The sequence below is a fragment of the Pecten maximus genome, chromosome 3 (assembly GCF_902652985.1).
Source record: "Pecten maximus chromosome 3, xPecMax1.1, whole genome shotgun sequence".
NCBI classification, from domain to species: Eukaryota; Metazoa; Mollusca; class Bivalvia; order Pectinida; family Pectinidae; genus Pecten; species Pecten maximus.
This window is the reverse complement of record NC_047017.1, coordinates 33,464,153-33,536,241: the sequence shown is the minus strand read 5'-3', so window position 1 is coordinate 33,536,241 and position 72,089 is coordinate 33,464,153. Positions and strand designations below refer to the sequence as shown.

At 39.3% G+C, this 72,089-nt stretch overlaps 2 protein-coding genes across 4 annotated transcripts; both read right to left on the bottom strand.

Annotated features, from left to right (window-relative positions):
- Positions 1-2,355: 2,355 nt before the first annotated feature.
- LOC117323958 lies at positions 2,356-25,651 on the bottom strand. Of its 2 annotated transcripts, none has more exons than XM_033879519.1 (14): positions 25,307-25,651; positions 23,778-23,843; positions 22,574-22,604; positions 20,628-20,834; positions 18,588-18,697; positions 18,305-18,456; positions 16,776-16,888; positions 15,914-16,042; positions 15,348-15,467; positions 14,195-14,268; positions 13,659-13,788; positions 12,791-12,856; positions 6,075-6,158; positions 2,356-5,203 (listed from the first exon to the last, which is right to left on the bottom strand). In XM_033879519.1, the coding sequence occupies exons 2-14, from the start codon at positions 23,802-23,804 to the stop codon at positions 3,825-3,827; spliced, it is 2,622 nt and encodes an 873-aa protein (XP_033735410.1). In that variant the 5' UTR covers positions 23,805-23,843; positions 25,307-25,651; the 3' UTR covers positions 2,356-3,824. The 2 variants fall into 2 exon arrangements, with proteins under 2 accessions (XP_033735410.1, XP_033735409.1); XM_033879518.1 differs by lacking the exon at positions 25,307-25,651 and adding an exon at positions 25,215-25,299.
- Positions 25,652-46,855: 21,204 nt separating this feature from the next.
- Positions 46,856-71,710, bottom strand: LOC117323957 (elongation of very long chain fatty acids protein 7-like). 2 transcript variants are annotated; one of them, XR_004531871.1, is made up of 8 exons: positions 71,585-71,710; positions 62,342-62,529; positions 60,407-60,481; positions 55,221-55,277; positions 54,356-54,461; positions 49,655-49,791; positions 47,800-48,738; positions 46,856-47,765 (listed from the first exon to the last, which is right to left on the bottom strand). XR_004531871.1 is itself a non-coding variant. In XM_033879517.1 (7 exons), the coding sequence occupies exons 1-7, from the start codon at positions 71,637-71,639 to the stop codon at positions 48,484-48,486; spliced, it is 873 nt and encodes a 290-aa protein (XP_033735408.1). In that variant the 5' UTR covers positions 71,640-71,710; the 3' UTR covers positions 46,856-48,483. The 2 variants fall into 2 exon arrangements, 1 of the variants encoding a protein (XP_033735408.1); XM_033879517.1 differs by having other exon boundaries at positions 46,856-48,738.
- Between the last annotated feature and the right edge of the window lie 379 nt (positions 71,711-72,089).

The following is a 72,089-nucleotide window of genomic DNA, read 5'->3' as shown; positions in this document are numbered from 1 at the left end:
TTACAGTCACTCCACTGTCACAGATATACAGTAGGTCAGTTACAGTCACCCCACTGTCACAGATATACAGTAGGTCAGTTACAGTCACCCCACTGTCACAGATATACTGTAGGCCAGTTACAGTCACCCCACTGTCACAGATATACAGTAGGTCAGTTACAGTCACCCCACTGTCACAGATATACAGCAGACCAGTTAGTCACCCCACTGTCACAGATATACAGTAGGTCAGTTACAGTCACTCCACTGTCACAGATATACAGTAGGTCAGTTACAGTCACCCCACTGTCACAGATATACTGTAGGTCAGTTACAGTCACCCCACTGTCACAGATATACTGTAGGTCAGTTACAGTCACCCCACTGTCACAGATATACAGTAGACCAGTTACAGTCACCCCACTGTCACAGATATACAGTAGGTCAGTTACAGTCAGCCCACTGTCACAGATATACAGTAGACCAGTTACAGTCACCCCACTGTCACAGATATACTGTAGGCCAGTTACAGTCAGCCCACTGTCACAGATATACAGTAGACCAGTTACAGTCACCCCACTGTCACAGATATACAGTAGGCCAGTTACAGTCATCCCACTGTCACAGATATACAGTAGGCCAGTTACAGTCACCCCACTGTCACAGATATACAGTAGACCAGTTACAGTCACTCCACTGTCACAGATATACTGTAGGCCAGTTACAGTCACCCCACTGTCACAGATATACTGTAGACCAGTTACAGTCACCCCACTGTCACAGATATACAGTAGACCAGTTACAGTCACCCCACTGTCACAGATATACTGTAGGCCAGTTACAGTCACCCCACTGTCACAGATATACTGTAGGCCAGTTAGTCACCCCACTGTCACAGATATACCGTAGGTCAGTTACAGTCACCCCACTGTCACAGATATACAGTAGACCAGTTACAGTCACTCCACTGTCACAGATATACAGTAGGCCAGTTACAGTCACCCCACTGTCACAGATATACAGTAGGCCAGTTACAGTCACCCCACTGTCACAGATATACAGTAGGTCAGTTACAGTCACCCCACTGTCACAGATATACTGTAGGTCAGTTACAGTCACTCCACTGTCACAGATATACTGTAGGTCAGTTACAGTCACCCCACTGTCACAGATATACTGTAGGTCAGTTACAGTCACCCCACTGTCACAGATATACAGTAGACCAGTTACAGTCACCCCACTGTCACAGATATACAGTAGGTCAGTTACAGTCACCCCACTGTCACAGATATACAGTAGGCCAGTTACAGTCACCCCACTGTCACAGATATACTGTAGGTCAGTTACAGTCACTCCACTGTCACAGATATACAGTAGACCAGTTACAGTCACCCCACTGTCACAGGTATACAGTAGACCAGTTACAGTCACCCCACTGTAACATATATACAGTAGGTCAGTTACAGTCACCCCACTGTCACAGATATACAGTAGGTCAGTTACAGTCACCCCACTGTCACAGATATACAGTAGACCAGTTACAGTCACCCCACTGTCACAGATATACAGTAGACCAGTTACAGTCACCCCACTGTCACAGATATACAGTAAGTCAGTAACAGTCACCCCACTGTCACAGATATACAGTAGGTCAGTTACAGTCACCCCACTGTCACAGATATACTGTAGGTCAGTTACAGTCACCCCACTGTCACAGATATACTGTAGACCAGTTACAGTCACCCCACTGTCAGAGATATACAGTAGACCAGTTACAGTCACCCCACTGTCACAGATATACAGTAGGTCAGTTACAGTCACCCCACTGTCACAGATATACAGTAGGTCAGTTACAGTCACCCCACTGTCACAGATATACTGTAGGCCAGTTACAGTCACCCCACTGTCACAGATATACAGTAGACCAGTTACAGTCACCCCACTGTCACAGATATACTGTAGGCCAGTTACAGTCACCCCACTGTCACAGATATACTGTAGGCCAGTTACAGTCACCCCACGGTCACAGATATACAGTAGACCAGTTACAGTCACCCCACTGTCACAGATATACTGTAGGCCAGTTACAGTCACCCCACTGTCACAGATATACTGTAGGTCAGTTACAGTCACCCCACTGTCACAGATATACAGTAGACCAGTTACAGTCACCCAACTGTCACAGATATACAGTAGACCAGTTACAGTCACCCCACTGTCACAGATATACTGTAGGCTGGCTGATAAGTTGCCTTAAGATAAACAAATTCCGACATAAAACTGATAGTGATCTTAACATCTGAAGTTTGACTCTCTGTTTCTGCCTGTCTACTAATGTTATGGAGTATCCCATTACATAAGCAATATTTAAAGAAATACTTTCCTACAATTTATTCAGCCAATCAGAATCAAGAAATGCCAATTACCTAAATTGTATATAATATGTACAGACTGCTGACCTGGGCCTAAGCAATGCCACACACATCAAATTCAACTGATATACATACATCAATACATTATTCAGATTTCATTAGCCATTGGATATGGGGGTTTGGTTTGTTTGTTTTTGTTAAACGTCCTACTAACAGCCAGGGTCATTTAAGGACGTGCCAGGTTCTGGAGGTGGAGGAAAGCCGGAGTACCCCGGAGAAAAACCACCGGTCTACGGTCAGTACCTGGCAACTGGAAATGGGGGATATATGTACAATCAAGTACATGTACTCGTAAATATAAATAATTTTCATAATCATTGTAATGAGTTTTACATCATACAAATTTGGATGGAGAGGCTTATAAATGTTAACAATGCCTCCAGTTTGTCTGAAGAAACTAGACAAATCATATTTACCCTCAGAACCAGCTGTTACAGAATAAACCATAGCTACTAGTCATCAAAAATAGGAGTTGGTGGCCCCGAGTTATACCACCCATCGGGATATAACTCTGTTTTAACACAAGTTTGAAGTTTTTACAGATTTTGATAAAAAAAGATTTCGTTGTGACAAGTCTACAGAATAAGACCATAGAAATTACACTGACCAGTTGTGGATCTGTCACATTTTAATCATATTTGAACAAAGATCGATAGGAAGTGACATGATGTTACAACCCATTAGTGTGAGTCACAAGTAAATCAATCCGATACACACCTTGACACACAACTTTTCCTTCAAACAAAAACTGTTGGGCATTAATAGGTGGTGGATCTGTGACATCATCACACTGACCAGTGGTGGATCTGTGACATCATCACACTGACCGATGGTGGATCTGTCACATCATCACACTGACCGGTGGTGGATCTGTCACATCATCACACTGACCGGTGGTGGATCTGTCACATCATCACACTGACCGATGGTGGATCTGTCACATCATCACACTGACCGGTGGTGGATCTGTCACATCATCACACTGACCGGTGGTGGATCTGTGACATCATCACACTGACCGATGGTGGATCTATCACATCATCACACTGACCAGTGGTGGATCTGTCACATCATCACACTGACCGGTGGTGGATCTGTCACATCATCACACTGACCAGTGGTGGATCTGTCACATCATCACACTGACCGGTGGTGGATCTGTCACATCATCACGCTGACCAATGATAACCCTGTCACTGAACATAATAATAAAGGGTTGAAGGCACATTATCAACCTTACTTTGAATGTAAAACATTAAGAAATTGTAATAGCTCATGAGGAAACGTCTGCCACAATTGTATGGGATATAAATGTTTATGATATGTCCATCAATATCCTGCCAGTAAGTTGGCCTTGGATTCTGATTGACAAAATGACTGGAATGAGCACAGCTTCCACACCTTTAGTTAATATCATAAGGTCAATTTCTTCAGACTTTCGCTGACGTCCTCCTGAACCTTAGGCTTGTCAGTTTTGTTGGTATCAGGTATGGTTGACTTTCCTTCTTCCACAGCATCAGACAGCCTCTGTGACTCTGGGTGAAGACTATCCTCTGACTCTACCTCTCCTACTCGAGTACAGACACCACGATCTGTCTGGTCGGTACATTTACCTACCATGTTTCTGTCGTTGGAACAGGTGTTTGTCTCCAGATCACTTGTTTCATTCTGCAATGATTGTGTCTTCCCTTTAATTTCCTTTTCATTTTCTGAGGATTTGTTTTTGCTACAAGTGTCACAGCTATCCTTTATTTTAGATTCTTTGCCTGACACCTGAGCAGATGGTGATGGATGTGTTCTCTTCACTAGTACTGCCTCAGCCCTTACAACCTTTGGTTCTTCACTATCCTCAGTGTGTGAGCTGAACTTGTTGTGGAATTGATTGTCTCCATCAGATTCGGTATCGGAAAGTTCCTCTGGTTCTTCATGAGAATCTTTATTGGGCTCCCACACAAGTCTTATAGTGTTTGGTGCCTGTGAGTCCCCATCTGTCTCCAGGTCGCCAGCCTCTGTAGCCCCTATTCCCTCGTAATCAGGATACTGGTACTGGGCTGACAGCATATTCTGGATGTCCTGTGCGTTTCGTTGAAGACTAGGGTTGAAGGTTTGACGTGCTGGGAATCCTGTGAGGGATTGGGTGGGTGTGCTGTCTCTACCTCCAAGGTTAGAAGGGATAGAATACATCGGCTGGTTCAGCATCTGAGATACATCCTCTGGTATTGTTAGTTGCAAGTTTTCCTGTCCCCCAGCATTTTGCATAGCACTTTGGAGTAATGCAGTAACGTCATCCACACTCTGAGGCTCGCTGACCTCGTTTTGACCTGTAGGTTGTCCTGGTGATCCAGCCACCAGTTCCTGCATGATTCTCTGAATCTTCATTTGATCTGATTGAGAATAGTTGCTGTTTCCTCCCACATTAGTAATAGTTGCAGTGGCAGCAGTGGATGCTGGCCTGCTTGTCTCCATGGAAATCTCCCTGTCTGATCCGTCAGATCCACTAGGAAGAAGAAGGGATACTTGATTAAAGATGGCAGGCTCAGTCCTGTTATCAGACATGGACTGCAGATTGGGGTCCTGACCTCTGGTCAGGAGATTGGTCACCGCCATTCCAGCTGACAACATAGCACTGTTGTTGCCTTGGTACCCACAGGCTCCTTCGTATGTGTCAGTTGGCTCCTTCTTCACAATCAGTTGGGGCAGTTGATCTAAGGCATTGATTCCAAAGTGACTGATGGTTTGTTCTGTTGTAGTAGTAGTGCTACTCTGGGAAGTCCTGGGCACCACAATGAAACCTAAACATCAAATTAAAACTCATTAAATATATATCTATATAGAATCTACAAGACTGTAATACCGCTCTATTTATATCAATAATATTATTATCTGATATTTCTATAATCTGCAAGACAGTAATATTCCTCTCTTTGTATCAATATTATACGATATCTATAGAATCTGCAGGATTGTTATAACTCTTGTTTTATATCAATATCATAAGATGTTTACATAATCTACATGACAGTAATATCCTTCTCTTTATATCAACATTATAAGATGTTTATATGATCTACATGACAGTAATATCCTTCTCTTTATATTAACATTATAAGATGTTTATATGATCTACATGACAGTAATATCCTTCTCTTTATATCAACATTATAAGATGTTTATATAATCTACATGACAGTAATATCCCTCTTTTTACATTAATATTATTAGACATATATCCTATCTACAACACTAATTTCTCTCTCTCTCTTTATATTTATTATTATAAGATGTTTATAGAATCTAAGACTAATAAATCTCTCTTTGAATTAATATTTTAAGATATTTATAGAATCTACAGGATTATATTAACCCTCTCTTTATATTAATATAAGATTTATAATCTGCATGACAGTAATAACCCTCTCTTTATATTATATCAATATTATAAGATATCAATAGAATCAACAGAATTTTAATAAATCTCTCTTTATATCAACATTATAAGATTTTTATAGAATCTTCCAGACTAATATCTCTCTTTAAGATATTTATAGAATCTACAAAACCGTAATATTCATCTACATGTATTTATATAAATATCGAGTTCTACAGGCCAATAAGAAGATGAACATACTAACTAGAACATGCTGGTTTAAGTTATCAACTAACCCCCACTGCCTTGTTTCCTTATCCTTGACGCTTTAATCACAGGTCGTCTTTGGTCAGGACAGCTACTTGGCTTGATCCCCGATTCTAGAAAAAAAAAGTTCTGTGATCATGTCACTGTACTTACACAATATGTAAGTACTGCCATGGCTACCAGTAAGTATTAACTCTCCTATAGGAATTATTAATCATCTATATCCAAACAATATATTACCAGGTGTTTTTTAATATTTTGAATGAACAGTGTCATGTTTAACTGCAATAATGGGTCGAAAAACATTTTTTAAATTTTCTTATGAAATGATATATTTCAAGGACATTCAACCCTATACAAACAGTGATATAAAAAGTACATTGTAAAGTTTAACTGTAACAGATACCCTACACAAACCATGATATACAGTACATTGTAAAGTCTAACTGTAACAGATACACTACACAAACCATGATATACAGTACATTGTAAAGTCTAACTGTAACAGATACACTACACAAACCATGATATACAGTACATTGTAAAGTCTAACTGTAACAGATACCCTACACAAACCACGATATACAGTACATTGTAAAGTCTAACTGTAACAGATACCCTACACAAACCACGATATACAGTACATTGTAAAGTCTAACTGTAACAGATACCCTACACAAACCACGATATGCAGTACATTGTAAAGTCTAACTAACAGATACCCTACACAAACCACGATATACAGTACATTGTAAAGTCTAACTGTAACAGATACCCTACACAAACCACGATATACAGTACATTGTAAAGTCTAACTAACAGATACCCTACACAAACCACGATATACAGTACATTGTAAAGTCTAACTGTAACAGATACCCTACACAAACCACGATATACAGTACATTGTAAAGTCTAACTGTAACAGATACCCTACACAAACCACGATATACAGTACATTGTAAAGTCTAACTGTAACAGATACCTACACAAACCACGATATACAGTACATTGTAAAGTCTAACTGTAACAGATACCTACACAAACCACGATATACAGTACATTGTAAAGTCTAACTGTAACAGATACCCTACACAAACCATGATATACAGTACATTGTAAAGTCTAACTGTAACAGATACCTACACAAACCACGATATACAGTACATTGTAAAGTTTAACTGTAACAGATACACTACACAAACCACGATATACAGTACATTGTAAAGTCTAACTGTAACAGATACACTACACAAACCACGATATACAGTACATTGTAAAGTCTAACTGTAACAGATACCCTACACAAACCACGATAAACAGTACATTGTAAAGTCTAACTGTAACAGATACCTACACAAACCACGATATACAGTACATTGTAAAGTCTAACTAACAGATACCCTACACAAACCATGATATACAGTACATTGTAAAGTCTAACAAACAGATACCCTACACAAACCACGATATACAGTACATTGTAAAGTCTAACTGTAACAGATACCTACACAAACCACGATATACAGTACATTGTAAAGTCTAACTGTAACAGATACCCTACACAAACCACGATATACAGTACATTGTAAAGTCTAACTGTAACAGATACCCTACACAAACCATGATATACAGTACATTGTAAAGTCTAACTGTAACAGATACACTACACAAACCACGATATACAGTACATTGTAAAGTCTAACTGTAACAGATACCTACACAAACCACGATATACAGTACATTGTAAAGTCTAACTGTAACAGATACCCTACACAAACCACGATATACAGTACATTGTAAAGTCTAACTGTAACAGATACCTACACAAACCACGATATACAGTACATTGTAAAGTCTAACTGTAACAGATACACTACACAAACCATGATATACAGTACATTGTAAAGTCTAACAAACAGATACCCTACACAAACCACGATATACAGTACATTGTAAAGTCTAACTAACAGATACCCTACACAAACCACGATATACAGTACATTGTAAAGTCTAACTAACAGATACCCTACACAAACCACGATAAACAGTACATTGTAAAGTCTAACTGTAACAGATACACTACACAAACCACGATATACAGTACATTGTAAAGTCTAACAAACAGATACCCTACACAAACCACGATATACAGTACATTGTAAAGTCTAACTGTAACAGATACCCTACACAAACCACGATAAACAGTACATTGTAAAGTCTAACTGTAACAGATACCCTACACAAACCACGATATACAGTACATTGTAAAGTCTAACTGTAACAGATACCCTACACAAACCACGATATACAGTACATTGTAAAGTCTAACTAACAGATACCCTACACAAACCACGATATACAGTACATTGTAAAGTCTAACTGTAACAGATACCCTACACAAACCACGATATACAGTACATTGTAAAGTCTAACTGTAACAGATACCCTACACAAACCACGATATACAGTACATTGTAAAGTCTAACTGTAACAGATACACTACACAAACCACGATATACAGTACATTGTAAAAGTCTAACTGTAACAGATACACTACACAAACCACGATATACAGTACATTGTAAAGTCTAACTGTAACAGATACCCTACACAAACCACGATATACAGTACATTGAAAAGTCTAACTGTAACAGATACCCTACACAAACCACGATATACAGTACATTGTAAAGTCTAACTGTAACAGATACCCTACACAAACCACGATATACAGTACATTGTAAAGTCTAACTGTAACAGATACCCTACACAAACCACGATATACAGTACATTGTAAAGTCTAACAAACAGATACCCTACACAAACCACGATATACAGTACATTGTAAAGTCTAACTGTAACAGATACCTACACAAACCACGATATACAGTACATTGTAAAGTCTAACTGTAACAGATACCCTACACAAACCACGATATACAGTACATTGTAAAGTCTAACTGTAACAGATACCCTACACAAACCACGATATACAGTACATTGTAAAGTCTAACAAACAGATACCCTACACAAACCACGATATACAGTACATTGTAAAGTCTAACTGTAACAGATACCTACACAAACCACGATATACAGTACATTGTAAAGTCTAACTGTAACAGATACACTACACAAACCATGATATACAGTACATTGTAAAGTCTAACAAACAGATACCCTACACAAACCACGATATACAGTACATTGTAAAGTCTAACTGTAACAGATACCCTACACAAACCACGATATACAGTACATTGTAAAGTCTAACTGTAACAGATACACTACACAAACCACGATATACAGTACATTGTAAAGTCTAACTGTAACAGATACCCTACACAAACCACGATATACAGTACATTGTAAAGTCTAACTGTAACAGATACCCTACACAAACCACGATATACAGTACATTGTAAAGTCTAACTGTAACAGATACACTACACAAACCACGATATACAGTACATTGTAAAGTCTAACTGTAACAGATACCCTACACAAACCACGATATACAGTACATTGTAAAGTCTAACTGTAACAGATACCCTACACAAACCACGATATACAGTACATTGTAAAGTCTAACTGTAACAGATACACTACACAAACCACGATATACAGTACATTGTAAAGTCTAACTGTAACAGATACACTACACAAACCACGATATACAGTACATTGTAAAGTCTAACTGTAACAGATACCCTACACAAACCACGATATACAGTACATTGTAAAGTCTAACTGTAACAGATACCCTACACAAACCACGATATACAGTACATTGTAAAGTCTAACTGTAACAGATACACTACACAAACCACGATATACAGTACATTGTAAAGTCTAACTGTAACAGATACCCTACACAAACCACGATATACAGTACATTGTAAAGTCTAACTGTAACAGATACCCTACACAAACCATGATATACAGTACATTGTAAAGTCTAACTGTAACAGATACACTACACAAACCACGATATACAGTACATTGTAAAGTCTAACTGTAACAGATACCCTACACAAACCACGATATACAGTACATTGTAAAGTCTAACTGTAACAGATACCCTACACAAACCATGATATACAGTACATTGTAAAGTCTAACTGTAACAGATACACTACACAAACCATGATATACAGTACATTGTAAAGTCTAACTGTAACAGATACCCTACACAAACCACGATATACAGTACATTGTAAAGTCTAACAAACAGATACCCTACACAAACCACGATATACAGTACATTGTAAAGTCTAACTGTAACAGATACCCTACACAAACCACGATATACAGTACATTGTAAAGTCTAACTGTAACAGATACACTACACAAACCATGATATACAGTACATTGTAAAGTCTAACTGTAACAGATACCCTACACAAACCACGATATACAGTACATTGTAAAGTCTAACAAACAGATACCCTACACAAACCATGATATACAGTACATTGTAAAGTCTAACTGTAACAGATACCCTACACAAACCATGATATACAGTACATTGTAAAGTCTAACTGTAACAGATACCCTACACAAACCACGATATACAGTACATTGTAAAGTCTAACTGTAACAGATACCCTACACAAACCACGATATACAGTACATTGTAAAGTCTAACTGTAACAGATACACTACACAAACCACGATATACAGTACATTGTAAAGTCTAACTGTAACAGATACACTACACAAACCACGATATACAGTACATTGTAAAGTCTAACTGTAACAGATACCCTACACAAACCACGATATACAGTACATTGTAAAGTCTAACTGTAACAGATACCCTACACAAACCATGATATACAGTACATTGTAAAGTCTAACTGTAACAGATACCCTACACAAACCACGATATACAGTACATTGTAAAGTCTAACTGTAACAGATACCCTACACAAACCACGATATACAGTACATTGTAAAGTCTAACTGTAACAGATACCCTACACAAACCACGATATACAGTACATTGTAAAGTCTAACTGTAACAGATACCCTACACAAACCATGATATACAGTACATTGTAAAGTCTAACTGTAACAGATACCCTACACAAACCATGATATACAGTACATTGTAAAGTCTAACTGTAACAGATACCTACACAAACCACGATATACAGTACATTGTAAAGTCTAACTAACAGATACCCTACACAAACCACGATATACAGTACATTGTAAAGTCTAACTAACAGATACCCTACACAAACCACGATATACAGTACATTGTAAAGTCTAACTGTAACAGATACACTACACAAACCATGATATACAGTACATTGTAAAGTCTAACTGTAACAGATACCCTACACAAACCATGATATACAGTACATTGTAAAGTCTAACTGTAACAGATACCCTACACAAACCATGATATACAGTACATTGTAAAGTCTAACTGTAACAGATACCCTACACAAACCATGATATACAGTACATTGTAAAGTCTAACTGTAACAGATACCCTACACAAACCATGATATACAGTACATTGTAAAGTCTAACAAACAGATACCCTACACAAACCACGATATACAGTACATTGTAAAGTCTAACTGTAACAGATACCCTACACAAACCATGATATACAGTACATTGTAAAGTCTAACTGTAACAGATACCCTACACAAACCATGATATACAGTACATTGTAAAGTCTAACTGTAACAGATACCCTACACAAACCACGATATACAGTACATTGTAAAGTCTAACTAACAGATACCCTACACAAACCACGATATACAGTACATTGTAAAGTCTAACTGTAACAGATACACTACACAAACCATGATATACAGTACATTGTAAAGTCTAACTGTAACAGATACCTACACAAACCACGATATACAGTACATTGTAAAGTCTAACTGTAACAGATACCCTACACAAACCATGATATACAGTACATTGTAAAGTCTAACTGTAACAGATACCCTACACAAACCACGATATACAGTACATTGTAAAGTCTAACTGTAACAGATACCCTACACAAACCACGATATACAGTACATTGTAAAGTCTAACTGTAACAGATACCCTACACAAACCACGATATACAGTACATTGTAAAGTCTAACTGTAACAGATACACTACACAAACCACGATATACAGTACATTGTAAAGTCTAACTGTAACAGATACCCTACACAAACCACGATATACAGTACATTGTAAAGTCTAACTGTAACAGATACCTACACAAACCATGATATACAGTACATTGTAAAGTCTAACTGTAACAGATACCCTACACAAACCACGATATACAGTACATTGTAAAGTCTAACAAACAGATACCCTACACAAACCATGATATACAGTACATTGTAAAGTCTAACTGTAACAGATACCCTACACAAACCACGATATACAGTACATTGTAAAGTCTAACTGTAACAGATACACTACACAAACCATGATATACAGTACATTGTAAAGTCTAACTGTAACAGATACCCTACACAAACCACGATATACAGTACATTGTAAAGTCTAACATACAAATACCCTACACAAACCACGATATACAGTACATTGTAAAGTCTAACTGTAACAGATACCTACACAAACCACGATATACAGTACATTGTAAAGTCTAACAAACAGATACCCTACACAAACCACGATATACAGTACATTGTAAAGTCTAACTGTAACAGATACCTACACAAACCACGATATACAGTACAAACTTACCCTGAAGTAAATCAGGAGGAGCACAGTAGTTGACAGCCATCTTGCGTTTCTTTGCCATTTGTGTTTCTATAAAGAATAAAACTAAATTATAGCTGTTAGGCAGGGAGTACCTTTCAATGTGGCTACATCATAACATCATAAATACATCAGGGATAATTACATCATTAAGTTATAGTCCCCTACCACTGACTTACCCTCGTCTTTATATATATGTACATTAAGTTATAGTCCCCTACCACTGACTTACCCTCGTTCTCTAGGTACATTAAGTTATAGTCCCCTACCACTGACTTACCCTCGTTCTCTGTGTACATTAAGTTATAGTCCCCTACCACTGACTTACCCTCGTCTTTATATATATGTACATTAAGTTATAGTCCCCTACCACTGACTTACCCTCGTTCTCTGTGTACATTAAGTTATAGTCCCCTACCACTGACTTACCCTCGTCTTTATGTACATTAAGTTATAGTCCCCTACCACTGACTTACCCTCGTCTCTATGTACATTAAGTTATAGTCCCCTACCACTGACTTACCCTCGTCTCTGTGTACATTAAGTTATAGTCCCCTACCACTGACTTACCCTCGTCTCTAGGTACATTAAGTTATAGTCCCCTACCACTGACTTACCCTCGTCTCTAGGTACATTAAGTTATGGTCCCCTACCACTGACTTACCCTCGTCTCTGTGTACATTAAGTTATAGTCCCCTACCACTGACTTACCCTCGTCTCTGTGTACATTAAGTTATAGTCCCCTACCACTGACTTACCCTCGTTCTCTATGTACATTAAGTTATAGTCCCCTACCACTGACTTACCCTCGTCTCTGTGTACATTAAGTTATAGTCCCCTACCACTGACTTACCCTCGTTCCCTTTGTACATGAAGTTGTAAGCAGCTATCATGGACTTCTGTTTGTCATGTATCTTGATTATAACTTCCCTTGCTCCTTTTAAATCTTGGTCTTGATATGGTGGTACCTCACACTCAATACACTGAAATATACAATCACTCAGTTGTTTGTTTGTTGGTCGCTTAAATTCACTGCCAGGTTCATTTTGAGGCATAGTCTCCTTGTAGTAGCTGGTGACTACCTCACTGAAGATCATACAAGAAGCCTGTTGCATGCCATTCAGAGCAATTAGGGTAAAGTGTCTTGACCAAGAACACAATTAACCATGATAGCACAGATAGGTCCTTTTCTCAGCTTCACGTAAAACATGAACAGACACACAAACCATGCACCTCAGATCTTCCCCCGAGGTTACATGGCCAACAAGTGGAATTAAAGATCTGGGTTTTAATCAGATAGTTTAGATATACAATAATATGTAATATATATACAAATATAAGCATATTCATAAATGTATACAATGGAAAGGTTGTGTGAAAATAACTTACATTCTTAATTATGTTAACCTTGGCTGCCTTCGCTGACCATCCAACTTCTTCGTCAACAAACTCCACCTCCACAGCTACAGACAGAAAACAAGTACATTTTATGTATATATATACAGTGGAACTTCGTTAACTCGAAGTCGACGGGACCACAAAAAAACTTTGAGTTATCCGAGTGTTCGAATTAAGCGAGTTATCGTTTTTGGTGAAAAGTTTGGTCAATATTTGTCAACATTATATAATCATTATAACTTCGCTCTGTCGCTCATCAGTTTAGTGTGAAGACTGGTCAATACATGTAAATATATATGTAATGTTTCGTTATGTCACTTGTAATTTGGTGTAGTTTTGCCGATATACAGTCACATTAAAGTTTGTATAGTAAACTAATCGTCCCTTATCTACAGACAGAAAACAAGTACATTATATGTATATATATATAGTAAACTAATCGTCTCTTATCTACAGACAGAAAACAAGTACATTATATGTATATATATATAGTAAACTAATCGTCTCTTATCTACAGATAGAAAACAAGTACATTATATGTATATATATAGTAAACTAATCGTCCCTTATCTACAGACAGAAAACAATATACATGTATATATATATAGTAAACTAATCGTCCCTTATCTACAGACAGAAAACAATATACATGTATATATATATAGTAAACTAATCGTCTCTTATCTACAGACAGAAAACAAGTACATTATATGTATATATATATAGTAAACTAATCGTCCCTTATCTACAGACAGAAAACAAGTACATTATATGTATATATATATAGTAAACTAATCGTCTCTTATCTACAGATTTCACGATTCTTCCTCCACAGCTATAAAAAGAAAACAAGGATATTTAAAATGTCAGAATTCCTTAAGGTGGCAAGTGGAAAAAGAAAGATTAGCAAGAATCTGGGTAAAAACAACAAATCTCGAAAGTTTGAGGGACTTAATTTATGTTTAAGATCATTATACCAATTAACATATTTTCTACACATATCACTTTGATAGACAATATCAATATCCTATGTCTAGTAAGTCCTGCTATGTGTCAACGTGATCCATAACTAAGGTATGCTCCTACAAAGTACAGAGGTTATTGTGTATGTGAACGTTTATTTGACAGACTCCAGCCATTGTACCTTTAGGGATGTAGGAGTCAGCAGTCAGGACAATCATGATGTAGTCCTTGCAGTTATTTATTCCAGACACCGGGGAAACATAGGGCATGATCCTATGGATCATAAAGCACTTTCCTTCCTCTACAAATACAAACAAGGGGAGATCACCCAATAATTACAACTATAAACTCAAACTTAAAATGAATATAAAAAATGACTTACTGTATATATGTAACTGATTTACTATATATATTTTTTTTATGTAACTGACTAACTATATATATGTAACTGATTTACTAACTATATATATGTAACTGACTTACTATATATATGTAATTGACTTAATATATATATGTAACTGACTTACTATATATATGTAACTAACTAACTATATATATGTATCTGACTTACAGTATATATGTAACTGACTTACAGTATATATGTAACTGACTTACTATATATATGTAACTGACTTACTGTATATATGTAACTGACTTACTGTATATATGTAACTGACTTACTGTATGTATATAACTGACTTACTCTATATATATAACTGACTTACTATATAGATGTAACTGACTTACTGGCGTTACTCAGTGGATGTGTTATACAATGCATGTGGTAAACATTCCCAGCAACTTCATACTGTGCTTCGACGTAGAGACGGAAATCACGACATTCCTTCATATTTTTATTAGCTGTCCAGTAATCCTCTACAAAATATTTTCAAAAATAACACACTAGAACTTAAGGGGGAAAGTAAGTATATATAAACAATACATTTCCTTACTACACAATTAAAACTGATGATAAGTAAACAACATTTGAATATTGTTTTCCCAATTTTTGAAGTTTCCACACTCTGAGGAGACAATTAAGGAGTAGCCATTGTAAGGACTTATTTGTCGATTAATGTTAACATTATAATAGGTTTTGTCAAGTTCAGTCTTGTCCCAAGAGTCCCCAGGAGTGGGAACCAAACACTTCAAAGTTTAGGGTCCCCAGGAATGGGAACCAAATACTTAACAGTTTAGAGTTCCCAGGAGTGGGAACCAAACACTTCATAGTTTATAGTTCCCAGGAGTGGGAACCAATTACTTCACAGCTTAGGGGTCCCCAGGAGTGGGAAGAATACTCCACAGTTAGGGTCCCCAGGAGTGGAAACCAATTACTTCACAGTTTAGGGTCCCCAGGAGTGGAAACCAATTACTTCACAGTTTAGGATCCCCAGGAGTGGGAACCAATTACTTCACAGTTTAGGGTCATCGGGAGTGGGAACCAATCACTTCACAGTTTAGGGTCATCGGGAGTGGGAACCAAACACTTCACAGTTTAGGGTCCCCAGGAGTGGGAACCAATTACTTCACAGTTTAGGGTCATCGGGAGTGGGAACCAGATGGACAACAAACATATTTGAATTATTATTAATGTTTCTAGCAACAATACCATTTTTTATGTTGTTATTTAAAATGTTGAGTTCCATAGCTTTCCTGTGGCGGGCCTGCAGGCTAGTTTGGTACTCATTCCGTTTGGGAATTTTCAGGGTAGCTTTACAGGTACTGTAGGAAAAGTTAAGTCATTAAGTCATAGTAAGATCAATAAATTTAACTTGTAATTAAGTATCCAATCATCAGTAGATATAGAGATCTTGATAGTAAATGAAAATAGTATAGCTGCAATATGAAAAGACTTATATAAACTAATAAACTAGAACTGTCGTCCATGGGCCAACTCATAATTAATTGTAGTTATGGGGAAATGGGTATATACATGTATTCGATATAATTTTTTTCTCATATGCAACAAGCATTTTCATTGACCAATGGTTTAGGTTTTAAACCAAAAACATAAAAAATAACTGACATCATTTTGCAATGTCATCTTTTGTTCATCGGCCAATTATGAAGTGGTGTAAGAAATGAACAAAGAAAAAGTCTTTTAGAAATGACAAAAATATTGCACTTTATGATTAAATCGTAAGGATTAATCTTAATTATTGATCCATATCACAAAAAACAGAGTGTACTTTTGGCATTAATGACTGTGCGGCTTTATTTTTTTGAAATTTCCAAAATGAGGTAAATTCTGCCTTTTATAGATTAAGCACATCTACAATGTAAAATGTATAGAGATTATTGCCCATAAGTTTCATTAATTTCAATTGCTTTTATGAAATTAGTAATTACCCATATTAAGCGGAAACTGTTTCGGAAAAAATCGACTAAGGGCGATTACTCCATAAATGATGTGCGAATATATTTGGTTATCGAACCTATCTGAGTTCTCATGGCAATAAACCTTCCTATGAACCTTTATATTAATCTGTTTAAAACAATTATTATAAATCTGAACCAAACATACTTGATAAGTGTTACAAATCCTCATGGTCTTGTACAAAAAGTTGACAGTATGAATATAGCATTTGACTTACAACAGACAGTTAGAGCCTTTGATTTTAATCCAACACAAGATAAGATTTACCATTCATAATTACAGCATTGGATTTAACACATATAATTACAGCATTTGACTTACCATTCATAGTTACAGCATATCTGACTTACATTCATAGTTCCAGCATTTGACTTACCATTCATACTTACAGCATTTGACTTACCACTCATAGTTACAGCATTTGACTTAACATTCATAGTTACAGCATATCTGACTTACCATTCATAGTTACAGCATATCTGACTTACATTCATAGTTCCAGCATTTGACTTACCATTCATACTTACAGCATTTGACTTACCACTCATAGTTACAGCATTTGACTTAACATTCATAGTTACAGCATATCTGACTTACATTCATAGTTACAGGATTTGACAACTTACCATTTATAGTTACAGCATTTGACTTACCATTCATTGTTAAAGTATTTGACTTACCATTCATAGTTACAGCATTTGACTTTCTATTCATAGTTACAGCCTTTGACTTACTACTCATAGTTACAGCATTTGACTTACCATTCATAGTTATTTGCACTATTGATAGGCATTGTTGCCACAAACATGCCATCTGAACATTTCTCCCCTATCAACCAGTAGGGATGAGCTTTCTTGTTGTTGGTATCCACAGTGTGGAGAAGAACTTTAACATTGCCCTCTACTCCAGTAAACTGAAATAATGAAGATATTTACCATCAAAGGCATTTATAACATAGTAGGAACACATCTTAACTAATCAAAATAGAAAATGCTCAAAAACCAAAGCTAAGGGTTTTTAACGGAAAAAAAAAAGATACTTTACCTTGATTTTCAGCAACTCTTCCTTGCCTGTACGTCTGTTGTTCAGTTCAGAGTCATACCTAAATCTGATGATGGAGTTCACCAGGGCAACTTCCATTGAAGGATTAATTACTTTTAATGAAACAAAAAAAAAAAATCTACAATCAGAAAATATCACTATGAAATTTCAGCTTGCTTAACAAATTCCATTCTCCTTAAGGAATGACTACTACATTATATTAGACAGGACAATGTCATTAGATTTAGTGGTCTGTCAGTCTGACAGGACAATGTCATTAGATTTAGTGGTCTGTCTGTCTGTGAGAATCTCCTGTCAGGACAATGTCATTAGATTTAGTGGTCTGTGTGTCTGTGAGGATCTCCTGACAGGACAATGTCATTAGATTTAGTGGTCTGTCAGTCTGTGAGGATCTCCTGTCAGGACAATGTCATTAGATTTAGTGGTCTGTCAGTCTGACAGGATCTCCTGTCAGGACAATGTCATTAGATTTAGTGGTCTGTCTGTCTGTGAGGATCTCCTGTCAGGACAATGTCATTAGATTTAGTGGTCTGTCAGTCTGTGAGGATCTCCTGACAGGACAATGTCATTAGATTTAGTGGTCTGTGTGTCTGTGAGGATCTCCTGACAGGACAATGTCATTAGATTTAGTGGTCTGTCAGTCTGTGAGGATCTCCTGTCAGGACAATATCATTAGATTTAGTGGTCTGTCAGTCTGTGAGGATCTCCTGACAGGACAATGTCATTAGATTTAGTGGTCTGTCAGTCTGTGAGGATCTCCTGACAGGACAATGTCATTAGATTTAGTGGTCTGTCTGTCTGTGAGGATCTCATGTCAGGACAATGTCATTAGATTTAGTGGTTTGTCTGTCTGACAGGATCTCCTGACAGGACAATGTCATTAGATTTAGTGGTCTGTCTGTCTGACAGGATCTCCTGACAGGACAATGTCATTAGATTTAGTGGTCTGTCAGTCTGTGAGGATCTCCTGACAGGACAATGTCATTAGATTTAGTGGTCTGTCAGTCTGTGAGGATCTCCTGACAGGACAATGTCATTAGATTTAGTGGTCTGTCTGTCTGTGAGGATCTCCTGTCAGGACAATGTCATTAGATTTAGTGGTCTGTCTGTCTGACAGGATCTCCTGACAGGACAATGTCATTAGATTTAGTGGTCTGTCTGTCTGTGAGGATCTCCTGTCAGGACAATGTCATTAGATTTAGTGGTCTGTCTGTCTGACAGGATCTCCTGACAGGACAATGTCATTAGATTTAGTGGTCTGTCTGTTTGACAGGATCTCCTGACAGGACAATGTCATTAGATTTAGTGGTCTGTCAGTCTGTGAGGATCTCCTGTCAGGACAATGTCATTAGATTTAGTGGTCTGTCAGTCTGTGAGGATCTCCTGTCAGGACAATGTCATTAGATTTAGTGGTCTGTCAGTCTGACAGGACAATGTCATTAGATTTAGTGGTCTGTCAGTCTGTGAGGATCTCCTGACAGGACAATGTCATTAGATTTAGTGGTCTGTCAGTCTGTGAGGATCTCCTGACAGGACAATGTCATTAGATTTAGTGGTCTGTCTGTCTGTGAGGATCTCCTGTCAGGACAATGTCATTAGATTTAGTGGTCTGTCTGTCTGACAGGATCTCCTGACAGGACAATGTCATTAGATTTAGTGGTCTGTCTGTCTGACAGGATCTCCTGACAGGACAATGTCATTAGATTTAGTGGTCTGTCAGTCTGTGAGGATCTCCTGACAGGACAATGTCATTAGATTTAGTTGTCTGTCAGTTTGTGAGGATCTCCTTAGAGAACAATATTATTAGGTTCAGTAATCTGTTTGTCTCCCTCCCTATGGTAGTATATATATGGATGTTGGTCACACAGGATCTCTTTCCATGGAATAGCTAGATGTCCATGGACAGACATCACAGAGTTATTTTAATGTTTATTCTTAAAACTAAAAAGTTTCAATAAATACTTGAAATAAATTTCATTGACTTAAACTTTGTTAGTTATCTTATAAAAAGGGATACCCTACCTGGTTGGTGAATTGGTTGTAATATAGATGCAAATGGTGATGGTTGTGGCACACTGGACCCCAGGGATCCATGTGATGCCTGCGACATATGACTGCTAAGGGAGTTATCCCCACTGTCCAGTGACATGCCATTCTGCTCAACACCTAAAATCTGATTCATAAGCTGATCATCGAAGTTCATCACATCGGATGGCAGGTTCTCCATATCTGAATCACAAGTAGATTACAGTCAATGTCACCCACAAACACAGGACAAATACATACATGTGATATATAGGGTGATGGACAAATACATACGTGTGATATATAGGGTGATGGACAAATACATACGTGTGATATATAGGGTGATGGACAGATACATACGTGTGATATATAGGGTGATGGACAGATACATACGTGTGATATATAGGGTGATGGACAGATACATACATGTGATATATATAAGGTGATGGACAGATACATACGTGTGATATATAGGGTGATGGACAAATACATACGTGTGATATATATAGGGTGATGGACAGATACATACGTGTGATATATAGGGTGATGGACAGATACATACGTGTGATATATAGGGTGATGGACAGATACATACGTGTGATATATAGGGTGATGGACAGATACATACGTGTGATATATAGGGTGATGGACAGATACATACGTGTGATATATAGGGTGATGGACAGATACATACGTGTGATATATAGGGTGATGGACAGATACATACGTGTGATATATAGGGTGATGGACAGATACATACGTGTGATATATAGGGTGATGGACAAATACATACGTGTGATATATAGTGTGATGGACAAATACATAGGTGCGATATATAGGGTGATGGACAAATACATACGTGTGATATATAGGGTGATGGACAACTACATACGTGTGATATATAGGGTGATGGACAAATACATACGTGTGATATATAGTGTGATGGACAAATACATAGGTGCGATATATAGGGTGATGGACAAATACATACGTGTGATATAAATACATACGTGTGATATATAGGGTGATGGACAACTACATACGTGTGACATATAGGGTGATGGACAAATACATATGTGTGATATATAGGATGATGGACAGATACCAATAAAATGTACAGTACCAGTATAAAACTGGCCATATCACCATTATAGAATAGTATGGAATCACCAGTACAATGTATGTTATAAACCTGGTCATATCACCATTATAGAATAGTATGGAATCACCAGTACAATGTATGTTATAAAACTGGTCATATCACCATTATAGAATAGCATGGAATCACTAGTACAATGTATGTTATAAACCTGGTCATATCACCATTATAGAATAGTATGGAATCACCAGTACAATGTATGTTATAAAACTGGTCATATCACCATTATAGAATAGTATGGAATCACCAGTACAATGTATGTTATAAACCTGGTCATATCACCATTATAGAATAGTATGGAATCACCAGTACAATGTATGTTATAAACCTGGTCATATCACCATTATAGAATAGTATGGAATCACCAGTACAATGTATGTTATAAACCTGGTCATATCACCATTATAGAATAGTATGGAATCACCAGTACAATGTATGTTATAAAACTGGTCATATCACCATTATAGAATAGCATGGAATTACTAGTACAATGTATGTTATAAACCTGGTCATATCACCATTATAGAATAGTATGGAATCACCAGTACAATGTATGTTATAAAACTGGTCATATCACTATTACTGAGTAGCATTGAATCACCAGTACAATGTATGTTATAAACCTGGTCATATCACCATTATAGAATAGCATGGAATTACTAGTACAATGTATGTTATAAAACTGGTCATTTCATATTGAAAAAAAACCCAACAACACCACATAGAAACTAACTACAGTTTGTGTCCAATAATAAAGTATCCATACTATAAGATGATAACTTACTCAGACTGGGGAGGGCGCTGTAACTTGTGTCCTGAAACAATTACATTGTACAAATTATACTTATACTGTCATACTGCCAATAGATATTCTTTATGTATGGTTATGTTATGTAGCAGTATCCATTTAAGCATTGATGTCATTATTTTTTAGTTTCATTGGGGTATGAAGAAAAAATTGTTTGCAAACTGTGAATCCGCATAGCGGATTCTTAAAAAAGTTTGCAAACAAATTGTATTACTAATCAAGGGTCCTAACAGAGCAAAGTCATGCCTGATGACATGACTGACACATATATAGAGGAATATATTGAATAGTTTCCCATGGAATACAACATATATTTCACGAGTATGACAGAATATTGATATTCATAAAAATATGATATATTTATAAAAATATCTTTATATTCTATCATATGAGTGACAAATGTTATATTCAACAGGAAACCATTAAATTTTCTTTTATTGCATTTTTATGCTGAAAAATAAAATTAGAAAAATCGAAAAATTAATAGCATCAAAAATTGCAGGAATCAGTAACATAATTAATGAAGTTGTCTCTTTACGACATTACTCCACATCAACTGGACGCGGCCATTTTTAAAGGACTTATCAATGGAAGTGTTTTCAGATGTTATCAGAGAATCTGTGCATGAAAAGCTAACCTTAAGTAAGTATTTTGTCAAAAACTTATCTGAATATTTCAGAAACACAGCAAAATAACCAATTAATCTATCTTTGCTTTGATTAGAAAATATTGGCAAGTTTCAATGGGCTGAATACAAAACATCGTTCTGATTGGTCAAAAACTCAAAAACCTGTAATTTCAATGCAAAATCTTATATTTTCTATGCAAATTCTTATATTTTCACTATTCATCGCTGCAGTGAAAATGTATGTTTTATCAGTTTGATAAATTTCTATATTTCAATAGCAAAAAAACAATGAACAGTTATTTAATACTATGCCATATAACATCAAAACAGTGGGTAAAAATATAAAAATGGATACTGTTATACTAGATAATGTATATCATATCAGTGACATATATTTTTAGGAAATATCGAGAAAGGTGCATAAGAAGCAACATCACATTGTATACAGCTGCCCTGAAGGTTTCTGACTTCAAGTAAAATATACTAAAAGTGTAGACAATCCGAATCAGCATCATTTAATTTATCAAATATTTCCTATAGTTTTGCGTTTACCTCATTTTCCACGGCATCTTTGGACATGGTCAATACAGGCAAATGTATACTTATAGGTTTTTCTATCTACAAATAAAACAAAAAATGGTTTTATTATTAGGAAGGCATAACATTTGAAATGACAGTCAAACTTATATGCTGACAATTTGATACATAATTATAATCCACCTGGAGGAATGGAAATGAAATCACATGGACATTCCACTACTGTTTCATTCCTCATTCTTCAATGACAGCACAATGCATTTGATGTTAAGAAGTTTGATGTCACATTTGGAACAATTGAAAACAAACATGTATACTGCCAATCACAGCTCTGCGACATGCATAGGTGAAAAAATACTTGTGTTCATAATATTACTTACATGTAATGGGTGTTTTGACACTGGTAGCAAATTGGTGGTTATGTAATTGTCAGTAAACAAATATTATAAATATGTTTTTACCTTTCTACCAAAATATCACCAATTTACTATTAAACACCATATACAACACTTCAAAATATACAAAACATCAACTGCTCCTTAAATAACTACTTAAAGGACTCAGTTAAAACATAGGAGGAACACACGAGTGTTGGGGGAAACCCATTTTCCGAAGGGTTCTGATGTTGATATCACCTTTAAAGCTGCCTTGCGGTGATTTAACACGAGAACTCGACCCATACAGAAATCAAGCCATTTTTTTTCAACCCAGCCTAAGCTCAATATTTAAACAACATTTCCCACTATTCTCTTCAACCTGACATATAAAATGCATACAATGATTAAAAGGTAAGACAATATTTTACTAGCTTACGTACATATAATTATTTTATTCACTTATCACCTTTTACTAAATATTTGTCCATACACTTTGCTATCCCCTTTTCAGCATAGTTTTGAAAATGGCCACCATTGCCAGAACAAAAGATCTTGCAAGATTTCAAAGGAAGCACATAATTTAGGCAAAAACCCCTCGTGGAGAGATTTAGGTCACATCATTAGCTATGGTGGTAGCTTTCAAACTTTCTGAAAACGAGATGGCAAAGTATTTGGATTTCAACGTGATATATTTAGTGAGGAGTGTTAAGTGAAAAACAAAAATATAAAGTAAGCTAATAAAATATTATCTTACCTTTAAATTGATGTATGACTTTTATGTCAGGTTGAAGAGAATAGGGTAATGTTGTTCAAACGCAGACACCTAAGGGGTGGGTTGGAAAAAAATGCTCGTTTTGTGTATGTAAGAATTTCTGACGTATCAGCATAGCAAGATCATAATTGAATTCACAAACTGTAACTAATTTTTATCATGTTAATTTTCATTTTAATACATAAGTCTTTTTCATTGTTTAAACAAATGAAGTAATGAAAGAAAGTAACAAGATTTTTTCCATTTATATTTTAAGTTGATATGGTTTAAAATAGTTTACCTTACCAGTTCCAATTTACTTACTAAAAGATTTCTTACTGAAATATAGTGTCGAAATTCGGAATCCATTGCCATTTCCAATCATTCGACTTGTGATACAATAAATTGGTACTTACTCACTCAATATCAAACAGTTATCTTAGTAGAAAACGTCTCTGAGTTGTTGGAGTTCCCCAAATGCCAAAGTATGTTTAACTCATGAGGTAAAAGCCTATTATTAGACGATGTCGTATCACTTATTTTTCCTACTTTCGGTTTCGAACATCTGTGTTATTTTTAACTATGTCAATTCTGGACAGAAAATGTGAACCTTCTGATCCTTTATAAAATCTCTGATTTGTGGTACTATGTACTATGTCTTTTGGATGTATTTTAAGCACTGTCAATCGACACAAAGCAATTCCTCATGCCATAAATTTGTTAATTTCCTCCTTCCTGTCCTGTTATTTTCGTTTCAAAACATTAAAATGAATCTGATAGAATCACGATTATGTAGACGTTTGAGGTGACGTCTAATAAATCATAATAGAACTCGAAGATGTGTACTTAGTCCGGATTGAATAGTAATGTAAAATGTTCAGGCGTTATGACTACTATTGGTGCCAAATAAATCTATTTTCTTATCTCAAAATTTCGAGTTAATGCCTGTAAATTTCGACATATCATATAAAAAAAGAAAATTATTATCTCGAAATTTCGACTTACTAACTTTGTGATACAATTCGAAATTTTGAGAAAATAACTTGAAATTTTGATAAACTAAACTCGATGAGCTTATAAGTCGAACTTTGAGATAACAAGAAATATCTTTAAAAAAGATAAACGGCATAGTTTTAATGCTGGTGGTTATAATGTAAAACTACTGGTGAAATAAATTAACGAACTACATTGTGATTAATAAATGCGCAGTTTCAGCACGGATAACAAAATTATATCAGTTTGATCATTTTTGGTGATAATAAGACTGCAAATGTGTCATTTGAATAGATGCATCCACTTATTCAGCTTGCATTCAATTTAAAAGGGACATCACGGTAAAAACGTTGCAATTTTCACTGAATGTACGCGTTTTGTTCCTTTCCAGTTATGTTTCTGTGCGGTCCCAATGTTCACAGTCAATCCCTATGTCCAGCTTGACCACTCAATTTAGTTGGGAAACCCCCTCTAAATTGAGCGCGGAAATTATTTTTTAATCTTTACGTGACTGTTTTGAAATCGTGGCAACACAAACACACGATAGTTTACAAGGCGATATCTATATTCCATCTGGGTTACATGTAGTTGGATAACGATATTATACAGTGGTTTAAATGTTAAATAACACGTTCTGTATATATTACGGCACACATATTTATGTGTAAATAAGTTTAAACACTGTTCATATAGTATAGTGACAGTAGCGATGTACTGGTACCGACTGTATAAATATTACCGAGTTTGTGGAACTATTACCGAGTTTTTACCGAGTTTGTGTAAATATTACCGAGATTGTCATGACCTACTATCAAACAATCAAGCAGAATACGAGCGGCGTCCGTATTACTGCTGTTTTCATGTTTGAACTGTTACAATGTATTGTACTGCTTCCCAAGTTTAATTCTAGGATTGTGTTGGCCCATTTTCCTATTATTCTCTTCATTGCGCATGTGTTTTAGTTTGTTGTGCGCATGCGTTTATCGTATATGTCACAAAATTTTTGTATATTCAGATTGTTGATCAGCGAATTGTGATAACCTTTTATTCTACCATGTTTGCTATGCAACGCCAGTTTTGATTGATTTAAAACCGTGTATTATTTTCCAATAACCCACGCTCGTGTCAATAATACACGGTCCACAGGGGCTTGGCACGATTTTCCGAATGATGGTCCATATATATATGTAATAGACACCTTCCTTCGTGTATAAAGTGACAAACAAATGAACAGTGACTTGTTTTTACAGCGATTTATATCGGGTAGGGTTAATGAGTTGTTTTCACAGTTCGTACATACAGGTAAATTATCCCGTGGGGACCCCCAGACCATATCGCACAAAGCGATAGTTCGTACATAGCGACTTCGTGAATACAGGATTAATTTACAAAGGTTTATATAGAGGCTCAGTAGGGGATTTTTAAAGACTTCGTGAAATGCGGTATATCGTTAAATCCGACTTCGTGAAATGTGGAGTTTACTGTAGTGTCCTAGCCCCTGTGCTAATAATGTGGAGTGTGACGTAATCAGAAGCCTTGGCTAGCGAAGATCAATCTAATTAAAATTAGACTTGTTATTTCCATTCCTCTACGATACTCTACGATACACTGCAATAAAATTGCATTGCAGTGTATCGTAGAGGAATGGCAATAACAAGTCTAATTTTAATTAGATTGAGCGAAGATGGACCTATAATAGTATACAGAGGCAATGCCAGGTCTTGAAAATCGTTGCCGGGGTCATGGCTTACTGACATTGACCTGAACGACATTTGTTACTGTCCTTTACGAAAAAAAAATATGGTCATTTTACATCGCCAGGCCCACGTTGATGGTAAATTACATCGCCACGTTGATGGTCATTTTACATCATCACGATGATGGTAATTTTACATCGCCACAGTAATGGTCATTCTACATCGCTATGGTGATGATAAATTTACTTAAGAAATAATTAACGATGATTCGTGTATTGTTGCAGGATATACAACGAGGACGAGGATATTTTGCAATTGAATTAATAACGAAGGCCGCAGTATGCATCTCAATAATGGTCATTTTCATTAATATAAATAAACTGAAACCCACCATAGTGTGCCAAGTTCAGCTTTGCTGGGTAAAAAATCTGCTAATTCTGTTATTCCAACAAAACGTATACTTTTTATAGATTGGTATACTATTGTTTTTAATTTGTCCAATTTATTTGGAAGACTGTCCGCGTTTGTATAAATATGTATCAGGTAATGTCTTACGGTATACTGTCTTTCCTGGGTTGCTGTGTGCATTTATGTGGTGTTTCTCGCCCAGCCAGGATGGGCCCTGGAATGACCCGTTATTTTTCGCGCCCATGGTGGGCACTGAATTAGCCCGTGATTTGTCTTGCCCAGGGTGTGGTTGGAGCAATTCACTGCCCTAATTTTCGTAGATATCATTGAACGGCCCAGGTCCGTCCTTATTTCATATGGCAGTTTCAAAGGTAACAACATTTCAAGTTTATTCTTAGTCAATATATAAATAATATGTTTTAAAGTTATTCCAAGTTAATAAAAAGGAAGGGGAGCCAACAAAGTGTTCGTATTTTTCAGCCTCGTAAAAACTTTGATCTGGCAGCCAGTCTGTGACGTTATCAAACGGGAGGGGACAGCAATATGAAAAGGAAGTGTTATTGTACTTGTAGGTTCCGATGTTAAGGGTCAGAAGATGTCATCGTTGACAGAGAGGTGTGTGTGAGGAAGTGAAACTTGTTTTGAACGGGTTACAAGACGAGGCGGACGAGTCCATATGAACGGGTTACAAGACGAGGCGGACGAGTCCATAGGAAAAATGAGGAAAATTTACCAGGTAAGCTTGATAATGTTAGGTCGATTCTAACGGACGTCAATATCATTCACTATTATCCGAGACTGGAGTCTTGAGGGTATTCTTATTTAATACAAACATGATAATCAATTCAGTCAGTGAACAGAGGGACACAGTCTGTTCCCATGGTTATGTCAGTCAGCCAACAGAGGGACACAGTCTGTTCCCGTGGGTATGTCAGTCATAGCTGCGATAACGTAGCTCTGGACGACGGACGGACAATTTCTGACAGATGGTCGTCGTCAGAGCTACGATTCCCTCCCATTGCTCGTAATGTAGCAAAACAGTGTACCTCGAAAATGCTACAAATAGCGGATATCGTTTAACTTTGGAGTAATAGTTCGTATAATTAAACATTTATAATACAATTTTGCAATGTATTAGCCTACCGTCTAATCTAGAAATCTTTAATTCGCATATTCTGATATCATACTGCTCGGAGTTGTCTCCGTGATCCGCCATGATACTTCTCGAAGAACTCTCGCGAGGATTCTAACCCAAATATGGAACCCGTGATCCATATATGGATGTAGCTGCGATAACGTAGCTCTGGACGACGGACGGACAATTTCTGACAGATGGTCGTCGTCAGAGCTACGATTCCCTCCCATTGCTCGTAATGTAGCAAAACAGTGTACCTCTAAAATGCTACAAATAGCGGATATCGTTTAACTTTGGAGTAATAGTTCGTATAATTAAACATTTATAATACAATTTTGCAATGTATTAGCCTACCGTCTAATCTAGAAATCTTTAATTCGCATATTCTGATATCATACTGCTCGGAGTTGTCTCCGTGATCCGCCATGATACTTCTCGAAGAACTCTCGCGAGGATTCTAACCCAAATATGGAACCCGTGATCCATATATGGATGAAGCTACTACGATAAATAAATACATAATCAGAGATATTTAACCACTCTTTTGTAACTCTTGTGAAGAAAGCGAATCTTACTTTGCGTAATTAAATAATTTCAGAATGAATTGACCTTCCTTACCGAGATATATTACTCCGAATCTGTTTTTCTGTTGAAATCTCGCGGGAAACCTCATTAGCATCAATTTATTTTGATTTCCTTATAAGGAAATTGACCTTTACACTTGTATCAAAGATGGCGGTATGTTTAAACTGATATCTCCGTGTGTCTTGCTCGTTTTGGATTTTACTATTTATTGTCAAACATTTGAAGTAATGTGCAGGTTTGTTGCTTGAATATTCATAATAGATACCAGAATCATCAATTTACATGTGTTTTTTTTATCCGAGAATTGTTTTACCACTGCTTATACTGCCCGATGTGAATCACATCGGGGCTTGCTACACTATCGGCAATGGGAGGGACTTCATACCCTGCCCAGTGTAGGCAGGGTATGAATATTCGTTCTAGTCAGTCAGCCAACACAGTCTGTTCCCGTGGGTATGTCAGTCAACCAACAGAGGGACACAGTCTGTTCCCGTTGGTATGTCAGTCAGCCAACAGAGGGACACAGTCTGTTCCCATGGGTATGTCAGTCAGCGAACAGAGGGACACAGTCTGTTCCCATGGGTATGTCAGTCTGCCAACAGAGGGACACAGTCTGTTCCCGTGGGTATGTCAGTCAGCCAACAGAGGGACACAGTCTGTTCCCGTGGGTATGTCAGTCAGCCAACAGAGGGACACAGTCTGTTCCCGTGGGTATGTCAGTCAGCCAACAGAGGGACACAGTCTGTTCCCGTGGGTATGTCAGTCAGCCAACAGAGGGACACAGTCTGTTCCCGTGGGTATGTCAGTCAGCCAACAGAGGGACACAGTCTGTTCCCATGGGTATGTCAGTCAGCCAACAGAGAGACACAGTTTGTTTCTATGTGTATGTCAGTCAGCCAACAGAGGGACACAGTCTGTTCCCGTGGGTATGTCAGTCAGCCAACAGAGGGACACAGTCTGTTCCTGTGGGTATGTCAGTCAGCCAACAGAGGGACATAGTCTGTTCCCGTGGGTATGTCAGTCAGCCAACAGAGAGACACAGTTTGTTTCTATGTGTATGTCAGTCAGCCAACAGAGGGACACAGTCTGTTCCCGTGGGTATGTCAGTCAGCCAACAGAGGGACACAGTCTGTTCCTGTGGGTATGTCAGTCAGCCAACAGAGGGACATAGTCTGTTCCCGTGGGTATGTCAGTCAGCCAACAGAGGGACACAGTCTGTTCCCGTGGGTATGTCAGTCAGCCAACAGAGGGACATAGTCTGTTCCCGTGGGTATGTCAGTCAGCCAACAGAGGGACACAGTCTGTTCCCGTGGGTATGTCAGTCAGCCAACAGAGGGGCACAGTCTGTTCCCGTGGGTATGTCAGTCAGCCAACAGAGAGACACAGTTTTTTTCCCGTGGGTATGTCAGTCAGCCAACAGAGGGACACAGTCTGTTCCCATGGGTATGTCAGTCAGCCAACAGAGGGACACAGTCTGTTCCCGTGGGTATGTCAGTCAGCCAACAGAGGGACACAGTCTGTTCCCATTGGTATGTCAGTCAGCCAACAGAGGGACACAGTCTGTTCCCATGGGTATGTCAGTCAGCCAACAGAGGGACACAGTCTGTTCCCGTAGGTATGTCAGTCAGCCAACAGAGGGGCACAGTCTGTTCCCGTGGGTATGTCAGTCAGCCAACAGAGAGACACAGTTTTTTTCCCGTGGGTATGTCAGTCAGCCAACAGAGGGACACAGTCTGTTCCCATGGGTATGTCAGTCAGCCAACAGAGGGACACAGTCTGTTCCCGTGGGTATGTCAGTCAGCCAACAGAGGGACACAGTCTGTTCCCATTGGTATGTCAGTCAGCCAACAGAGGGACACAGTCTGTTCCCATGGGTATGTCAGTCAGCCAACAGAGGGACACAGTCTGTTCCCGTGGGTATGTCAGTCAGCCAACAGAGGGACACAGTCTGTTCCCATGGGTATGTCAGTCAGCCAACAGAGGGACACAGTATGTTAATAGTTTGTTGGACGAGCTGGTCACCAAATCCAACCAAGATGTTGTTGGAAAGAAATTCAATCATTTTCACGATTTCATCTTCGGTGTATTTTTATGTGTTCTAGTCGTATGTTTAACGAAATAAGCTCCCGTATATTTCACAACTATGTACATATATCGCCGTTCGTTTTTCTAAGAAAAACTTATTGTCGTGACAATCGGGGTAAATGATCGATTTAATTCTCTATATCAGCATTTTTCTGGCCAATGTTATTAAGTTCTCTCTGATTTATTTAAAGTGTTTTCTATCCTTAAATCTAAGTAGTTAAATAGTTACCATTTTGCAATGTTAGGTTGGTTGAAAACGCCTACCCTTCCGAACCATCTGGTCTTATTCTCCTCGGACTTTTCAGGGTTTCCATATAAATCTATATTTCATTCATATGTTATCATTGTTTGCTAGATTTTGAGTTACGATGTCGCTATTTTACTATTCAATTTGAGTTGAGAAAGGAAATCCACATATTTTATTGCAGCCAACCTTTCCATCTTGGGTATGACACTAGACTTTATAACACACTTGATCTTACATATATTCTTACATATGTTTTAAGACGTTAAGCCCATATTAGATTTCCCTGACTTGTACCATCTTGATTTACACACGTTATACCCCTGGAGCTGTTTATGCTGTATGTACAGTTTGATATTCATTCTTCAGCATAATGTATCGTTTATTAAATAATTATTTAAAGGAAATATTCACTTTAATATCCTACGGGTTTTGTAACCAGTTCAATCAAGCATGACGAAACACCATAAAATGTAAAGCAAACAACATGGGACTCCACATATATATGTTTTATAGGTATTATCCGTGGCTAGGAATATGTGTCAATGTGACATTGCTAAAGGGATAAAAGGATAGGGATATTATAGTACAACAGGAGTGTAGGGGTGCATAGCTTGAAACTCTAGGGATGTATAACTTCAGTCAAATATTACAATATAGGGACACAGTTATCCTCAATTTTTCTCCGTCTCCCTCAGGTCGTAAAATATAAGCACAATGATATATGTATATCTCCCTGTAGCAGTTAGTGACTACCTCACTGAAGAACGTACAGGAGGCCGTCGCATGCCATCCAGAGCATCAAGGTAAGGTGTCTTGACCAAGGACACCACTACAACATGCATGTATGTGTTATTACAAGAAAATCTTATTCGAGCTTCATTTCTTCCAAACAATTTTATATTGAATTACCATATAATATATTTTAAAAAACAATACGTAATTTTGTGTGTTTATTATTGAATGTGATAACGGAAAATTAACCCAGTTTTTATTGCACATTAAGGATAAAAGGGAAATAAGGAGATATCCTATTTTCGTCGTCATGTTAAAAGAGCACAGTATCGTGTCAGTCTGTCAACACACTGTAGGATGTAAGAAAAAAGAACACGGATATCAGTCTTTTACAAAGATGTTTATGTATTAGCACAAAACTGAAACTAAAACTATAGGTTCTGGTGACAGATGTAGTACTACCGCCATCTCATGTTTACTTAATGTGGATTTGGTATCAGTCCACATATAAATATACCCTTACTGTGGATTTGGTACCATTCCATATATAAATATACCCTTACTCGTCCTGTCAGTTGCAGGCAAACTAATGTAGTAGGTTCGTGCTGGTCCACGAAGACATGTTGCTAAGGCCAATACTTTCTCATTGTTATCCCACCTCCCCAACTCAGCACATGCTTCAAAATGGGATATATACTCCTGCCAATCTTCTGTCCCCGTATACTTCTCAGGCTTCATCTGAATAGTCTTTCTTGGTTGGAAGCGCCCGATAGGCTCTAAAATGCGGTTTGGCTCTATGTAACCAGATGCTTCTTCAAATTCCTCAAGTTCTGCTGTCTCGTCATTGGCTATGTCATCGCGGTCACCTTGACCTTGCTCATCAGGTTCCGTTTCGTGTCGAAATACTATGTCGCGATCCGGTGAGTTGGCCATCATAAATTGATAGACTTGGTTAACTATAACATAACATTTAAATAACTAAATATATATATACAAGGGTTCCACTACACTAGCAAGTCGTCGAGGCGAGGTCCGTATCCTGGATATCATTGAGAATTATGACATCCCACTTCTGACACCATTTGTAACAGGAATGCCGATTCATTGATTTCCTCCAGGTAACTTCTCAAACACAACAGACAGAATTCTTTAAGTTCAAGTCGGTCAATTTATTAGCGAGGAGCATCTATACATTTGTACAACATTATATGGCCTTCCTCTTAATCTCACTCTCTCTCTAAGTCACTAGTGTAGTGGGAGATTGCTCGCGATAGCCCTACAGTGGCATACTATTAGAATATCGGACACGCCGGCTGGTCAGATGTACCACCTCAGTATATTATTAGTAAATGGGAGATAACCCATGAAATATTACATGTAAATAAAGTTGTTATACTGAAAACTTTACCATCATTTAGAGATACAATTTAGTCTTAAGTTAACTAAGTGTAGAATATAAAAAGATATTCCATAAAATCCCAAGCCATCTTGTATGGCTATATAGGTATAAGTACCTTGCAAGAATGATGCTAGTGCTGTCGCTGGCTGAGCAGATCTGGGAGAGCCAGTCGAAATTCCGCGCCTTTATAAACTTTTGCAGCGACCACGTGATCGAATCTGACCAATCAGCGCTTGTCCGGCGCCGGACCATAATCTCGTCACCGGACAATAAAATCAATGTTGTAATAAAATACCAAAATAATTGCCGGTCGCCTGTCCGTTTGGCTTATAATAAATGTAGACATAAATTAATACTAGATAATGACTTGTCCGTCAGAAATTACACACTATGAAAGCTTTTGTAAACTTGTCCGGCACTTCGGTATACACAACTATTATAGTACCGGAAGTGCATCGATGCCACTTACATGAAACATAGTCCGCAGACTTTTCAATAAATAAACTCTGTTCGCTCTCACAACTCGATACCACATTCTTCCAAATCACTTATACAATATATCTACTAATTATCTAAACTATTTAGAGAGTATTTATCGGTCCCTATCTTATAACATAGTCGTTACATCACTTCCTTCATCAACAAAGATGGCGCCGCGAATAGGACAACACACTCAGTCACGATGTTTAGCTTTACGATAATGTCCCTTCCGTGGTTCGGTGATCGTAATCCAAGGACGAAAATCCTGTATTTCAAGTACGTAACACATCCCGATAGTTCATTATGAACGAAAGTTTGTTTGATATGTGATTAAGTGTAGTTATCGAATCAATCCCACAGATTCCACTTCTGTTTTCCATAGGCAACGTCCTATCACGGTTGCAATGGTTTCCACACGATTATAGATACAAATTACAAAGTAAGCTAGCACTATTTCTAAAACTTCCCAACATTTCCCATGTACAATATTTGGGTAAACTAAGCTGTAAATAACGATCAGAATCTCACCTGACACACACATCGTAAATGGCCAAAATGATACTGGTATACATTTCAATATAAAGTCTTACATTTATTACAACTTCCCCCCTCCCAAGTCAAAAATACTCCCGGATTTTGGTTGATATATCTAAAAAGTTCATTATATTTTTCAATGTTTGTAATGTCATCCACGCGAGTAGACTGTTCCTCAATCACTGGCCCTCACAGTCGTAATGGTATCCCAGCCTCATCCAATGTTTTCACGATGTAATCTGTGGAAACTTCTCTCACAGATGAGGAAACTTCCACTTGGCGTAGAAAATGTAGCTGGTCTACGGTGGGTCTACTGGAGTGCACCAATCCCCTCAATACCTCATAGGTATAATACCTTGATTTTCTGGCTGGACCTTCAACCGGTGGGATATCAGTTCCTGGCAGTCCAAGCATGTTGTATCTATCGAGAAGGTCCCCTCGGCTGCGGGTTACGTCTATCTCAATGGAGTCACCTCTCTCCAGGGTCATGGCAGCGAATTCCCATGCCCGCAGCTTCTGGCCTGGTGTGAATGCCTTCCACTGAGATGGTGGCCACCGAACAGAGGAGATGGATACCTGCTCCTCAGCCCAAGCTCTCCTGGCTGGCGCAACGAGAGGCATGCACCCCGTCCTCAAGATCCGTTCAGCTCTCTTCCCATCTTCAGTTTGGGCTGGAAGTGACTGCAGTTCAACGGGTCGGCACTCCTTTGTCTTTGGCGGCTCCCTCATTGTTTGGTGTCCCTCATGACAGCCCTTCTTCTTTCCAGCACTGGCTGGCGGTGGTTGACAATCCAGTATCTGTGCCCCTCTGTCGATACTCAGGTCTAAGACCTGGCAGCTGGCTGTCTCCTCCGCCTGTCTCCGAGCAGCTGGCGGGATCACAGTCCCGTCCCCACGCGCTCTCTGAGTGTCCTCATAGGGGGATGGACACTCAGGACGTTTTGCCACCGCATGACTTTTCCTCACTGTCTCCAGCTGCTCGCCCTCCTGAGTGGTGTCAGTGTCTCCCTCCGTCGTTGGCATTTCACAGTCCCCTTCATCCCCTCGCGCTCTCTGAGTGTCCTCATAGGGGGATGGACACTCAGGACGCTTTGTCAACGCTGGACCTTCCTTCACTGCCTCCAGTTGCTTGCCCTCCTGAATTGTGTCAGTGTCTCCCTCCGTCATTGGCACTTCACCGTCCCCTTCATCCCCTCGCGCTCTCTGAGTGTCCTCATAGGGGGATGGACACTCAGGACGCATGATGAGCTCTACTTCCGGAGCAGCTTCTCCAGCAGTCTCGTCTTTGCCATCCTTATCTGGAACCATCTTCTCTCTGGAGGTGGATTCCGAGCTTGGCTCCATTCTCCTCTTCTTTGGTGCTGGACTTAGGCATCGACGGCGAACGATTGGCAATGTTGTTTCCCCTTCCCAGACTGTCTTAATGGTCTTGTCAGCGATTCCAAGCACAGAAGACAACTTCATCTTGAGGGCAGTCTGTGACCCCTTCAGGACCCGGCGGACTGGTGGTCTGGCTACGGTAGAGGGAACGGCGGTTGGGATCCTTCTTGCCAAGCTAGCAATGACGGATGCATTGGAAAGAGCCCTTTCCTCCAACTCGGCTGTCCAGAAGGTCCTCTGGTCTCTGGAATGAAATTCGACCCTGGCGTTCCTGCTGGTAAGTGATATGTGTCCAATCATAATATCAGGAAGCGGCATATCAGGTCTTGTTGGAGAGTACATCTGAGTGTCTTCATCATAGTCCGGAATGAACTGGCTCTCAGTTGAGGGCGATCGTAGTCGTCTACGAGATAACTCCCATCCAGACCGGAATGTTGACTGGGTCTTCTCAGTCTTCCTTACCTTCCGTAGCCAGTCGAGGACAGCCTCACGTGCCTGGACAGCCTCCGGTGCCTCCCATCTTGTGGGGCTAACAACCTTCAGGTAGTCATCCGCATGGACTGCCAGCCAAAACCCATTAGCCTCTGTCAAAAAGCTGTCCACTGTTGACCCAAGAGTTTTCCGATGTTTCTTCTGGCAGTGCGGCTGGAGGTCTGCTACCCTTCGGAAGGTCTTCTCCTCATCAAAACACCAAGGACAGATAACCCTGAGCACTGAATGAGGCGACGACATCAGGTGACTCTTCAACTCCCTATTTGACCTGAAGGAGGTGTGTGATGAGCACAGCCAGCAGTTGAAAACTTTTGTCACAGTCGATGTCATCTGAAGGCGAGATACAATCAAGCTATTAGCAATTTTTTTATCATCATGAACTATCGCAATAATGCTGAGGTGGTATATCTTCAGGTAAGTATTGGATCTACGTTTTTTAACTAGCAGAACCGGCACATTTACATGGAGTGGACGAAGAGGAAGGCTGGTTATAACAATAATTCAGCAATACAGCTACATATTTTCAACAAAATCAAACGCGTGGCAATTCTTCAGTCTCTACTAGCTTCGAGCTTTACATGACTAAGTGCTCGGCTATCCAACGCAATTATGGACCTGCCGAGCCGGATGAGTCCTAACTGGGTGATCAAGCCAGTCGCACATCCATCGAGAGCTCTCTTCCCATCTAGCGTGCTTGCGTCACCTAGGCAAACAGTCAAAACTTCCGGGCTAGAACAGAATTCCACCTCATGCGTTAAGTACGGCGAGCTCAGCATGTAGCTGACTTCCATCCACATAAATACTGCAACTGCTTTACTCTGCTGTAGTAACCTCCCTCACCATCCTCTTCACCCACACGGGCAATGTGCGTCCTCTATACGGAAGCAGTCGGTCGATATGGTACAAGTTGGGTTGCTTCTTCGCTGACCTCCGGACCTTATACGTCGTATCATCTATCCTCTCCAGGATTACACAAGGACCCTTCCATGCACACGTCAGCTTCTTGCATACACCTTTCTTCTGTAAAGGTTCATACAACCACACAACTTGTCCAACATTCAACACATTCTTCTTGGCTCGTACATCGTATCGTCTTTTCTGATACTCGCTGCTTCGTTTCAATGTGTCTCGAGTCATCTCATGAGTCTTGCTTAGAGTCTTCTGTAGATTGTGTACGTATTCATTTTCATCAACATCATCTTCTCTCTGATTTTCAGGTTGCACGACAACAGCTTGCATAGGCATCACTACCTCTCGACCAAAAACCATCATGTTTGGAGTCTTGTGAGTGCTGCTGTGAACAGATGACCGATAGGCCATCATAACCTGGGGTAACAACTCATCCCATGTGGACTGTCTTTTCTCGCAGTACATTGTCAACATTGCTGTCAGTGTTCGATTGAAGCGTTCTACATTACCATTACTCTGTGGTCTCATACTTGTTGTTCTGGTTTTGTCTATTTTCAGGAGGCTACACATCTGTTGGAAAGTCTCGGATTCGAAGTTCCTTCCCTGATCCGAATGTATCTGGAGTGGCGTTCCAAATCTGCAAATAAATTCATTTACAAAGACCCTACAGACAGTAACAGCTTCTTGGTTCGGTAACGGGTATGCTTCTGTCCACTTAGTGAAACAGTCGCAAACAACTAGAATATACTTATTATTCTTGGTTGTCAAAGGCAATGGACCAAGAATATCGATTTCAATTCTCTCCATTGGTCCACCTGTTATGAATTGCCGCATTGGAGCATGTTTTGTGTTCTTTCCAGTTTTGCGAGCGAAGCATCCACATGTCCTACAATATTCCTCCACAGATGCTTTCATGTTTGGCCAGTAGAATGCTGTTTTTATTCTTTCCATGGTTTTCTCTACACCTAGATGACCAGCAGTTGGTAGATCATGATAATACTTCAGAACTTCCTGTTTCTTATCTTCAGGGACTATAAGTTGCAGATGAGATCCTCCATTGTCAGTCAACCACCTTCTGTATAGCATACCGAACCTAACCTCTAGTCGTTCCCATTGGCGCCACAGGCATTTTGCTTCACTTGATAAACCAGACACTCTACTCCATTCGGGTCTAGTTGCATCGGCCTCTTTGTCAACCATTATTGGCGATATCTTCGGATCCTGTAATTGAAGCTGGTGAATATGTTCTGGCTCCCAACCAGGTAGCAATGCTTGGTTCTGGATAGTCTCTTGAATTTGTTCTCTTCTACGTCCTCTGGTTACAACCTTAACATAGGTACACTCATCTTCATCATTGGGATCCTCGACACCAGGTTCATCATCTAAGTTTTGCTGACGTCGACAGGTATTACATGGGCGTCTAGATAGAGCATCGGCATTCAAGTGTTTCTGTCCGGGACGGTGTACTACAGTCAAGTTGTATGTCCCTAGTTCCTGTAACCATCGAGCTACCTGACCAGTGGGGTTTTTGAGGTTCCTCATCCATGTAACAGCTGCATTGTCTGTGCGAAGAAGTATTTCCTGCCCATACAGGTAACAGTGGTAATTCTTAAGGGCGCAAACTACAGCCAGTAGCTCCTTCCTCGTGACACAGTAGCGCTGTTCATGATTGTTCATGGATTTACTGAAGTAAGATATAACTCTCTCCACGCCATCTTGGAGTTGGGAAAGAACTGCTCCAACTGCCTGATCACTTGCACCGGTGTCAAGGATGAATCCTATACCGGGGATTGGATATGATAGAATAGGCGGGGAGAGCAAGACTGCTTTAAGCTGCTGAAAGGCCGATTCGTGATCATCGTTCCAGTGATACTTTTGGTTCTTTTGACTGATCCGGTGTAAGGGACGGGCAAGGTTTGCAAAACCCTTAACAAAGCGGCGATAATAGCTGCACAGTCCCAGGAAACTGCGTACTTCTTTTGTGCTGGTGGGTCGTGGCCAAGTCTGAACTGCCTCTACCTTCGCTGGGTCTGTGTGTACTCCGGCCTCAGAGACTACATGGCCTAAAACTTGGATCTGTTTCTGAAAGAAATGGCACTTTGATGGTTTTAGCTTTAGGTTGGCATCAAGCAATCTTATAAAGACAAATTCGAGTCTCGTCAGAGTCTGTTCAAAACTGACTGCTGGTATAATGATGTCGTCCATGTACAGCAGGCAAATCTCCCACTGAAGTCCTCGCAAAACATCCTCAAGGAGTCGTTCAAATGTAGATGGTGAATTGGCCAGACCAAATGGCATTACCTTGAACTGGTACAATCCTTGACTGGTAGAAAATGCTGTTTTCTCTTTGTCTTCATCATGCATACCTATCTGCCAAAACCCAGAGTTCAAGTCCATACAACTAAACCATTTGGCGCCAGTGAGAGAGTCGAGACACTCGTCTATTCGGGGCAAAGGGTAGGCATCTTTTGCCGTCACATCATTCAGTTTACGATAATCCACACAGAATCGAGTAGTCCCGCCTTTCTTCGAAACTATTACAATTTGTGAAGACCAAGCACTACTAGATGGCTCAATGACATTACGGTTTATCATTTTCTCCAACTCTGCTTTTTCGATATCTCGCTTACCAAGCGGTAGTCTGCGTGTCGGTTGCCGTATGGGATGGGCAGTTCCAGTATTGATTCTATGCTGAACTCTGTCTGTCCGGCCTAGGTCACTAGATGACCTTGAGAAAACATCACTGTATTTAGTCAGCAATAATGCCAATTGCCTCCTTTCATCTGCTGAAATATGAGCGGAGCTTCTCTCCAACAGGTCCGTTAAATGTGATGGGACTTCCTGGTCACTGGAACTGCTGTCGTTACATTCCGCATCGGTCACAGCCCTGACAACCTCTGGGATAGATTCCTCGTAGCAGGATTCACAAGTCCCCAGTCGCATGTTTGGGTACAGGGTTACAGGGCAGTTCTCTAAGTTCACAATAGTTACAGCCTTCCGCTCTGACCGAGTATCAACTATACCTGGAAGTAAAAGTATTGTTTGGTCGGATATACCCTCTGTTGTCATCTCGATGAGTCCAGCATCGGCTAAATGGGTTGAACCTGATATCGAAATCGGGACATAAGCACGTGAAAGAGGTGGAACTACGGGGGTCTCACTTGCCGAAACCTTGCATATCATCTGTGTTTCTCCGCCAAGCCAACAAGGGATGTCGTTGGTTTTTGTGCACAGCGCCAATTTCTTGTAGTCTATCCTAATAATATTTTTCAGCAGGAAATCTTGTCCAAGGATAGCTTCTCCATTTATGTCACAAACGGTAACCGGTGTTGGATAAATGGTATCGCCAATAAGAATCCCCAGCTCTGTACATCCTTGAACGGTGACCTCGTTACCGTTCACGTCTAACAGCTTACGCGAACTGGGGGTAAGGTTGAGATTTTCATTTACAGAGTTAAATATGGATGTCGGGATTAAAGTTGCTGTCGAGCCGGTGTCGATCAAAAAATTTACGGAAACACCGCAGATATATCCTTTTATGTATAACCCATTGTCCCATTTCTTATATGGTTCTCCAACATTTCCCAGCCACATCACACTTTCAATTCCGTCGGGCCTGTCCTCCGTCACACCTAGGCCCTCTGAGCGGACGGGTAGGAGTTTCCCTGGTTCTTTTGGCTATCATTTTGGTTCTGCCTATTATCCGGGCAATCCCTCATGAAATGGTTAGGGGACTGGCAGATGTAACAAGTCCTTTTACTATTCTGTTGTCTGGATTGTCCTGTACCTCCATATGACTTCTTATGATTGCTCTCTAGCTTCTCAAGACGTTCTTCAAGCCTCTTCAGCAAACTTTCAATGCCACTGGAGTTGTTTGTTGTGTCCGGTGGTGTACCATCCTGGGGGCGACGAACTTGCTCATTGACAGCTCGAACTGTTGACCTCTTCTTATCATCTTCTCCCAGTATCCCTTCATATCTCTCTACCACCTCCACAGCTTGCTCTACAGTCTTGCAATCTTTGTCAATACACCGACATTTCATCTCCAAAGAAATGCTCTTATAAAGTTGGTTCAAGGCTAGGGCTTCCTGGGCACTTGCACTAAGATTTGCGTATGCTCTTTGCGACATCTGTCGGAGGTCATCCCCAAGGGCAGCTATAGTTTCAGCTTGTTGACGTTTACGAGCCTCGAATCTTGACAGCCATCTATTCTGTTGTCTGGAGCTCCCAAAGCGTAGCTCTAACTTCTCAATAAGACCCTGATATCTCGTCCTGTCAGTTGCAGGCAAACTAATGTAGTAGGTTCGTGCTGGTCCACGAAGACATGTTGCTAAGGCCAATACTTTCTCATTGTTATCCCACCTCCCCAACTCAGCACATGCTTCAAAATGGGATATATACTCCTGCCAATCTTCTGTCCCCGTATACTTCTCAGGCTTCATCTGAATAGTCTTTCTTGGTTGGAAGCGCCCGATAGGCTCTAAAATGCGGTTTGGCTCTATGTAACCAGATGCTTCTTCAAATTCCTCAAGTTCTGCTGTCTCGTCATTGGCTATGTCATCGCGGTCACCTTGACCTTGCTCATCAGGTTCCGTTTCGTGTCGAAATACTATGTCGCGATCCGGTGAGTTGGCCATCATAAATTGATAGACTTGGTTAACTATAACATAACATTTAAATAACTAAATATATATATACAAGGGTTCCACTACACTAGCAAGTCGTCGAGGCGAGGTCCGTATCCTGGATATCATTGAGAATTATGACATCCCACTTCTGACACCATTTGTAACAGGAATGCCGATTCATTGATTTCCTCCAGGTAACTTCTCAAACACAACAGACAGAATTCTTTAAGTTCAAGTCGGTCAATTTATTAGCGAGGAGCATCTATACATTTGTACAACATTATATGGCCTTCCTCTTAATCTCACTCTCTCTCTAAGTCACTAGTGTAGTGGGAGATTGCTCGCGATAGCCCTACAGTGGCATACTATTAGAATATCGGACACGCCGGCTGGTCAGATGTACCACCTCAGTATATTATTAGTAAATGGGAGATAACCCATGAAATATTACATGTAAATAAAGTTGTTATACTGAAAACTTTACCATCATTTAGAGATACAATTTAGTCTTAAGTTAACTAAGTGTAGAATATAAAAAGATATTCCATAAAATCCCAAGCCATCTTGTATGGCTATATAGGTATAAGTACCTTGCAAGAATGATGCTAGTGCTGTCGCTGGCTGAGCAGATCTGAGAGAGCCAGTCGAAATTCCGCGCCTTTATAAACTTTTGCAGCGACCACGTGATCGAATCTGACCAATCAGCGCTTGTCCGGCGCCGGACCATAATCTCGTCACCGGACAATAAAATCAATGTTGTAATAAAATACCAAAATAATTGCCGGTCGCCTGTCCGTTTGGCTTATAATAAATGTAGACATAAATTAATACTAGATAATGACTTGTCCGTCAGAAATTACACACTATGAAAGCTTTTGTAAACTTGTCCGGCACTTCGGTATACACAACTATTATAGTACCGGAAGTGCATCGATGCTACTAACATGAAACATAGTCCGCAGACTTTTCAATAAATAAACTCTGTTCGCTCTCACAACTCGATACCAGATTCTTCCAAATCACTTATACAATATATCTACTAATTATCTAAACTATTTAGAGAGTATTTATCGGTCCCTATCTTATAACATAGTCGTTACATCACTTCCTTCATCAACAAAGATGGCGCCGCGAATAGGACAACACACTCAGTCACGATGTTTAGCTTTACGATAATGTCCCTTCCGTGGTTCGGTGATCGTAATCCAAGGACGAAAATCCTGTATTTCAAGTACGTAACACATCCCGATAGTTCATTATGAACGAAAGTTTGTTTGATATGTGATTAAGTGTAGTTATCGAATCAATCCCACAGATTCCACTTCTGTTTTCCATAGGCAACGTCCTATCACGGTTGCAATGGTTTCCACACGATTATAGATACAAATTACAAAGTAAGCTAGCACTATTTCTAAAACTTCCCAACATTTCCCATGTACAATATTTGGGTAAACTAAGCTGTAAATAACGATCAGAATCTCACCTGACACACACATCGTAAATGGCCAAAATGATACTGGTATACATTTCAATATAAAGTCTTACATTTATTACAATATTATCAAGTAAAACATATATATATAGTAGACAAAATTATTGTGTAGGCAGTATTATCGTACCACACATCAGCGAAACATGTAAAACCACTGGTATATGTCACATTGGTAAACTACCAACATGTCCCTTTATTAGGTACACGCCCACACACATCCTCTCGATCTGGACACTTACTGAATAACACACGACAGGAATAAGTCTTAGGTACCTAACTTTAAAACATTTAACAAGACATCCGGGAAGTACATTTTGATTGCATACTGGGAAATAATATCAATACCACTTATACACTTATGTACATTTATTTCAGTAGTAACTTACACCCAGTAATCTTACATTCTCTACCGATATCTCAGATCATTGTTATTTCACTGTTACATGTGTATCCATATAATAACAACTGAACAACAGGACGTTCGCTGTCCTCGCATGTGTTTCCTTATATCAGCTAGTGTTGTTTGTATCAGTTAAAGGTACCCTTATATGCGCGATATGTGTAAATATTGTTAATGGTAATAGTTCTAAGTAGCATTTTCCTTCAATATATTTATTGCAAACGCGAACTATTCAAATAGTGAAAAAACAGATGGTATAATGTTTCTGAAGAAAGGCATTTTCTGAAATTCTTAGCAATCTCAATCTGGAACAATCAATTTTTCTGATAGTTGATAGTCCGTGGTTAATACTGGGAGTACTGCGTTACAATTGTGATTTTTTTTTTATCATTATTATTATTATTTACAAGCTAACCGGTAATAAGTATTTATATATTAAAGTATTTAAAAGGTAAAAGTTGCAGTAATCCAGACGAGTCTGTCGTTGATACATTTATTATGAGATGGCCCTATGGTCATAATCAGGGTCAGCTGAGGGAGTCAGATCAGGCCTGCAGACCAGTCAATTTTAAACAAAGAAGCACTGTACATGAGAAGTACAAATATTCTAAATAGAAAAATCTCGCGGATAAGATCGACTATGGTTGAGAAGATGAATTATTTAATATGACCATAACTGTAAACTGGAAAACGAAAGTAGGTCTAGCCTAGGTGAAGCAGAGACTCTGGGTGAAGCAAATACTGCTATTTTCGCAATAACTGTTCGTTTTACTTGATACGATAGCTATGAACATAATCAGTGTTACTTTCCGTTGTATTTTAGCACATTGGTGTCTCAAAAAAATGTGAAAATAATCCGGTAAAGTTCAAGAACTTCTGTTTTTATTATCGTCATGTTTTCCGGGTCACGTTCTAATAGCATGTGAGCTTCCGGTTACGTCATCAAATTCATTTCCCGCGAATTTATTGGGAAATCTAAATTACACTCATAATGAAATGAAATGAAAGGAATAAAAAATGACAAAATAAAAATATTGTGATCAGTATTTAGTGCGACATTAAATATTCGTTGTAAATAGTTGCTACGATTCGCTAACCTAAAGCACAAGTAATTGAAATCAAATCATTTTAAAATCCATATTTCGTTTCTATTATAATCTTAAAATTTGCATCACAAGATTGTTTAGAAGCTTTGCAGTACTGACTCTTTCAAACGCACAGATGATTTGATTTGAGCAAAGATGGCGACCTGAAGCTGTGAGGCGGTTTGGATTGAAATTAAAATGCGTATATTTCGGCAAGTAAACATCGTACAATGTACCCGTGTGGTCAGATCATCTAATTTTGTCATTATGTATTCAGAACAGTTGTTTTTTAGTCGCTACGGTCATTAACATAAAAATTCGGATTATTATAAATACTTATTTAATTATTGTTAACAATATTTGTGTAATCCTTTAAGAATTATAAACGTTGTTTGGACACGTACAGGAAGTGTTTTCCTAGACAGAATTGTCCTTTGTCTGCTCTGTTCTTTAATTTAGTGACACTGTTTCGCCGTACCATTAGGTTATATCTGTTATAATCAATGTCCGTAATTAATCAGTATAACAATAGGGACCCACGTATTGTGACAACGGTCTGACAGTATATACATCTGGGGTAGGACATAAAGTCACTTTTCACTCCCCTACGTTTATATCGCGGCCTGTTCGTCATGTTTTTACTGTAGATGAATATAATGCTGTGTTGAAATCCATGATTTTATGAAAACCTAATATTTCAAATTATGAGGTTTATTGAACTACGGAAATGTTGCCCTACCCTATCCAGATTTTGGTATTTCTATTGACCTGCTTGGTTATATTCCTTGTAATTACGAGTCCTAGAAGGACAAACAGCTGTATGGTGTCCATGATATCACTGACGAGTCCTAGAAGGACAAACAGCTGTATGGTGTCCATGATATCACTGACGAGTCCTAGAAGGACAAACAGCTGCATGGTGTCCATGGTATCACTGACGAGTCCTAGAAGGACAAACAGCTGTATGGTGTCCATGATATCACTGACGAGTCCTAGAAGGACAAACAGCTGTATGGTGTCCATGGTATCACTGACGAGTCCTAGAAGGACAAACAGCTGTATGGTGTCCATGGTATCACTGACGAGTCCTATAGGGACAAACAGCTGTATGGTGTCAATGGTATCACTGACGAGTCCTAGAAGGACAAACAGCTGTATGGTGTCCATGGTATCACTGACGAGTCCTAGAAGGACAAACAGCTGTATGGTGTCCATGATATCACTGACGAGTCCGAGAAGGACAAACAGCTGTATGGTGTCCATGATATCACTGACGAGTCCTAGAAGGACAAACAGCTGTATGGTGTAGTATAATTCATTTTGGCTCTACTGAATGAGATTCTTAATTTGTTTTGAAAAGTGCTATCTTGTGTCATTTGTACAATCCGAGAACTTTCGGATTTGTACTTGGATGTGATTTAGCTTATTACATGGACATTAATATGTATTTAGATATGAGGACATTACTGTCTGTTATTATAGAACATGTAATGCATTGACATGAACATAATCTGATGCTGCAGGAAGATTTAACCTGCATTCTGCAACACAACTTTTCCTTATACAATCACACACGTTCGACCCCATATACAAAACACATGTCAGCATAATTTAAATGAATTTCCACAACATCTCTCATATTCAGCCTCATTTAAAACTCACATGATTTATGTCATTTGTGTCTCGGACGCACTACACCAGATCTCAGGTAAGTGCCTTTGACTCACTTCTCCAGACTTCAGGTGTGTGTCAACTCTAGACCATAACAATTTGTATTGTACGCCTTCATACCTCAGATTTCTGTCTTTGACGCGCTTTTCAAAACCTCTGATTTTCCGTTGACGCACTACTCCAGACCTCGGGTTTGTTTAGTTGATGCACTACTCGAGACTTCAGGTTCGTTTCGTTGACGCACTACTCGAGACTTCAGGTTCGTTTAGTTGACGCACTACTCAAGACCTCATGTTCGTTCAGTTGACGCACTACTCAAGACCTCAGATTCGTTCGTTGACGCACTACTCCAGACCTCAGGTTTGTTTAGTTGATGTACTACTCCAGACTTCAGGTTCGTTTAGTTGACGCACTATTCCAGACCTCATGTTCGTTCGTTGACGCACTACTCCAGACCTCAGATTCGTTTGTTGACGCACTACTCCAGACTTCATGTTCGTTTCGTTGACGCACTACTCCAGACCTCATGTTCGTTTCGTTGACGCACTACTCAAGACCTCATGTTCGTTTCGTTGACGCACTACTCAAGACCTCATGTTCGTTTCGTTGACGCACTACTCAAGACCTCATGTTCGTTTCGTTGACGCACTACTCAAGACCTCATGTTCGTTTAGTTGATGTACTACTCCAGACTTCAGGTTCGTTTAGTTGATGCACTACTCCAGACCTCAGGTTTGTTTCGTTGACGCACTACTCAAGACCTCATGTTCGTTTAGTTGATGTACTACTCCAGATTTCAGGTTCGTTTAGTTGATGCACTACTCAAGACCTCATGTTCGTTTCGTTTACGCACTACTCCAGACTTCAGGTTCGTTTAGTTGATGCACTACTCCAGACCTCAGGTTTGTTTCGTTGATGTACTACTCCAGACCTCGGGTTTGTTTAGTTGACGCACTACTCCAGACTTCAGGTTCGTTTCGTTGACGCACTACTCCAGACCTCAGGTTTGTGTCTTTGACGCCTTACTCTAAACCTCAGGTTTGTGTCTTTGACGCCTTACTCTAGACCTCAGATTAGTCCTTCTTAAAGTCATATATCGCATTTAAAACTAGATCGTTTAAGAAATAAACTTGTACTCTCTTCATACTACAAACACTTTTTCTACAGGACAGAGCTTGCATGGTGTTTAAAATATCCTTTATATGCATACCTATCGTCAACAAAGCTACTTTTTGTTATCATCATTCTATCTTTCCGTTTTTAATATGGCCATCCGATTCATGGTTATTTTTCCCATGTCCATTCGTGCAAACCATTTTCTCCTTTTCTTCCGGTTTTGGTTTTGGTTTATATGTTTTTATGTAAAAGTTCAAAAATAGAACTAGGAAACAAAAGTTGTAGAATAGCACCATTCTGACAGCGAGTACTGGATAGTCACAATGCTTTACAAACAGAAACGTCGACAGGGTGTGTCCAATAACCAGGATAAACTGCGCCTGCAACACAAAGGACGAAAGGGAGGTCAACCGAAGATAATTTAATATCTGACTTCCAAATACAATGTTACAACATAAGTATTTAAATAATACTATCTTCTTAATACATTGTTATGTTTGTTAGTTCTATATTTAGTGGCGTATGATTGTGCATGGCGTTAGGTAAAAATGATGACGTAATGTAATGTATGATGACGTATGATGAATGACAACGAATAAGGATGGTGTATAATGATGAACGATGAAAGGAAATGTATGATGACGTTTAATAACGTACAATGATATATGATGATTGTATGATGACGTATGCTGACGTAGTTTGATGTAAGATGACGTATGATGATGTATAATAATGTATGATGATGTATGATGATGTAAGATGACGTATGATGATGTATAATAATGTATGATGATGTATAATAATGTATGATGATGTATAATAATGTATGATGTATAATAATGTATGATGATGTATAATAATGTATGATGATGTAATATGATGTATGTTGATGTAAGATGATGTATGATGATGTATAATGTGTATGATGATGTATGATGATGTAAGATGACGTATGATGATGTATAATAATGTATAATGATGTTGATGATGTATAATGCTGTATGATGATGTATGATGATGTATGATGATGTATAATGATGTATGAAGATGTAAGATGATGTATAATGAAGTATGATGATGTATGTTGATGTAAGATGATGTAAGATTACGTATGATGTATAATGATGTATGCTGATGCATGATGATGTATGATGATGTATAATGATGTATGATGATGTATAATGATGTATGATGATATATAATGATGATGTATGATGATGTATAATGATGTATGCTGATGTATAATGATGTACATATTGGTTTGCGGTGTGGGTTATGTATCATATATGTACTTACGATCTGTATTTTAGTGATGTACTTTTTCCACCATAAATATTTCTGAATAGCGGGTCCACAGGCCGATAGGAAATAGTACATATACATCACACTATGCACCATTGTATTGATGAAAGCGTGAAAGGTTCCCCAGCCACCTGAAAGACAAACATGATGTACCACACTGCAGAAATATTGCATTCCCTTCTAGGATATACAGCATGTAGTTATTTTGGAGGGGAAGTTTCCACAAAAGAGAAGTAACGCACTGTAAACAAGAGGCCCAAAGCGCCTGTATCGATCCCCTGAATATATCATTGCAAAACACTCTCTTTTAAGTTACATCACAATATTTTCCATTTTGGGATACGCTTCAAATTTCAATGGAGTCAATACGTTTTATTACATTTTCGCTCTCTTGGTCCAGATATTACTTAAACCAAATTCGGTTTAAAAGCCCTCGGCTGTGATGCCCCACCACTATGCCCCCAGTAGAAAGATGATTAAGCCGTAAAATAATCTCTTCCCTGTACAATTCATGACCCTTTGCACAACACCCTTTTGAAATGACCTCGCACGCAACAGAACCGCTTTTGGTCGTTCAAATAAAATGTTGCAATTAATAAAATGCCCGCCCATAATAGAACTTATGTCATCCACCAGACTACAGAAATCCCCCAAACTAATAACTAGTCACCCTCTGTAGACCTCCACCGGACAATAGACATCAAACGGACGACGGACATTCAACTATATTCCTCCACTGGACAATAGACATCAACGGACGACGGACATTCAACTGTAGACCTCCACAGGAAATAGACATCAAACGGACATTCAACTGTAGACATCCACAGGAAATAGACATCAAACGGACGACGGACATTCAACTATATACCTCCACTGGACAATAGACATCAACGGACGACGGACATTCAACTATATACCTCCACTGGACAATAGACATCAACGGACGACGGGCATTCAACTGTAGACCTCCACAGAAAATAGACAACAAACGGACGACGGACATTCAACTACATGTATATACCTCCACTGGACAATAGACATCAACGGACGACGGACATTCAACTGTAGACCTCCACAGGAAATAGACATCAAACGGTCAACGGACATTCAACTGTAGACCTCCACAGGAAATAGACATCAAACGGTCAACGGACATTCAACTGTAGACCTCCACAGGAAATAGACATCAAACGGACAACGGACATTCAACTGTAGACCTCCACAGGAAATAGACATCAAACGGACAACGGACATTCAACTATATACCTCCACCGCACAATAGACATCAAACGGACAACACAGAGCCACCCAAACACCCTCTTTGAGAGAGGGGTTATATGGGCATTAACTTGTCGCCAAATAATATCTATTGGATTTGTTCATTCGTACACTATACATCAACCAGAATGGGGACAATTATCAAACCATCAACAGGCGCCCATTGTACTAGACACCCACTGTACTAGACACCCATTGTACTAGACACCCACTGTACCACAGACACCCACTGTACTAGACACCCATTGTACTAGACACCCATTGTACTACAGACACCCACTGTACTACAGACACCCACTGTACCACAGGCACCCACTGTACCACAGACACCCACTGCACCAGACACCCACTTCACCACAGACACCCACTGTACCACAGACACCCACTATACCACAGACACCCACTGTACCACAGACACCCACTGTACCACAGACACCCACTATACTACAGACACCCACTGTACTACAGACACCCACTGTACCACAGACACCCACTGTACCACAGACACCCACTGTACCACAGACACCCACTGTACCAGACACCCACTTCACCACAGACACCCACTTACTAGACACCCACTGTACCACAGACACCCACTATACTACAGACACCCACTGTACCACAGACACCCACTGTACCACAGACACCCACTGTACCACAGGCACCCACTATACCACAGACACCCACTGTACTACAGACACCCACTGTACCACAGACACCCACTGTACCACAGACACCCACTGTACCACAGGCACCCACTATACCACAGACACCCACTGTACCACAGACACCCACTGTACCACAGACACCCACTATACTACAGACACCCACTGTACTAGACACCCACTGTACCACAGACACCCACTGTACTACAGACACCCACTGTACCACAGACACCCCCTGTACCCAGACACCCACTGTACCACAGACACCCACTGTACCACAGACACCCACTGTACCACAGACACCCACTGTACCACAGACACCCACTGTACCACAGACACCCACTGTACTACAGACACCCATTGTACTAGACACCCACTGTACTAGACACCCACTGTACCACAGACACCCACTGTACTACAGACACCCACTGTACCACAGACACCCACTGTACCACAGACACCCACTGTACTAGACACCCACTGTACCACAGACACCCACTGTACTACAGACACCCATTGTACTAGACACAAATTGTACTACAGACACCCACTGTACCAGACACCCACTGTACTAGACACCCACTGTACCAGACACCCACTGTACTAGACACAAATTGTACTACAGACACCCACTGTACCACAGGCACCCACTATACCACAGACACCCACTGTACCACAGACACCCACTGTACCACAGACACCCACTGTACCACAGACACCCACTGTACCACAGACACCCACTGTACTACAGACACCCACTGTACCAGACACCCACTGTACTAGACACCCACTGTACCATAGACACCCACTGTACCAGACACCCACTGTACTAGACACAAATTGTACTACAGACACCCACTGTACCACAGGCACCCACTATACCACAGACACCCACTGTACCACAGACACCCACTGTACCACAGACACCCACTGTACCACAGACACCCACTGTACCACAGACACCCACTATACTAGACACCCACTGTACCACAGACACCCACTGTACCACAGACACCCACTATACAGACACCCACTGTACCACAGACACCCACTGTACCACAGACACCCACTGTACTACAGACACCCACTGTACCACAGACACCCACTGTACTACAGACACCCACTGTACCACAGACACCCACTGTACCACAGACACCCACTGTACTAGACACCCACTGTACCACAGACACCCACTGTACCACAGACACCCACTGTACCACAGACACCCACTGTACCACAGACACCCACTATACTAGACACCCACTGTACCACAGACACCCACTGTACTACAGACACCCACTGTACCACAGGCACCCACTGTACCACAGACACCCCACTGTACCACAGACACCCACTGTACTACAGACACCCACTGTACCACAGACACCCACTGTACCACAGACACCCACTGTACTAGACACCCACTGTACCACAGACGACCACTGTACTACAGACACCCATTGTACTAGACACAAATTGTACTACAGACACCCACTGTACCAGACACCCACTGTACTAGACACAAATTGTACTACAGACACCCACTGTACCACAGGCACCCACTATACCACAGACACCCACTGTACCACAGACACCCACTGTACTACAGACACCCACTGTACCACAGACACCCACTGTACCACAGACACCCACTGTACCACAGACACCCACTGTACTACAGACACCCACTGTACCACAGACACCCACTGTACCACAGACACCCACTATACTAGACACCCACTGTACTACAGACACCCAATGTACTACAGACACTCACTGTACTACAGACACCCACTGTACCACAGACACCCACTGTACCACAGACACCCACTATACCACAGACACCCACTGTACCACAGACACCCACTGTACTAGACATCTACTGTACTAGACACCCACTGTACCACAGACACCCACTATACTAGACACTCACTGTACTACAGACACCCAATGTACTACAGACACTCACTGTACTACAGACACTCACTGTACCACAGACACCCACTGTACCACAGACACCCACTGTACTACAAACACCCACTGTACTACAGACACCCACTGTACTAGACACCCATTGTACTAGACACCCATTGTACTAGACACCCACTGTACTACAGACACCCACTATACTACAGACACCCACTGTACTACAGGCACTCCCACTGTACCACAGACACCCACTGTACCACAGACACCCACTGTACTACAGACACCCACTGTACCACAGACACCCACTGTACCTACAGACACCCACTAGTACTAGACACCCACTGTACCACAGACACCCACTGTATCACAGACACCCACTGTACTAGACACCCACTGTACCACAGACACCCACTGTACCACAGACACCCACTGTACTAGACACCCACTGTACCACAGACACCCACTGTACTACAGACACCCACTGTACTAGACACCCACTGTACCACAGACACCCACTGTACTACAGACACCCACTGTACCACAGACACCCACTGTACTACAGACACCCACAGTACTAGACACCCACTGTACCACAGACACCAACTGTACCACAGACACCCACTGTACCACAGACACCCACTGTACTAGAATCCCACTGTACCACAGACACCCACTGTACTACAGACACCCACTTCACCACAGACACCCACTGTACCACAGACACCCACTGTACTATATCACCCACTACACCACAGACACCCACTGTACTATATCACCCGCTATACCACAGACACCAATCGGACAAGCTACGGATACCCACCTGGTGCAAATTTTATGCCGAACCACCAGTTGAATGGCAGGAATCCATGATGGAATAGGTGCAGAAATGTTAATTGATGAAACTTCTTTTTCAATACAAAAATTATCTGAAAAGAACAACAGACAAAACTCTTTAACCTCATTAAGTTGTACGAGGGCTGATTGATAAGTTGTGAGCCTCGTATTGAAGGAGGTACTTACGGGTATTCTTTTTAAGTCTTACTATTTTCTGACTGTACGAGGTAGCACTCTAAAGTACTTAAACAAGACAAGCGGCAAAATGGTCAAAATAGGTTAGGGTTAGGGTTTGGGTGAAAGAGTCTGTGGTTGCCATGGCTGCCATTTATGATTGTGGCTTTGAATTGATTGAGCATTCGCCTTATTCACCTGATCTCGCTCCATCAGACTTTCATGTATTTCCAAAACTGAAAACAACTATTTCAGGTACCCTAACCCTAACATGCAGTGGATGACTTTCTGAACAGCCAAGAAATGGAGTTATATAAAAGTGGCATTGAGGCCCTTTAAAGGATTCACCACTGGCAAAAGTGTATAGATACTGAAGGGGATTATGTTGAAAATAAAACAAAATATCCGGCAAAATTCAAATCCTTCAAGACGAGGCTCACAACTTATCAATCGGCCCTCGTAGCATTCTTATATGAAAGCATTTAACATTTTTATTTAGATATCTGTGCTGTGCAGATTGGATTTCTTGTTTTTTTTAACTTTCCCTTTCAATTTCCATGAAATCCTAGAAATAGGAGGCAGGTCTATTCGTTATTTAGAAGATAATATAATTCCTTAATTCGAGATTCCAGGTCACGGATATGAACTCATAAACAATAAGCGAAACGTAAACGTACCGTGTCGGTTAATTCTACCATCTTTGATATGAAAAACAGGTATGTAGTAAAGGCCATCTGGAAAACAAGGAAAGCTCCGGATATCATACATAACAAACGTCTAGATATCATACATAACAAACGTCTGGATATCAAACATAACAAACGTCTTGATATCAAACATAACAAACGTCTGGATATCATACATAACAAACGTCTGGATATCATACATAACAAACGTGTAGATATCATACATAACAAACGTCTAGATATCATACATAACAAACGTCTGGATATCATACATAACAAACGTGTAGATATCATACATAACAAACGTGTAGATATCATACATAGCAAACGTCTTGATATCATACATAACAAACGTCTGGATATCATACACATCAAACGTCCAGATATCATACATAACAAACGTCTAGATATCATACATAACAAACGTCTGGATATCATACATAACAAACGTCTAGATATCATACATAACAAACGTCTAGATATCATACATAACAAACGTCTGTATATCATACATAACAAACGTCTAGATATCATACATAACAAACGTCTGGATATCATACATAACAAACTTCTGGATATCATACATAACAAACGTCTGGATATCATACATAACAAACGTCTAGATATCATACACAACACACGTCTAGATATCATACATAACAAACGTCTAGATATCATACATAACAAACGTCTAGATATCATACATAACAAACGCCTAGATATCATACATAACAAACGTCTAGATATCATACATAACAAACGTCTGGATATCATACATAACAAACGTCTGGATATCATACATAACAAACGTCTGGATATCACACATTACAAACGTCTAGATATCACACATAACAAACGTCTAGATATCATACATAACAAACGTCTAGATATCATACATAACAAACGTTTTTGATATCATACATAACAAACGTCTGGATATCATACATAACAAACGTGTAGATATCATACATAACAAACGTCTAGATATCATACATAACAAACGTCTAGATATCATACATAACAAACGTCTAGATATCATGCATAACAAACGTCTGGATATCATACATATCAAACGTCTAGATATCATACATAACAAACGTGTTGATATCATACATAACAAACGTCTGGATATCATACATAACAAACGTCTAGATATCATACATAACAAACGTCTGGATATCATACATAACAAACGTCTGGATATCATACATATCAAACGTCCAGATATCATACATAACAAACGTCTAGATATCATACTTAACAAACGTCTGGATATCATACATAACAAACGTCTAGATATCATACATAACAAACGTCTGGATATCATACATAACAAACGTCTAGATATCATACATAACAAACGTCTGTATATCATACCTAACAAACGTCTGGATATCATACATAACAAACGTCTAGATATCATATATAACAAACGTCTAGATATCATACAAAACAAACGTCCAGATATCATACATAACAAACGTCTGGATATCATGCATAACAAACGTCTAGATATCATACATAAGAAACGTCTAGATATCATACATAAGAAACGTCCAGATATCATACAAAACAAACGTCCAGATATCATACATAACAAACGTCTGGATATCATACATAACAAACGTCTAGATATCATACATAACAAACGTCTAGATATCATACATAACAAACGTCTAGATATCATACAAAACAAACGTCCAGATATCATACATAACAAACGTCTAGATATCATACATAACAAACGTCTAGATATCATACATAACAAACGTCTGGATATCATACATAGCAAACGTCTAGATATATCATACATAACAAACGTCTAGATATCATACATAACACACGTCTAGATATCATACATAACAAACGTCTGGATATCATACATAACAACGTCTAGATATCATACATAACAAACGTCTAGATATCATACATAACAAACGTCTAGATATCATACATAACAAACGTCTGGATATCATACATAACAAACGTCTAGATATCATACAAAACAAACGTCTAGATATCATACATAACAAACGTCTAGATATCATACATAACAAACGTCTAGATATCATACATAACAAACGTCTGGATATCATACATAACAAACGTCTGGATATCATACATAACAAACGTCTGGATATCATACATAACAAACGTCTAGATATCATACATAACAAACGTCTAGATATCATACATAACAAACGTCTAGATATCATACATAACAAACGTCTAGATATCATACATAACAAACGTCTGGATATAATACATAACAAACGTCTGGATATCATACAAAACAAACGTCTGGCTATCATACATAACAAACGTCTAGATATCATACATAGCAAACGTGTAGATATCATACATAACAAACGTCTAGATATCATACATAACACACGTCTAGATATCATACATAACAAACGTCTGGATATCATACATAGCAAACGTCTAGATATATCATACATAAAAAACGTCTAGATATCATATATAACAAACGTCTAGATATCATACATAACAAACGTCTGGATATCATACATAACAAACGTCTGGATATCATACAAAACAAACGTCTAGATATCATACATAACAAACGTCTAGATATCATACATAACAAACGTCTAGATATCATACATAACAAACGTCTAGATATCATACATAACAAACGTCTGGATATCATACATAACAAACGTCTGGATATCATACATAACAAACGTCTGGATATCATACAAAACAAACGTCTAGATATCATACATAACAAACGTCTAGATATCATACATAACAAACGTCTAGATATCATACACAACAAACGTCTGGATATCATACATAACAAACGTCTGGATATCATACATAACAAACGTCTGGATATCATACATAACAAACGTCTGGATATCATACATAACAAACGTCTAGATATCATACATAACAAACGTCTAGATATCATACATAACAAACGTCTAGATATCATACATAACACACGTCTAGATATCATACATAACAAACGTCTGGATATCATACATAACAACGTCTAGATATCATACATAACAAACGTCTAGATATCATACATAACAAACGTCTAGATATCATACATAACAAACGTCTGGATATCATACATAACAAACGTCTAGATATCATACAAAACAAACGTCTAGATATCATACATAACAAACGTCTAGATATCATACATAACAAACGTCTAGATATCATACATAACAAACGTCTGGATATCATACATAACAAACGTCTGGATATCATACATAACAAACGTCTGGATATCATACATAACAAACGTCTGGATATCATACATAACAAACGTCTAGATATCATACATAACAAACGTCTAGATATCATACATAACAAACGTCTAGATATCATACATAACAAACGTCTAGATATCATACATAACAAACGTCTGGATATAATACATAACAAACGTCTGGATATCATACAAAACAAACGTCTGGCTATCATACATAACAAACGTCTAGATATCATACATAGCAAACGTGTAGATATCATACATAACAAACGTCTAGATATCATACATAACACACGTCTAGATATCATACATAACAAACGTCTGGATATCATACATAGCAAACGTCTAGATATATCATACATAAAAAACGTCTAGATATCATATATAACAAACGTCTAGATATCATACATAACAAACGTCTGGATATCATACATAACAAACGTCTGGATATCATACATAACAAACGTCTGGATATCATACAAAACAAACGTCTAGATATCATACATAACAAACGTCTAGATATCATACATAACAAACGTCTAGATATCATACATAACAAACGTCTAGATATCATACATAACAAACGTCTGGATATCATACATAACAAACGTCTGGATATCATACATAACAAACGTCTGGATATCATAAAAAACAAACGTCTAGATATCATACATAACAAACGTCTAGATATCATACATAACAAACGTCTAGATATCATACACAACAAACGTCTGGATATCATACATAACAAACGTCTGGATATCATACATAACAAACGTCTGTATATCATACATAACAAACGTCTAGATATCATACATAACAAACGTCTAGATATCATACATAACAAACGTCTAGATATCATACATAACAAACGTCTGTATATCATACCTAACAAACGTCTAGATAGCATACATAACAAACGTGTAGATATCATACATAACAAACGTCTAGATATCATACATAACAAACGTCTGGATATTATACATAACAAACGTCTAGATATCATACATAACAAACGTTTTTGATATCATACATAACAAACGTCTAGATATCATACATAACAAACCTGTTGATACCATACATAACAAACGTCTGGATATCATACATAACAAACGTCTGGATATCATACATAACAAACGTCTAGATATCATACATACCAAACGTCTAGATATCATACATAACAAACGTCTGGATATCATACATAACAAACGTCTAGATATCATACATAAGAAACGTCTAGATATCATACATAACAAACGTCTAGATATCATACATAACAAACGTCTGGATATCATACATAACAAACGTGTAGATATTATACATAACAAACGTCTAGACATCATACATAACAAACGTGTAGATATCATACATAACAAATATAAAACACATGTCTAATTATCATGCATCACAATCGTCTGGAACGGGCCGGTCTATGCTGTTCGTGTTGTGTCCTTAGGCAAGAAAGACACTGTACCCCAACTGCTCTTGACGGCATACGACGGGCCTCCCGTTTGTCCATTGAGGTAGTCACCATCTACTACAAGAAGGCCCCGTCTCAAAATGACCCTGGCTGTTCACGTGGCGATTAAGTCAGCAACAAACAAACTGACTTATTTATATGTTAGACTGTGAATCGTTGTGTCGTTACCATTAAAATAAGGCACTCTATGCTTAATATGATCAGTGGTTTCGAAAAAAAGATGATTTTGTTATAGATAGCAGGAACTTAACTTCCCAAATAAAGTCGTCAATTGATATCTCATATATAAACAGCGGAAATGCAGCCTTGAAATTTGACCCTTCGCTGCAGAATGGAAGGATTCAACCTCACCGTTAAAAGTTCAACAACCTCGTAATATTGAACGCGGACTACGACCAAAAAACATCTAAGTTTCACAAGGAAGGAAACATTAATAGCACTCACTCGATCTCCGCTTTTTGTGTAGTCAACTGGCTGGCACCCCAGCTTGTATCCCGTTAGCCACCCCGCCATAGCGAACTGAAACAGAGTGATATACAAACAGGACATCCCTGGATAAGACCAATGCAAAGAATGATTAATGAGACAGGGAAATTAATATTTCTTTTATCAATTAATGAATTATTCATATTTAATGCATGCTGATAAAGAAAGAGAGATGGCACATAACGACCCGTGAGTAACTATTTCAGTTTGTAGCATTAATATGGCCTAAAATACAGCACTGGTGACAGGTATATATGTTATCTGTGACAGTGTCTAAAATAGTTAACATGCAAAATGCGCTGGCGACAAAATTTTTTTTAAGGGTTCATAATATAACATCAAAATAAAGAAAGATGAGGCAGGTTGCGAATTAAGTATAAAAAAGAAACCATGGATTTGGATGTAAGTAAGTCCGTGGTGTTACTGTAGGATAAATGCTGTATATAATTACATATGACATTAAATCAAAGGATCTTTTCTTTTTGAAAAACAAAACCGGTCTCGACATTACAAATTATCTCTGTAGGCTTCAATTTTCGAGAATCTATAAATCGCTTCAAATGTTTTGACTTAATTGCTTAACACCATAAATAGAGCAATTATAAAGAATTATAGCTATAATTAGAATAGGTCTATATGATAAACTGAGAATGCTATCATATCCATATCTGGGGTTAAGGCAAGCAACCAGGTACTAGCAACAAACGTCTCACTGTAAAATAATGTAACGCTGTGTATCAAAATCACAGCCGAAGTCTGCAACTCTGCCCCGATTTAGTGTTTATTATTCAGAGAAGGGAATAAGTGCAGAATAAACACCGAAATGATTTATAAAAGACACATCAGATATTAGATATTTCAATTCAAATTAAGTTTTATATGCAGTAGAGCCAAAAAAGGATCCAAACAGCTGTTTCGTCCTTCTAAGGCACGTTAGTACCTATGAGGCGACGGAGAAAACTCAAAAATGAGTCGAAAAAAATGTCAGGAAGGAGAGGTACAATACCTCTGTTTTTAAAAATGAATTTCATAAACAGCTAACGCTCTCTGATGATGGAGATTAGGACCTGTTTTATTCACAAAAGGAATCCAAATCATCATACCTTGCCATGGTGATTATTGTAAAAGAAAAAAGTACATGCATAGTTGCCACTGCGTCTTCCAGTCCCGTTTCTTTAATCAAGGAGGGTGTCAATATGGATCATTGGTCCCTCGGTGATTTTAACGTAAGCTGCATATAGTATGCTGTTCAAAACATTGGTTCTTTTTGTCAGCTCATTGAATTTAAGTTTGAGAGGTCAAATCTCACAGGATGTAAAATGAAATTTTATTTCTGAAGTTCATACAAACTCGGTATTGGAGTAAACATGATACAAACTCAGTATTGGAGTAAACATGATACAAACTCAGTATTGGAGTAAACATGATACAAACTCAGTATAGGAGTAAACATGATACAAACTCAGTATGGAAGTAAACATGATACATTGTAGCTTCGCATGTTCAGATACAGGTTTCAAAAATTGAGTTGAAAAAAACAAACTGAAAATTATGTCAGAGTAACCCCGCTTTATGCCTGGTCTACTTTTTGCAACATATTGGGATCACATAATCTACATTTGGCAAGTTGATGATCCCCAGGGCCCCAAGAGTTTAAAACCTGATACTTCTCTAAACCGCAAAACTATTATTTTACCCGAATATTAAATCGTTTTGATTTCTCCTTTGCTTTATAGAAATGAAAATCACTTCACTTTCTCCCCATCTCTACGGAAATGGGGTAACTTATTTATCTCTCCAGCACTCAAACAATGGGAATATGTTTTACAGGGAATTGTATTTTCTCTCCTATTCTACAGAGGAATCTGCTGCTCATACTTTAATCAGACTTACCTCTTTAGCCATGTAAATGGAGAAAAACACCATTCCGAAGTTGTAGGCCATTACAAACTGTTTCATCTGAAGAGGTTTTCTGTCGGCCATGATTGTGCGTCCATAGTACGCGAATATGTAGTAGCAGATAAGGATGACAGCTGAGGGCACGGGCGAGGACATTAAGGGTAGTCCCTGAACCCGCGGGTCTGAAACAGGAAACAGAAACTATGACACACCTGCAGATCAAAACTATGAAAGATAAGTATGCTACTATACAGGTGAAATGTTTATAGGTTGTTACGTCCTAACGGGGTTTCTTTTCTGCTGCATCCTCTCCGGTAAACATTGTACCCACTGTGGTACTAGTTCAAATAGGAAGCAAGTGTATGAGGCATGGCAAAGAACATGTTTTGTTTTCTTTGGTGAGCCAATAGTTTGCTGGAAAGTGTACTAAACAAAACACATTTACACAGCACATTTTCTAATATAACAAATAAATATTTCAAAAAGATATACTGAAGACTTGAGTTCTTCGAAGTCCGTATTCTAAAGCATACAGACTAACAACACGAACGTGGCTGTACAAAATGATGTGTTTTAACAAACAACTAAGTCAGTAATGATTAAATGCTTCTTTTATAAGAATTCTTGACTGAGTCTGTGTCCATACGTAAATATATTATTCTTCTTCATAACGAAACAACGAGGGCAAACTATGAACAAGGATATAGATTTGTATGGAGCACCAGGAGACCAGGAATGGTAAGCGTCTTAACTAAAACATGTACTGACTTACGACAACTACTTGTCGTGTTTCTAAAAAAAAGCTTCCTTGTTTATCTAGCAGAAAATGTTTGTGGTAAATGTTTAGCCAATTGATTCTTACGACAGGGGCCAAGTAGCTTGAACACTGTGGTCAAGAGACAAAGACTGGTGGCATGCTTTTATTTTAGGTGGCGATAGACAATAATATCTAATAAACAACGCATCATACATTTGTTCGATGGGGATACATAATTAACGTGACAGCAATATATTAGTCAATTATCTATACAGACGCATAGATACGTGACCAGGCATAGAAGTGATTCGGAATAGTGTAACAGTTCTATATACAGACGCATAGATACGTGACCAGGCATAGAAGTGATTCGGGATAGTGTAACAGTTCTATATACAGACGTATAGATACGTGACCAGGCATAGAAGTGATTCGGGATAGTGTAACAGTTCTATATACAGACGTATAGATACGTGACCAGGCATAGAAGTGATTCGGAATAGTGTAACAGTTCTGTATACAGACGTATAGATACGTGGCCAGGCATAGAAGTGATTCGGGATAGTGTAACAGTTCTATATACAGACGCATAGATACGTGACCAGGCATAGAAGTGATTCGGGATAGTGTAACAGTTCTATATACAGACGTATAGATACGTGACCAGGCATAGAAGTGATTCGGGATAGTGTAACAGTTCTATATACAGACGTATAGATACGTGACCAGGCATAGAAGTGATTCGGGATAGTGTAACAGTTCTATATACAGACGTATAGATACGTGACCAGGCATAGAAGTGATTCGGGATAGTGTAACAGTTCTGTATACAGACGTATAGATTCGTGGCCAGGCATAGAAGTGATTCGGGATAGTGTAACAGTTCTATATACAGACGTATAGATACGTGACCAGGCATAGAAGTGATTCGGGATAGTGTAACAGTTCTATATACAGACACGTGCTAGTTTACTCATGGGTCAGAATGTACTTTATTAATATTCATTAGCGAGACGAACTCGAAAAACGCATATTGATTTCAAAAGCATACATGTTTTTACACGTCACTTGTATGAATCTCTGAAAACACATTGATTTGACATACATCGTATAATTTAATGTCAGTTCATATGTTTGTTAATATAGTTTTTAAAAGGATGATTTTTATGAAACCGGAATAAATCAAAGTGAACGATACATAAAAATATGGTTAATAATGATCATATGTTAATAAATGTGTAATATCGTTGTTTGAAATCCCACCAAAGTAGGTCACTGTTACAGGTAACCATGACTACCGATCATTTCTTCCCCAAAGTAACTTTAAATGAAGATTCTGATCAAGACGTAATGTGTGTTAAATCTCCTTTACTGCTCAAATCACACAGAAAACGTATATAGAATGCGATGATTTTATTAACCGCTGTAAATGGCCTACAATTAAATGTTAGTTGACTTCGCACTTAGGAAGTAACAGAAATAGACTCGTCACTGCAACAAGTGATAAAAAACAACTTATGTTTGTTTCGACACCGATTCTTCCCTTGACAACACCTAGTAACATCGTTGCAATTGCTTACAAACAGGTTTTGTGTTTTAGGCATACAAAAGTTCCATCACAGGCACGCAGGTAAAAGGTCGAGTCATCGACGGTTTTATTCTGTCTCTAGACACAATGTATTCTGTCTCTCTAGACACAATGTATTCTGTCTCTAGACACAATGTATTCTGTCTCTCTAGACACAATGTATTCTGTCTCTCTATACACAATGTATTCTGTCTCTCTAGACACAATGTATTCTGTCTCTCTAGACACAATGTATTCTGTCTCTAGACACAATGTATTGTCTCTCTAGACACAATGTATTCTGTCTCTAGACACAATGTATTCTGTCTCTCTAGACACAATGTATTCTGTCTCTCTAGACACAATGTATTCTGTCTCTCTAGACACAATGTATTCTGTCTCTAGACACAATGCATTCTGTCTCTCTAGACACAATGCATTCTGTCTCTAGACACAATGTATTCTGTCCCTCTAGGCACAATGTATTCTGTCTCTCTAGACACAATGTATTTTGTCTCTCTAGACACAATGTATTCTGTCTCTAGACACAATGTATTCTGTCTCTCTAGACACAATGTATTCTGTCTCTCTAGACACAATGTATTCTGTCTCTCTAGACACAATGTATTCTGTCTCTAGACACAATGCATTCTGTCTCTCTAGACACAATGTATTCTGTCTCTCTAGACACAAGGTATTCTGTCTCTCTAGACACAAGGTATTCTGTCTCTATACACAATGTATTCTGTCTCTCTAGACACAATGTATTCTGTCTCTAGACACAATGCATTCTGTCTCTCTAGACACAATGCATTCTGTCTCTCTAGACACAATGTATTCTGTCTCTCTAGGCACAATGTATTCTGTCTCTCTAGACACAATGTATTCTGTCTCTAGACACAATGTATTCTGTCTCTCTAGGCACAATGTATTCTGTCTCTCTAGACACAATGTATTTTGTCTCTCTAGACACAATGTATTCTGTCTCTCTAGACACAATGTATTCTGTCTCTCTAGACACAATGTATTCTGTCTCTAGACACAATGCATTCTGTCTCTCTAGACACAATGTATTCTGTCTCTCTAGACAAGGTATTTTGTCTCTCTATACACAATGTATTCTGTCTCTCTAGACACAATGTATTCTGTCTCTCTAGACACAATGTATTCTGTCTCTCTAGACACAATGTATTCTGTCTCTCTAAACACAATGTATTCTGTCTCTCTAGACACAATGTATTTTGTCTCTCTAGACACAATGTATTCTGTCTCTCTAGACACAATGTATTCTGTCTCTCTAGACACAATGTATTCTGTCTCTCTAGACACAATGTATTCTGTCTCTCTAGACACAATGCATTCTGTCTCTAGACACAATGCATTCTGTCTCTCTAGACACAATGCATTCTGTCTCTCTAGACACAATGCATTCTGTCTCTCTAGACACAATGTATTCTGTCTCTAGACACAATGTATTCTGTCTCACTAGACACAATGTATTCTGTCTCTCTAGACACACCTGGTGTCGTTCTCCTGTGCTCGCTCTAGACACAATGTTTCTGTCTCTCTAGACACGGCTGGTGTCATTCTACTGTTCTCGCCCTAGACACAATGTATTCTGTCTTTCTAGACACGGCTGGTGACGTTCTCCTGTTCCCCCGCTAGACACAATGTGTTTTGTGAGGTTATATTATTCTAATTCCCTAGACGTAATTGGTGTTTTTTCCGTTTTGTTGTTCTCGCGATAAATAGGGACGCTATCTCTTTAGACGCAATAGAAAGGTCCGGAATTGTAAGACATGGCTGTTTGGCTTATACAGTATTTAGGACAATCGGGTATTGACTACAAAATTATGTCGGTACTTCCTTCGTCATACTGCTGAAATCCGGGTACAAATAAAATGTACTTTGAAGTGGTCGACATGTATTCATCGTAACCAGTGAAACTTTACACTGTATCTGTTTCAGTCGCTGTCACCTAGTTAACCGGTAAACATATCTACAGATGTCCTAAACATTCCCGGATGTAGACTTCAGAAACTATTAAATAAACTTTATACACAAACATAAAACATTACTTTTCATCAAATTTAAAACATTGGTGACCAAAACATCTACAATACATTACAGATAACGTCACACCTCGTCTAGTATACACCACAGGTCACACCACGTCTAGTATAAACCACAGGTCACACCACGTATAGTATGTACCACAGATCACACCACGTCTAGTATACACCACAGGTCACACCACGTCTAGTATACACCACAGGTCACACCACGTCTAGTATACACCACAGGTCACACCACGTCTAGTATACAACACAGGTCACACCACGTCTAGTATACACCACAAGTCACACCACGTCTAGTATACACCACAGGTCACACCACGTCTAGTATACAACACAGGTCACACCACGTCTAGTATACACCACAGGTCACACCACGTCTAGTATACACCACAGGTCACACCACGTCTAGTATACACCACAGGTCACACCACGTCTAGTATACACCACAGGTCACACCACGTCTAGTATACAACACAGGTCACACCACGTCTAGTATACACCACAGGTCACACCACGTCTAGTATACAACACAGGTCACACCACGTCTAGTATACACCACAGGTCACACCACGTCTAGTATACACCACAGGTCACACCACGTCTAGTATACACCACAGGTCACACCACGTCTAGTATACACCACAGGTCACACCACGTCTAGTATACACCACAGGTCACACCACGTCTAGTATACACCACAGGTCACACCACGTCTAGTATACAACACAGGTCACACCACGTCTAGTATACACCACAGGTCACACCACGTCTAGTATACACCACAGGTCACACCACGTCTAGTATACACCACAGGTCACACCACGTCTAGTATACACCACAGGTCACACCACGTCTAGTATACAACACAGGTCACACCACGTCTAGTATACACCACAGGTCACACCACGTCTAGTATACACCACAGGTCACACCACGTCTAGTATACAACACAGGTCACACCACGTCTTGTATACACTACAGGTCACATCACATCTAGTATACAACACAGGTCACACCACGTCTAGTATACACCACAGGTCACACCACGTCTAGTATACACCACAGGTCACACCACGTCTAGTATACACCACAGGTCACACCACGTCTAGTATACAATACAGGTCACACCACGTCTTGTATACACTACAGGTCACATCACATCTAGTATACAACACAGGTCACACCACGTCTAGTATACAACACAGGTCACACCACGTCTAGTATACAACACAGGTCACACCACGTCTAGTATACAACACAGGTCACACCACGTCTTGTATACAGTACAGGTCACACCACGTCTAGTATACAACACAGGTCACACCACGTCTTGTATACACTACAGGTCACATCACATCTAGTATACAACACAGGTCACACCACGTCTAGTATACAACACAGGTCACACCACGTCTAGTATACAACACAGGTCACACCACGTCTAGTATACAACACAGGTCACACCACGTCTTGTATACAGTACAGGTCACACCACGTCTAGTATACAACACAGGTCACACCACGTCTTGTATACACTACAGGTCACATCACATCTAGTATACACCACAGGTCACACCACGTCTAGTATACAACACAGGTCACACCACGTCTAGTATACAACACAGGTCACACCACGTCTAGTATACACCACAGGTCACACCACGTCTAGTATACAACACAGGTCACACCACGTCTAGTATACACCACAGGTCACACCACGTCTAGTATAAACCACAGGTCACACCACGTCTAGTATACACCACAGGTCACACCACGTCTAGTATAAACCACAGGTCACACCACGTCTAGTATACACCACAGGTCACACCACGTCTAGTATAAACCACAGGTCACACCACGTCTAGTATACACCACAGGTCACACCACGTCTAGTATACACCACATGTCACACCACGTCTAGTATACACCACAGGTCACACCACGTCTAGTATACACCACAGGTCACACCACGTCTAGTATAAACCACAGGTCACACCACGTCTAGTATAAACCACAGGTCACACCACGTCTAGTATACACCACAGGTCACACCACGTCTAGTATACACCACAGGTCACACCACGTCTAGTATACACCACAGGTCACACCACGTCTAGTATACAACACAGGTCACACCACGTCTAGTATACACCACAGGTCACACCACGTCTAGTATACACCACAGGTCACACCACGTCTAGTATACAACACAGGTCACACCACATCTTGTATACACTACAGGTCACATCACATCTAGTATACAACACAGGTCACACCACGTCTAGTATACGCCACAGGTCACACCACGTCTAGTATACACCACAGGTCACACCACGTCTAGCATACACCACAGGTCACACCACGTCTAGTATACACCACAGGTCACACCACGTCTAGTATACAATACAGGTCACACCACGTCTTGTATACACTACAGGTCACATCACATCTAGTATACAACACAGGTCACACCACGTCTAGTATACAACACAGGTCACACCACGTCTAGTATACAACACAGGTCACACCACGTCTAGTATACAACACAGGTCACACCACGTCTAGTATACAACACAGGTCACACCACGTCTTGTATACACTACAGGTCACATCACATCTAGTATACACCACAGGTCACACCACGTCTAGTATACAACACAGGTCACACCACGTCTAGTATACAACACAGGTCACACCACGTCTAGTATACACCACAGGTCACACCACGTCTAGTATACAACACAGGTCACACCACGTCTTGTATACACTATAGGTCACACCACGTCTAGTATACAACACAGGTCACACCACGTCTTGTATACACTACAGGTCACATCACATCTAGTATACAACACAGGTCACACCACGTATAGTATACACTACAGGTCACACCACGTCTAGTATACACCACAGGTCACATCACGTCTAGTATACAACACAGGTCACACCACGTCTAGTATACAACACAGGTCACACCACGTCTAGTATACACCACAGGTCACACCACGTCTAGTATACAACACAGGTCACACCACGTCTTGTATACACTATAGGTCACACCACGTCTAGTATACAACACAGGTCACACCACGTCTAGTATACACCACAGGTCACACCACGTCTAGTATACAACACCGGTCACACCACGTCTAGTATACAACACAGGTCACACCACGTCTAGTATACAACACAGGTCACACCACGTCTTGTATACACTACAGGTCACATCACATCTAGTATACAACACAGGTCACACCACGTCTTATATACACCACAGGTCACACCACGTCTAGTATACACTACAGGTCACACCACGTCTTGTATACACCACAGGTCACACCACGTGTAGTATACCATAGGTCGCACCACGTGTAGTATACCACAGGTCACACCACGTGTAGTATACACTACAGGTCACACCACGTCTTGTATACACCACAGGTCACACCACGTGTAGTATACCATAGGTCGCACCACGTGTAGTATACCACAGGTCACACCACGTCTAGTATACACTACAGGTCACACCACGTCTTGTATACACCACAGGTCACACCACGTGTAGTATACCATAGGTCACACCACGTGTAGTATACCACAGGTCACACCACGTGTAGTATACCACAGGTCACACCACGTGTAGTATACACTACAGGTCACACCACGTCTAGTATACAACACAGGTCACACCACGTCTAGTATACACTACAGGTCACACCACGTCTAGTATACAACACAGGTCACACCACGTGTAGTATACCATAGGTCGCACCACGTGTAGTATACCACAGGTCACACCACGTGTAGTATACCATAGGTCACACCACGTGTAGTATACCACAGGTCACACCACGTGTAGTATACACTACAGGTCACACCACGTCTTGTATACACCACAGGTCACACCACGTGTAGTATACCATAGGTCGCACCACGTGTAGTATACCACAGGTCACACCACGTGTAGTATACCACAGGTCACACCACGTGTAGTATACCACAGGTCGCACCACGTGTAGTATACAACACATGTCGCACGTAAGTGGTCGCAAGTGTGTTCTGTATCTTATTTTAATTCTTTTATTTTTCTCATTTTGATGATGTTTTGTCCAGGAGTATCATACTAAGTATACTGTAGGTTATATTTTACTTATACTTGTAAGGGGCATGTATAAACGTTTAAAGAGCGTTTTACAGGTAGACGACGGTAATACCCCCAGGGTAATTGTATTTATAAGTGACCATACATGATGGCGGACAGTGTTGCGAGACATTCCTATCATAATGTTACAGGTTTATATTTCATTTACATTCCTATTCACAACAAAGTTTCAGCGAAGCATGTCACAGCTACATCACCAGAATATGTACATGTACATGAATAGACCTATTCGATCAGATAGATGTACAGGGGCGGGGCACCTTCTTTAGGAACTTAGATGTGTCTAGTTTTCTCACACCAACATCAACCAGATTCTACACCGCGTGAATCCTGCGTATAATATTTTAAACAATTCTTCACATTAAACAGCTGACAAAACCTAAAACTTATTCTAATGTTGATACACGTGTCGTGAAGTGGCAATACTCAGTGTGTGTATGTGTGGTTGTGAGAGGTTGTGTGTGTGTGTGTGTGTAATAGATGTGTGTTGTCAAACTAACCATGCAAGTGATTGTGTGAGAGGCGACAGCCGGTGACACCTTGCTATCAATCCGCATGTACAACATTCAGCTTATATTAGAGAGTCTGAAATGTATTTGTCATAAATAAAAGTATGTCTTTCGTTTAAATAGATTATCTCCGCATTAAAGCTCCGACAGAAATCTCCACTTACCTCCCGCTTCGAGGAATTCGTGGTACCTGTCCCTTGTCTTCCTCACAAACTCCATATTGGTACTTGCGTGGGTCCTCCCGTCTTATGACTGACGGTATCTGTATGACAGTCTCGCGCCACTGACTCACCCACTGTAAGTAAATTAAACGCGGCTGAAATCTGTTTCCCACTGAGCTTTTAACTTCAAGTGAGATGCACTGCACGATTATAACAATATGCTTCACCAATAACGTAATTAGTCAAATCATTATTTCGTATGATTTGGCATCCATACCATACAATTCAAACGGTTTCTTACGACGACTAGACGTGTTAAAGTTAATTTAACGTTGAAAATACTCTATATACGAGGTTTTTGTTTGGTCCCAATAACAAAAATCAGCCAACCTTAAAATGTATGTACCAGCTTGTTTTCTGGGTACATTTGTAGACTATCACGTCACGGTTCACTTACAACCACATCTCATCAACAGGGTTTATTGATCATCGGATATATTTGTACATA

Excerpts from the sequence above, each read along its gene's own strand:
- LOC117323957 (XM_033879517.1), bottom strand. The coding sequence starts at position 71,639 with ATGGAGTTTGTGAGGAAGACAAGGGACAGGTACCACGAATTCCTCGAA. Across the intron at positions 62,530-71,584 it reads CGAATTCCTCGAAGCGGGAG|ACCCGCGGGTTCAGGGACTA; the intron begins GTAAGTGGAGAT and ends TTCCTGTTTCAG. Across the intron at positions 48,739-49,654 it reads ACATCACTAAAATACAGATC|GCGCAGTTTATCCTGGTTAT; the intron begins GTAAGTACATAT and ends TTTGTGTTGCAG.
- LOC117323958 (XM_033879518.1), bottom strand. The coding sequence starts at position 25,265 with ATGGCAATGGATTCCGAATTTCGACACTATATTTCAGTAAGAAATCTT. Across the intron at positions 20,835-22,573 it reads CAGCGCCCTCCCCAGTCTGA|ATATGGAGAACCTGCCATCC; the intron begins GTAAGTTATCAT and ends CTTGTGATTCAG. Across the intron at positions 18,698-20,627 it reads ACAACCAATTCACCAACCAG|TAATTAATCCTTCAATGGAA; the intron begins GTAGGGTATCCC and ends TTTCATTAAAAG.